The sequence below is a fragment of the Bufo gargarizans genome, chromosome 4, assembly GCF_014858855.1.
Source record: "Bufo gargarizans isolate SCDJY-AF-19 chromosome 4, ASM1485885v1, whole genome shotgun sequence".
Taxonomy (NCBI): Eukaryota; Metazoa; Chordata; class Amphibia; order Anura; family Bufonidae; genus Bufo; species Bufo gargarizans.
In genome coordinates this window covers 181058887-181130975 of record NC_058083.1, presented here as the reverse complement: position 1 = coordinate 181130975, position 72089 = coordinate 181058887, and the positions used below count along the sequence as shown (strand labels likewise).

The 72089-nt window shown below is 44.3% G+C and overlaps 1 protein-coding gene across 3 annotated transcripts; it reads left to right on the top strand.

The window, feature by feature from the left end:
* Positions 1–32079: 32079 nt before the first annotated feature.
* Positions 32080–70335, top strand: SKIL (SKI like proto-oncogene). 3 transcript variants are annotated; one of them, XM_044289858.1, is made up of 7 exons: positions 32080–32231; positions 33896–35449; positions 51495–51589; positions 57460–57704; positions 60716–60876; positions 61719–61943; positions 65985–70335. In XM_044289858.1, the coding sequence occupies exons 2-7, from the start codon at positions 34400–34402 to the stop codon at positions 66144–66146; spliced, it is 1938 nt and encodes a 645-aa protein (XP_044145793.1). In that variant the 5' UTR covers positions 32080–32231; positions 33896–34399; the 3' UTR covers positions 66147–70335. The 3 variants fall into 3 exon arrangements, with proteins under 3 accessions (XP_044145793.1, XP_044145794.1, XP_044145796.1); XM_044289859.1 differs by lacking the exon at positions 32080–32231 and adding an exon at positions 32245–32353; XM_044289861.1 differs by lacking the exon at positions 32080–32231 and adding an exon at positions 32354–32477.
* Positions 70336–72089: the final 1754 nt, after the last annotated feature.

Here is a 72089-nt window from a genome sequence, read left to right as displayed (position 1 = left end):
GGACGGCTTCAGTACACGGAGTCTGGGATGCCATGAAAGCGTTCTTGAGGGGAGTCTTGATAAAGGAAATTAGTAAGCATAAATCTAAGTCCAGAGAGGCTGATGTTAAAGCACATGTCCTAGTGGCCGAGGCTGAGAGGGAGTTTGGTCGATCCCCTACTCTGAATAATAGCGAGGCTCTGGCGGTAGCTCAGGAACAGTCGAGGTGCCATTTAGTGCAGGCCGCATAGAGGAAACGTAGTTTTTATCGCCAAAGAGCTTTTGAGGAGGGTGAGAAGGTAGGTCATCTGCTGTTGGTTGTTTCCCAGGCCCAGAGAGGTTCCTCTTGCATTCAGGAACTGAGAGATGGAAATGGGAATACTAGTCAGGACACAAAAGGAATATTGGATATTCTAAAAAGTTTTTATGTGTCTCTATATGCTTCCACCGTCTCTAGCTTGGAGGAGGCTTTGACCGCCTTCTTCACAGAGGCACAGTTATCAGTGCTGTCGGACGTGGATAGAGAAAGGTTAGAGAAGCCGATCTCACTTGAAGGACTGGAGGCCGCACTTGGGGATATGGCGAATGGTAAGGCTCCGGGGGCAGATGGCCTACCTGTGGAGGTATATAAGAAGTTGCAGGGGGTACTCCTCCCCGAGTTGCTCAAGGTACTTGAACATTCGCTGGAGGCGGGTTCGCTACCACATTCTATGCAGGAGCTATCATTGTAGTTATTCCTAAGCCTGGGAAAGATCCCAAACTACCAGATTCTTATAGACCGATTTCGCTTTTAACAGCGGATGTAAAGCTCCTAGCAAAGGTGTTGGCGAACAGGTTGTCTAGAGTGATTTTGACCATTGTGCATCTGGATCAGATGGGCTTTATGCCTGGGAAATCGACTGCTATAACTTTTCGCAGATTATATGCTAGCCTGAACATTCCGGCAGATAATTGTGGAGACAGGGCCTTGCTTGCTCTTGACGCCACCAAGGCGTTTGATAGTGTGGAGTGGAACTACCCGGGGGAGGGGGGTCTTGAGAGTCATGGGTTTCGGTGTGCGGTTCATTCAGTGGGTAAGGGTGCTGTACTCGAGTCCCAGGGCGAGAATTAGAGCTAATGGGGGGTTGTCAGATAGCTTTGCCTTGGCCAGAGGCACCAGACAGGGGTGCCCACTGTCACCCTTGTTGTTTGCTCTAGCAATAGAGCCGCTTGCGGCCTTTATTCGCCTGTCATCGAATATTGTTGGGTTTCGGTATGGTGTGGTGCATAATAAAGTGGCTATGTACGCCGATGACACTCTGCTATTCTTGGGCGATACTGGGACATCCCTGGATGCGGCCATGGCGCTAATAGACAGATTTGGGTGCTTCTCTGGGCTTCAGATAAATTGGCAGAAGTCCGCTTTGATGCCGGTTGATGGGCAGGCCCTGTCAGGTGGGCGTGTCAATAGTTTGGTTCCCTGGGTAGATAAATTCTAATATTTAGGGTTGTATATAACACCTAGACTGTCGGATTTTGAAGATCTTAATTTGACTCGGCTGCTAGCCACTTTTAGACTAAAGGTGAGGACATGGTGTAGGCTCTTCTTATCGGTAGTGGGTAGAGTAAACCTTTTAAAGATGGTAATGATGCCCCAGCTGCTTTATGTATTGAACAATGCTCCGGTGTGGATTCCTCTGGATAGATTTAGGAGAATACACTCTATGTTTAGAGATCTTATTTGGAAGTACGGTCAGGCTAGGATTAGGCTGGAGACGTTGCAATACCCTAAGTCTAAAGGAGGTTTGGCTGTTCCTAATGCATGGATCTATTTCTTAGCTTCCCAATGTCAGCACTTTAAGGGATGGATTGACTTCCAGTTGCCGGATGTGACGGGACAGATACTGCAACACTGGTTGGGCAGTCGGGACCTTATGTGTATTCTGGAGGGGTCGGGAATGCATGTCGGGAGAGGGAAGGTCTTGCTTATTGACCTTATGAAGAAAGTCTGGGCGAAGGTGAAGCAGCTTCAAGGTGTGGGTGGCGTCTTTCCCCATTTAGGAATAATAACTTGTTGCCATAATTCTTATTTTTGTCAGGGCTTCGGAGTTGGGAATCTCGTGGGGTGATGAGGATAGGTCAACTGACTGAGGGCAATGTATTCAAATCATTTCAGAGTTTGCAGCAGGAATTTGACATTCCCAGGGTCTTGTTTTATAAGTATCTTCAATTGAGGCATGCCTTTGAGGTCACGATGAGGAAAGGTTGTATTATAGCCCAAATGGAGGTGGTTCATAAACTTGTCCTTCCAACAGGGGGGAAAAGAGGATTGATATCGCAGGTATATACTCTTTTACTGGACACATTTTTAGGAGGGTTCCCGCTTACAAGGATGAAGAAATGGGAGGATGATCTGGGGGTCATTTCTAATGATCAGTGGATAGATATACTGGAGGTAGTTCCCAGAGTGTCCCTAAGTGAACAGGGCAAGTTGTCACAATTATTCATCATCCACAGAGTGTATAAAACTCTGGTGTTTTTAAAGAAAGTGGGGGTTAGAATGGATGACAAATGTCCAAAGTGTATGGAGGACGGTGCGGACCTGTTACATATGCTTTGGTCTTGTCCGGTGATAGGTAACTTCTGGGATGGAGTGCTGAATTTGATTAATCGTAACCTGATGCTGAGGCTTCAAAAGGACCCTAAGGTATGTGTGTTGGGGTATGTGTCAGATATTGGAGGGAGTGAGCCGGTAAAGGTGGCGGTGGGGAGGCTGCTGTATGTGGCCAGGAAGTTGGTGGCGCAGCGGTGGATCCAGGGGAGTCCGCCCACATTGGATGAGTTTGTGCGGAAGGTGCATGACATGTTGACAATGGAAAGAGATGTGTTTACGAGGAGAGGCTGTCCTCAGAAGTTTGAGAAATTATGGAGTGAGTGGTTGTCTCATGCTCATGTTGTTATCTAGGATATCTTGGAGTTATCGCTTAGTTATTTGGGGGGAAGGGGGGAGGGGGACATGGGAAGGGGGGAGAGGGGGGGTTGGGCGTATGCTAGGTTATGGGCTTCTACTGTCTAATTTTTGTCCTATGTTTCTGTACATTGTATACCGTTGTATGGTGATTCTTTTATGATGATATCATATGATACTGCTGTATATTGACTTTGCATTTGTGAATGAAAAAAAGAGACATTGTACTGTCATAAAATAAGCTGACTTTATTTGATCAATAAAAATTATTTGATAAAAAAATAAAAATAAATCATTGGTTGTTGGAAGCACGTTGTCCAGTGTAAACAGTTGTTGCTGGCAATTAATCTGTATGGGGAACAATGAACATAGCAATTTTTTGTCCCCATATAGATGTAAATGCAGTTATCAGGAGCAAACCTTACTTCCAGATTCCTCCATAGATTAGAGCTGGCCCCTGAGGTCCCAAGTGGGGGAATCGTTGTCGTCAGCTTATTATCAAGAGACCCTTCTAAAGGTCCCTTTACACAGGTCACTGATCGGGGCAACTATTGGGAAGGAACGCTCATTCCTGATAAGTGCTCTGTGGAAATGTGGCGCTGATCACCAGATGAACAAGTAAATGCTCGTTCATCAGGTAATATTAGCTCTAACGCAGTAACCTAAGTAATTGTTTCTGGGCAGCAAATCTTGATGTGCAAATAGGTGTCTGATGCCCAGAAACAATGACTCTCTATGGGAAGAGCAATCACAGCAGCAATACCTAGTCCACATACAGCAGAGGTGATTGCTTGCTGCATTTTTATGCAGCTTTCACCTCCTCTGCTGATCAGGCAATTATCAGGAATAAACAGATTGTTCCCAATAATTGCCTGCTGTGTTGACCTGTGTAAACAGCCTTTTACTGTCCAAAGCAAATAATCTCTAAGCCTAAATGGGCCATGACAATGTAGTAGTACTGTCCTTAGATACTTTGAATGTACTAGAACTGCTGTATAGTGGTTGTCCTCCCTATTACAGCATATAAACTTCAGATGGGCTTCCTCCCTCAGGATAACTCCCCGATGACCAGAGCAGATAGCCACTGTTTATCTCCCACTGTTGTAGACTTGATCTCTTATGTATTTCATTGTTTCCAGTTCACCTAAATGGAGGGCAAATAAATGCCCACTCAAAGCTTTGCTGATAACAGTTGGTTGTGGTTAAAAAAAGTATCCTTGGCGATCAAAACCGCAAGGGTGCACAATCTTTTCTGGTCTTAGTGTCATATTGTCACGCTGACGCAATCCCAAGGGCCATAATAAATCTAAAAGGGGTATGACTTTTTATTGGGAGAATGGGGGTCACCTTCTTCCACAATCAGCACTCTAGAGAGGAGGAGACAATGTATGCATGTGTCTCTCTATACTGAAGATAATCGATATTCAGGTAACAACCTAACATTTCACAACTCCCATAACCTACAACAGAGAGAATCATATTCATAGACTGCCAATTATGACTCAAATACTCAAGGATGTCCTTTCTCCTGATAAATGGGGGAATCATAGATGGTTACATGTTGCACTAGTGCTTGCCGGCCCTGCTCCTGAACTGTGTGCCACCTTTTTACATGTTTTCACGGCGGACAAGCACTCAGACACACAGAAAAACCAACAACCAGGCTCTGAGCGAGAAGCAGGGGAAGGGTCACCTCCTAGATAATCCCTGACCTCTCTCCCTGCACTGCTCAGCCCACAGGCAGACCTTGGTGGTAGGAATGCTGTGTCCTCGTGCCTGGGCTAATACACCCTAAATTCCCTGAGATGGTGAAAAGGGGAAATAGGAGCAGCCTGCTCGCACAGAACCTGGATGGGAGAGAAGATACCAACACAACCAAAACAGCAAACAACAAGAACAGAAACCACACTTATCTTATTAGAGCTGGGACAGAAAACCTTCCTTCCTTGCTTGCTTGCTTCCTAGGCCAGACTGATTTCTATAACCCGCTTAGAGCACTGGAATTGAGAGCCATTTAAACTAATGACCCCACCCAGTGCACCTGAGGGAGGTGGATCCAGCACGACTCCAAAACAAACACTAAACATGTGCTGCTATTCTGGCCGACCTCCACACATAGTCAGAGCCGGGCATGACAGTACCCCCCCTTCTACGGGTGACCACCGGACACCCCGGACCAACCTTATCCGGATGGGATCTATGAAAAGCCCTCACCAGTCGGCTGGCACTGACATCCCGTGCAGGAACCCACATCCTCTCCTCAGGGCCATATCCCCTCAAGTGTACCAGATACTGAAGGGAATCCCAAAGAACTCTAGAGTCGAGAACCCTGGAGATCTCAAACTCCAAATTTCCATCAACCAGAACAGGAGGAGGAGGCAATGGCGATGGTTCCACCGGTTTCACATATTTTTTCAGTAAAAACCTGTGGAACACGTCATGAATCCTCCAAGTTTGCGGAAGATCCAGCCGAAACGCTACTGGGTTGATCACTGCAGATATTTTGTACGGACCGATAAATCTTGGACCCAGTTTCCAAGATGGCACTCTCAACTTAATATTTTTAGTGGACAACCATACCAGATCACCCACACACAGGTCCGGACCAGACACACGTCTCTTGTCAGCCATTCCCTTATACCTCTCACCCATCTTCTCCAAATTCCCTTGGATCTTCCGCCAGATGGAAGACAAGGCAGAAGAAAATCTCTCCTCCTCTGGCATCCGAGAGGAACCAGTCCCAGAAAAGGTACCAAACTGAGGATGAAAGCCGTATGCACCGAAAAACGGCGACTTAACCGTGAACTCCTGCCTACGGTTATTCAAAGCAAATTCTGCTAGAGACAAGAATGAGGACCAGTTCTCCTGATTCTCAGCCACAAAGCACCTCAAGTAGGTCTCCAGGTTTATGATTAGTACGCTCTGTCTGTCCATTCGACTGCGGATGAAAAGCCTAAGAGAATGAAAGTTGAATGCCAAGCCAAGAGCAAAACGCCCTCCAAAACCTGAAGACAAATGGCGTGCCCCTATCGGAGACTACATCCGAAGGAATACCATGCAATTTCACAATATTATCCACAAAAATCTGCGCAAGGGTCTTGGCATTAGGCAGACTAGATAAAGATATAAAGTGAGCCATTTTACTGAAACGGTCAACTACCACCAAAATTACTGTTCTCCCGGAGAAACTCGGTAGATCCGTAATAAAGTCCATAGACAAGTGCGTCCAGGGACGAGACGGAATAGACAATGGCAGAAGTGAACCAGCCGGTCGAGTATGAGCAACCTTTGACCGAGCACAGGTTTCACAAGCTGCCACGTAAACCTCAATGCTCTTACGTAACCCGGGCCACCAGAACCTCCGGGACACAAGATCAGAGGTCAACTTACAACCAGGAAGCCCAGCCAGGACAGTATTGTGATGTTCCTTAAATACCTTGTATCGCAGGCCCTCAGGAACAAACAACCTCCCTGGGGGACAAGATCCAGGAGCCCCCTCCTGGGCTCCCAACACCTCCATCTCCAATTCGGGGTACAGAGCGGAGACCACCACCCCATCCGCCAAAATCGGAGCAGGATCCTCTGAATCACCTCCCCCAGGAAAGCTGCGAGAGAAGGAATCTGCCTTGACGTTCTTAACCCCTGGGCGAAAGGTAACCACAAAATTGAACCTGGTAAAAAACAGTGACCATCTGGCCTGTCTAGGGTTCAGACGCTTGGCAGACTGCAAGTAAGCCAAATTCTTATGGTCTGTATATACCGTAACGGGGTGAGACGCCCCCTCCAACCAGTGACGCCATTCCTCAAAGGCCAACTTGATAGCCAGCAACTCTCTATCTCCAACATCATAATTCCTCTCGGCGACTGAGAGCTTCTTGGAGAAAAAAGCACACAGGATCCATTTGCCAGGAGATGAACCCTGCGACAGTACTGCTCCAACCCCCACTTCAGATGCATTAACCTTCACGATGAATGGCTGAGACACATCGGGCTGCACCAGAATGGGAGCAGACGCAAAACGCTTCTTAATAGCCGAAAAGGCCTGCAATGCCTCATCCAACCAGACAGAGACGTCAGCGCCCTTCTTAGTCATATCCGTGAGAGGTCTTACAATGGTGGAATAGTTTGAAATAAATTTCCTATAATAATTAGTAAACCCCAAGAACCGCATCAAAGCTTTCTGATTCTCTGGTCGGTCCCATTCCAGAACTGCCCGGACCTTTTCGGGATCCATACGAAAACCAGAGTCAGAAAGCAGATATCCCAAGAACGGAAGCTCCTGCACCGAAAATAAACATTTCTCCAATTTAGCATATCATTTATTCTCCCGAAGGATCGTCAAAACCTGTCTCACATGATCCTGATGGGTCTTCAGATCAGGAGAATAAATTTAAATGTCATCCAAATAAACCACCACGAACCTCCCCACCAGGTGATGAAAAATGTCGCTGAAATACTGCTGGCGCATTCGTCAACCCAAAAGGCATAACCAGATTCTCAAAATGACCCTCGTGCGTATTGAAGGCCGTTTTCCACTCATCCCCCTCCTTGATCCTGATCAGGTTGTAGGCCCCCCTCAAATCCAACATGGAGAACACCTTGGCTCCCACAATCTGATCAAAAAGGTCAGAAATCAAAGGCAGGGGATATGGATCCCGGACCGTAATACGGTTCAATTCCCGGAAATCCAAACACGGTCTCAGCGATCCATCCTTTTTCTTTACAAAGAACAAGCCTACTGCTACCGGAGACTTAGATGGCCTAATATGACCTTTTGCCAAACTCTCGGCGATATACTTTCGCATGACCTCTCTTTCCACAATAGTAACACAGTTTGTGCAATTTTCTAAAGTCTCTACTATTAAAATGGCAAGAAACCTGACCCAGCTGCATGGGTTCCTCCGCTATCCCAGAGTTACCTGTAACATCACCCGGGGAGGGAGTTGAGACGAAACCACTCGCAGAAGGGATCCCTTGCGCGGAGGGAGCCCTACACCTTTCTCTGATACGTCTATCTAACCGTACTGCTAAAGACATGGCATTCTCCAAAGAGTCTGGGTATTCATGAAAAGCAAGAGCATCCTTCAATCTCTCAGATAACCCTTGACAAAACTGACTACGTAACGCAGGATCATTCCACTCTGATTCCGTAGCCCATCTCCTAAACTCAACACAGTAAGCCTCTGCAGTATGTTCACCCTGAAATAAATTACGTAACCTCGACTCTGCCATCGAGACCCAATCTGGGTCATCGTAGATTAATCCCAGAGCCTTAAAAAATTCCTCCACCGACCGGAGGGCCCGAGAACCGGGTGGCAGAGAAAAGGCCCAGGATTGCGCCTCCCCTTTAAGCAGAGAAATGATTATTCCTATCCTCTGACTCTCATCACCTGACGACGATGGACGCAGCTGAAAATACAATTTTCAGGATTCTCTAAAACTGATAAAGTCATCCGTACCCCCTGAAAATCGATCAGGAAGAGCCACTTTAGGCTCCACACAAATTTGACCTGCACCTGATGCCAGAGCATTCTGACACTGTGTGACCGAACCACGTAGCTCCACAACCTCTAGGGATAGCCCCTGCATGCGGTCAACTAACGCTTCAATTGACGCCATCACAAAACCGCTGAGCAAAGACAGTCAAAGTTTGGCGGGTTATAATGTCACGGCGGACAAGCACTCAGACACACAGAAAAACCAACAACCAGGCTCTGAGCGAGAAGCAAGGGAATGGTCACCTCCTAGCTAAACCCCCACCTCTCTCCCTGCACTTCTCAGCCCACAGGCAGACCTTGGTGGTAGGAATGCTGTGTCCTCGTGCCTGGGCTAATACACCCTAAATTCCCATAGATGGTGAAAAGGGGAAATAGGAGCAGCCTGCTCGCACAGAACCTGGATGGGAGAGAAGATACCAACACAACCAAAACAGCAAACAACAAGAACAGAAACCACACTTATCTTATTAGAGCTGGGACAGAAAACCTTCCTTCCTTGCTTGCTTGCTTCCTAGACCAGACTGATTTCTATAACCCACTCAGAGCACTGGAATTGAGAGCCATTTAAACTAATGACCCCACCCAGTGCACCTGAGGGAGGCGGATCCAGCACGACTCCAAAACAAACACTAAACACGTGCTGCTATTCTGGCCGACCTCCGCACATAGTCAGAGCCAGGCATGACACATGTAGCCACACACAGGCATTTCTGTATCCAGATGGGTGGTGGGCGGGAGCCATATAAAATGCATGTAGGCCCGAGCTGCTGTTTGTGTCACCTTCCTTTAAGGCATAGAATAAGATAGGTCACAAGGAATTAACAATATATACAGTTTAATATCTTGCTGTACAATATTTTATTAGATATTTTTTTTTGCAACTATATTTACGATGTAATTAGAAGGAAAATTGCAACATGACCTAGATACCTGGAGCAATTACATATGCATCAAATACATAATTTAATGACTTAAGAACATAGGGGGAGGGGCCAAGCATTCACATAAATATAATTTTGCTTGTAACTTACATCTTGTCTTGTGTACCGGAAAACAGTGTAGGAAGTCGAATTGCTATTGTAAATAGAATGCCTTGTCTGACAACTTGATTTTGGAAAATCCTTCATAAATTTTGCCACAGATTGAAGTCCACATGGAACCCAAACAGATTTTTATCTGCTGCCACTGGCCCATGGAGGGGGAGAAATGTGCCATGGGGGGCTGGGGGGGGGGGGGAAAGGAGAGATGTGCTGCTGCCACTGGCCCATGGAGAGGGAGAAATGTGCCATGAAGGGCTGGGGGGGAAGGAGAGATGTGCTGCTGCCACTGGCCCTTGGAGGGGGAGAAATGTGCCATGGGGGGGAGGGGGGATGGAGGGTGGGAAGTGTGCTGCCATGATGGAGGGGGGGGAGAAATAATGTGACGCAAAGGGGGTGATGTAAAAAGGAGGGGGTAAAAAGGAGGGGGTGATGACATGACATGGAGGGGGAGAAATGTGAAATTGAAGCCATGGGTCATCATTGGGGGGAACTTTTTACTGGCACATTATTAGGTTGCACTATGGGGGCACTTCTTACTGGCACATTATTGGGGGGCATCTATGGGGGCACTTACTACTGGCACATTATTGGGGGCACGTACTACTGGCGCATTATTAGATGGCACAGGGGCGGACACAGACAGCAGAGGACCCCTGTGCAAAGGACCCCCCCCCCCAAAAAAAACAAAACACCCACACAGATATAAATATATACGTGCAAAATAAAAAATACATCTTGATAATATGGGTCAATGTGTTTATATATTTTTTTCATACTAGGTCTCCCAAGGCCAGCACATAGTAGTAACGCCCACACTATGCCCCCTTCACAGCAATTATGCCCAGATATGTGCCCCCTTTCACAGTAGCTATGCCCAGATATGTGCCCCTCACAGTAGCTATGCCCAGATATGTGCCCCTCACAGTAGCTATGCCCAGATATGTGCCCCTCACAGTAGCTATGCCCAGATATGTGCCCCTCACAGTAGTTATACCAGATATGTGCCCCTCACAGTAGTTATACCAGATATGTGCCCCTTCACAGTAGCTATGCCAGATATGTGCCCCTCACAGTAGTTATGACAAGATATGTGCCCCTTCACAGTAGCTATGCCCAGATATGTGCCCCTCACAGTAGTTATACCAGATATGTGCCCCTCACAGTAGTTATGACAAGATATGTGCCCCTTCACAGTAGCTATGCCCAGATATGTGCCCCTCACAGTAGTTATACCAGATATGTGCCGCTCACAGTAGTTATGACAAGATATGTGCCCCCTCACAGTAGCTATGCCAGATATGTGCCCCTTCACAGTAGCTATGACTAGATATGTGCCCCTTCACAGTAGCTATGACCAGATATGTGCCCCTTCACAGTACTGATATCTAGATATGTGCCCCTTCACAGTACTGATATCTAGATATGTGCCCCCTAGGGGTGGAAACAGAAAGCAGAGGGTCTGCCCCCCCTTCCCCTAGTCCCCCCGCAACCACACATACAGAAATAAACATAGGCCATAGGCAAAGATTAATACATAGTGATGTGTGACAGCAGAAGGCACACCAGATTGTCAGCTCCTCCCGATCCTTCAGGGGGAGGAAGGGGTGATCAAGGGCATCAAAGATGGTGGAGACCGTTCAGATCCTGTGGTCCATATTAATGCCCCCTTAGTGCCCTCACACAGTAATTATTGCCCATTTGTGCCAGCACACAGTAGTAATATCCACATTGTGCCCTGTCACAGTAGTTATGCCAGATATGTTCCCCTCACAGTACTATGCCCTGATATGTGCACCCTCACACAGACCCATTGAAATGAATGGGTTTGGATTCAGTCTGGATGATAAGCATTTGCTGCACACATCGCATCCAGTAGGAAAATCCGCTATTGAAAGAGGATTTAATCTGACATCACAAGTGGAGAGACACCGCTGCATGCCATTTGTCGACACCAGACAAAGCAACCATGCGACGCTCAGCAAGTATCGTACATGGACCCTTCTAATTTGATAATTGTTGGGTCTCAGAAATGTTTTTGCTCTTTCTCCGTGTCTGATCAGAAGAACCTGAGGGGGTCATTTATTATCCCAAAATACGCCTATATTTCAGATGCAGTCGCCGCAATCTGCGACTTTGCCCCGCTCACTCCATGTCTAAATGAGTAGACATGGAAGGGGAGGGGCCGACAGGCCTGTATCATTCACCATTTTCTACGCCTGGTTTAGGGGTAGAAAATGATCTACATCTAGAACTGGAACATGTAGAACTGGCAGAGGATCCACCAAGGGTTATGTAGAGGCTGGCGCCTCTCCATAACTTCAGCAGAAGCACCGCCAGATATAAGGGTTATTAAAGGGGTTGTCCGGGTTCAGAGCTGAACCCGGACATACCCTTATTTTCACCCCGGCAGCCCCCCTGAGCCTAGCATCGGAGCATCTCATGCTCCGATGCGCTCCAGTGCCCTGCGCTAGATCGCGCAGGGCACAGGCTCTTTTGTTTTTAATAACACACTGCCGGGCGGTAACTTCCGCCCGGCAGTGTGTTCGGTGACGTCACCGGCTCTGAGGGGCGGGCTTTAGCTCTGCCCTAGCCGTTTTACTGGCTAGGGCAGAGCCAAATCCCGCCCATCAGTGCCGGTGACGTCACCGGGGTTCCTGTCAGCCCCATGGAGAGCCCCGGTACGTCACCGGAACTCTGAAAAATGCCTTTGCCCTGTGCGATTTAGCACAGGGCAAAGGAGAGCATCGGAGCATGAACTGCTCCGATGCTCATGTCAGGGGGGCTGCCTGGGTGAAAATGGAGGGCTGTCCAGGTTCAGCTCTGAACCTGGACAACCCCTTTAAGATCAGGGCCTAAAACACTGGTCTTAATAAATGACCCCTTGAGCAACACTTTTAACCAATTTACACAACACAAACCATATGCATTTTGTGATCTGCAAATTACGGATGACGTCCATGTGCCATCTACCTTTTTTTTGCAGACCCATTAACTAGCCTGCATGTTGGGGACCAGTATAGGACATGTCACATTTTCTATCCTTTGGGGAACAGACATACGGATGCAGAAAGCAAATTACTTCTATATGCTTTCCATATCCGTATGTCCGTTCTGCACAAAACAGAAAATGTGACACGTCCTATAATTCTCTACAAAATGCGGACTGCAGAGCCATTTAAGTCAATGGGTCTGCAAAAATATGCGGATCGCACATGGACCACATCCATATCTTGCCGATCCACGGACCGCAAAATACATGAGTGTGGGCCAGGGCCAGTCACAGGAGGGCCAGAGGGGGACAGGGGTGATGGGTGGGGTAAAACAAATAACATACCAAGTGTCAAGTTCAGTGTCTGGCAGGGACAGTGGGCACAGGGGCCACCTCCAGTCCTCACTTACTTTCTCCTGAGTTGCTGGTTTGCTGCAGGGCCTCACATTAAGCACCAACTCTGAGGTGCTGAACAGCTAGGAGAGGTCCAGATGTGGGCGAAGCGACCGATGGGTGCGACCACCATCAGTAGACGGGGGCGGAGCTACCGCCATCACTAGACGGGGGCGGAGCTACCGTCATCAGTAGACGGGGCGGAGCTACCGTCATCACTAGATGGGGGCGGAGCTACATACACCGTGAAGTGGCTCAGCACAGGCCTGCCACAGGAGGCAGGGCGGTCACAGATACAGCTCATGATGTCATACGCTCCAATTCACAAAATAGAATAAATCACTCAAAATAGAATTTAAGCAAATATCTTTATTTATTTAGTTGGGTAATTAAAGGCCGCAATGCTTATTACTTAACCAATTAATTATAATCTGGTTAATCCAATTTATTCTCAAATATAAATAAGTAAATATTTAAACCAATAAACCATATAACACTCAGTCCACTCAGAGAGTGACTTAACCCCCGTCAATAAGCAAAGCGACAAAATAAATAGGGAAGGGAGGGAGGGAACTTGAAAAATACTTACGTGAATGAGCCAAAATCGTTATTTTCTGTTCTTTTATAGGTTCTCAAACTGGCAGTTAAAGTGATCTCCAATCAAATTTGAAGATATCAGCGCAAGCACCCACAGCATCTGGGTTAACCCATTCTTCACATAGGTAAGTAAATAATATAATCAACATATTAACTGTAATGTTAGGTGCCATGTCATCATGGCTCACCACACTGAATTTATCAGTATGGTTCGCTCCAGGACGGGCTGCCCAGGCCCTGCTGCTCAGAGCTGTGGACGGCACAGCGCGTCCTCACACTCAAGACAGTGAGCGGCAGATTGCCAGGGGGGGGCCCTTCTACATGCTGGATGGAGTTATGAATGGTGGAGCTGGGAGCGGGCGGCTCTCTGCTTCACCATTAGAATAATCACCTGTCTGTGCGTCCTGTGGAGGGCCCCCTCTGACGCTGGGCCCCTGTGCAGCTGAACCGGCTGCACAGGCGGTATGTCCGCCCCTGAGATGGCACTATTATATAAGAAATTTTTACTTGTACATGTTGCTTTGCCACTTGCATTTGTTTACAATACAGGACGTTAAAGTCAGCAAGTGTCATGGGGGGGAAGGGGGGGCACCTTATTGTTTTTCGACCCAGGGCCCTATTTCACCTAGAACCGGCCCTGACTGGCTCGAATGTGATATTTATGCCAGAAAAAAAAGTCGGTGAGGATTATTTATGACATGCAGGAAAATAAAACTACCAAAATACATATTGGAATAAATGAGTTTAATAAGGTGTGGCTGTCAGCATTTTCTTCACCGGGTTACGGCTATGTCTAGACTTCATGCAAAACCAGTTTGCTGCATATTTGGCTGAGCTACGCCATGGCCTTTGTTTCTGTTTCACCTCTGGCCGCTTGTTTGTCTTTGTGTCTGTGTTTGCCTACCAGCTTGTCATTCTTTATTTGTCCTGTCAACTAAGACCTTTTTTTTTTTTTTTTTTTTGCTATTCCAGAATGTCGGTCATTGTGTACAGAGCCTGCACCCATCTGTTTAGGAATAATCCCCACAGGCAGGTCCGTCTTTAATATTGATTGGACCCTGGACAAGAATTTACTTGGGTCCCCTGGATCCCGCCTTCCCACACCCTAGCATGCAATCACCCCCTCCACCACAACACACAAACAAAAAAATAATAATCCACACACCTCGTAGAGAGGTGTTCCTTGGCAGTAATGTAAATACTGCCTTTTTTTCTGAAAATACAGCGTTTACATTAAATAACTTGCAGAGACGTGCTATAGACACCAGAACTACTACGTTTAGTTGTTGTGGTTCTGGTGACTATAGTGTCCCTTAATATAGAGAAGAAAAAAAGAATCAGTAAATAAAATGGCTGTATTATTATTCAAAAAATTAAAAAAGCACAATTTCTGACACAAATATATAGTATTTTGCAGATTACTTTTTATTTTTACAATGTGCAGATAGTACTGTACTACTAACCCCTCCATCCACCCCTACATACGGGGTAATACATCGCCACATACCTCTTACATCCAGTGACGTCTCTTTGATGTAGATGTTCTCTTTCCTCATCTTCTCCTTTCAGACCTTCAGACCAGACCATCATTTTTCGGCCATTTCTCGTCTCTGCAGTTTGACAAACAAAATCTTAGTTTACTACTTTTCCATCATCCTCCCATCTTATGGACAAATCATCCTACTATCCCCAATACTGTTCTGCTGTGCTCCCCAATACTATACTGCAGAAACAGATAACCCCCCTGATAATAGTAGTACCATGCAGATAATGCCCTTCAATAATTATGGCACACATTGCCCTAAAATAACTGCGCCCAGCAAATAGTGCCCCTGACACTAATAGTGTAAACATAATGTCCCCCAAAAATAATTGTGGTAAGCTGATACTGTGCCAAGGTGCCCCCACAGTAATAGTGCTCCCAAAAGTCCCACTAATAGGAATAATTCTCTGCTAGAGCACACATGGTAGTAATAGTGCTCCTACAGTGCCCCCAACATGTCCCCACTGTGCCCCAGAAGTAATAATGCTCCCATAGTGCTCATACTAGTTATCATGTTCCCCATAGACCCCCAGTAGTAATAAAGCCCATCATAATGCCCTCCAGTAGTAATTCTCCTTATAATGTGCCAGTGCGATCTCCCTTTGACGATTGATATTGTTACTATTGTTTTATTTTCCCTTTTTTCTTTTTTTCCTGTGTTTTATGTATGACTAAAATGCATACCCTATCACTATGTCAAGATGCTTTTACGTGATGGAATTTCACTTATCAATAAAGCATTTGAAACATAATGTGCCAGGGCAAAAAAATACCCCCTTTTAATGCCCACCGTTGAGCTAATGTCCCCATAGTGCCCCCATAATGTGCCAGTATAAAATACCCCTATATAGTGCCCCTAGTAAATGCCCCATAGTGTTCCTCTCCCCCTTTTTCCTTGGTCCTTCTAGCGCCCCCTGGAATTTTTCGCCTGGGGCAACGCCCACCCCCACACTACGCCACTAGCCAGCGGGGCTCAAGAGGCAGCTGCCTTGGCCCCCCCAGGAGCAACTAGGCCCAGGGAAGCTGCCCCTTTTGCCCCGCGTTAAAGACGGCCCTTCCCACAGGGCTGGATGAACTGCATGTGCTAGCGTTTTCCTGTTACATCTGCAACTCTGTATTTATCAGGCTATGCCATAGCTGGTGTCTTGTTCTTATGTCTTCTCTATCTGTCTATCTGCCTATGTTCTTGTTATCTCTTGTCTTCTGCTTGTATCTCTATTGCTCATCAGCTTGGTCAGAGCATCTGCCTGTATGTCATCCTGAGATAGGAAAGGGCAGACAAAGACGCACGAACAGGACAAAGAGAGCCACTGACACATTCAGGGAGACAACGTAAATTGGGGAAGAGACAGGCACAAATGGCAAACAGAGCAACAAAAAAAGTAAGGCCCTGTATAAGGACACATTATGAATTGAGACAGACATAAGCCGAGGATTAGACAGGCTTCTAGACAATGATTCAGCGCTCATATATAAATAGACTGGCTAGTCTGACACTGAGCAGACGGTTTTCTCATGTGACCTCCACAGGCCTGTCTGGTTTTTTACTGTGGGGGTTAGACTTTTCAGATAAATGTTAGTCAGATGTTGATAGAAAATAAAAGCACATGCAGGACATTTATTTCCATCATACCGCCGGGACAGAGATCATTATCAAGTTGCTTCCAAATCCCCCTTGCTTAGTTTATAAGAAATTCTCAAGTTAAAGGGGTCGTCCGGGCTCAGAGCCCACAATTTCACCCAGGCAGCCCCCTGTTAGGAGCATCGGGGCATTTCCTTCTCTGATGATCTCCTTTGCCCTGCACTGAATCGTGCAGGGCAAAGGCATTTTCAGGAGATCCGGTGACGTACCGGGCTCTCCATAGCGACTGGTAGGCAAAGGTTTATGCCCAGCAGTGAGCCTGGTGACGTCACCAGCTCTGATGGGTAGGCTTTAGCACTGACCTAGCCTGTAAAACGGCTAGGACAGCGCTAAAGCCCGCCCATCAGAGCCAGTGACGTCACCAAGAACACTGCTGGGCAGAAGCCTCCGCCTAGCTTTTTGTTGTTATAAACATAAAAAGCCCATGCCCTGCGCAATCTAGCGCAGAGCAAAGGAGAGCATCGGAGCATCCTGCTCATATCACAGGGCCTGTCTGGGTGGCACCTAGGCTAGTGCGTTTTTCTATAGTGTGCAAGCACGGCCACTGCTGACGGATTGCAGGGTGGTCATAACCATGGAAACAAGCAGTGTATAATGTGATGGAAGACAGATATTTGTCTTTGATAGGTGTCTGACGCTGTCTTTTGTGTAGAAGGTCGATCAGTGAAAAAAAAGTCAAAATGTATAATTTTGGAAGGCAAACCGAACCCAAGTTCCGGAAATGGTATTTTACAGTACAAATTAGGCTACTTTCACACTCACGTTTTGTGCGGGTCATGGACAGATCCGTTCAGATAATACAACCGTCTGCATCCGTTCAGAACGGATCCATTTGTATTATCTTTAACATAACCAAGACGGATCCGTCTTCAACACCATTGAAAGTTACAGGAGGATGGATCAGTTTTCTATTGTGCCAGATTGTGTCAGTGAAAACAGATCCGTCCTCATTGACTTACATTGTGTGTCCGGACGTATCCGTTTGGCTCAGTTTCATCAGACGGACACCAAAACGCTGCAAGCAGCATTTTGATGTCCGTCTCCGAAGCGGAATGGAGACAAAGCGGAGGCAAACTGATGGATTCTGAGTGGATCCTTTACCATTCAGAATGCATTAGAATGCAAACTGATCCGTTTTGGACCGCTTGTGAGAGCCCTGAATGGCTCTCACAAACGGAAGGCAAAAACGCAAGTGTGAAAGTAGACTTAATTTATGAAGTTATTGCGTAAAGTCTCATTTCCGTTTCTGTTCCATTTTTCCATATGGCATATACAGTATACAGTAATTACATAGAAAAAATAGGTCTGGGCATAACATTTTTAATAGATGGTTCCGCAAAAACGGAACGGATACAGAAGACATACGGATGCATTTCTGCATGTGTTAAATTTTTTTTGCTGACCCATTGACCTAAATGGAGCCACAGAACGTGATTTGTGGGCAATAATAGGACATGTTCTATCTTTCAACGGAACGGAAAAACGGAAATACGGAAACTGAATGCATATGGAATACATTCTGTTTTATTCTGCGGAACCATTGAAATGAATGGTTCCATATACGGAATGCAAAAAATGGCCCATTAGGGTCCATTCACACGTCCGTGGTGTATTGTGGATCCGCACAATGCGGATCCGCAATACACCCGGGCGGCACCCCCCCATAGAACTCCCTATTCTTGCGGACAAAAATAGGACATGTTCTATTTTTTTGCGGAGACGCGTCCCAGAAGTTCGGGACTGCATCCCGTTCTGCCCCATTGAGAATGAATGGGTCAGCACCCGTTCCCCATATTGCGGAACAGATGTGGACCCATTTGCGGACATCTGAATGGACCCTAAACGGAAAAAAATAACGGTCGTGTGAAAAAGGCCTAATTAGCCTGAGTTTATTTTAGAAGCTCTGCTACAAGTTTCCATTGCAGATTCAGTCACATTTGACAGATAAAATAAAACATCATGCAGCGCCATTTTTTCCAGTAAAATGATGGACACCGTGATGGAACCTGACAGATGCAGTTATCGATCAGTGAGGTCTGGCACCATCACCAATAGATCTCTCACAGCATTCTTAGTTCTATTTATAACGCAGCCTAAAATACTCTATTAAAGGGGTTGTCTGAGACCTGAAAAAATTCAGGATGGCCAGACGTGGCATGAACATAACATGAAAATACAAAAAAAAATCCACTCACCTGGTTGAGTCATCCCAGTGCCTGCAGGGGCGGATTGGCAACTTAAAGTGGCCGCGGTAAAAAATCTAAAAGTCGCCCCATGTTGTAGGTGTGTCTAAATTGATAGAATACAGGGTAAAGTAAGTAGGCAGGGCCAACAGAACTAGAGAGGGCCTGCAATACCATAGAGCAGCACAAAATACCACCCCAGCAGAATTAAATAGCACAGTGCACCACAAAATACTGCCACCCTCTCCACAGTATTCAACCGTATCATTGTCCTGGTGACAGCAATACAATTGAGTTCAGGAGGGCAACTGTGTCCATTGAGCATCAGATCATTATGTACCTGGCCTGCGGCCATCAGGAGACCATAGGCATCGACCCACCCAGAAATTTCCCGGTTGGGTCTACAGCCAATCCGCCTACATGCACAGTTCCTGTGGCCATTTCCGTCTACATGCACATCACTGCTGATGGCCAATCAATGGCCTCGGCACTGACATGTGCAAACTCAAAGGTCGGGCCTGCACACATCGCCATAGAGGCTACTAATTGGCTGTCAGTGGTGATATGAATGTAGACGGAACATCACAGTACTACCCGCCAAGGTGTGTTTTTATTTGCTTACCATGCACAGCCATCGCCTGTTTTTTTCAGGTGTAAGACAACCTCTTAATAAGCACAATGGGCAAGAATTCTGGAGTCAAATTCTCTTGCAAGGTGTTAGAGTAGTTTCCCCTAAATCTGTAGATAAATACTACAGTCCTTATGTCGTCTGGTGTTCTGAATTCACAGAGATATCCAGTGATCACCGTCTTTCAGAAAGAAGCCAAACACAATGCAGATATGATTGGATCCGAGCTCAATAAGCATCTCTGCCTAACTAGCTTGCAACCCGTTTATTAAAAAAAAACATTATATAAAAGTAGCCAATCATCATCATGTGGCAAAACATTGCCAGTCACAATTAAATGGTTAATTCAGAATACAGACTTTTAGCCAGATATGAATATTTTAGTTACATATGAATACATTAAAGGATAACTGTCATGTTTTCATAGCTTTCATGATTTTAGCATATATTACTGCTGCAGCAGCATTATGCATAAAGCAATCTTTAGTTTCTTCACATACCACCGTTTTCCCCTTAGTTACGGCTGTCTTATCCTACAATATGAGGATCTGCTCAAGATGGCTCCTCTGCCAGTTCTCTGAGGCCAAAACTGCTTTCCCTCACTTCACGTACACACTTGCTGTAGCCAGCAGCTTCCTGCCAGCCCAGCAGCTTCCTGCCAGCCAATCAGATTGGATTACTGAAAGACACGCCTCCTCACTCTGAAGCCTAATGCAGGCATGCAGTGTGAAGGACTGCCCCTCTGTCTTCTGTTTACATTAAGTTGGGAGACAGATGAGCCCTAGCAACGGTCTTTTAAGAGAGCAGTGGAAAGGGACTGAGGACACTAATGAAAGCTGTTATTATAAGGTAATTACAGATCTTTCAGTAATCATTGACAGACTAACTCAGGTATACATGGACTACATAATATGTAAATTATCCCCTGCGGTGAACGCCGTAACAAATAAAATAAAAAAGACTGAATTGCTAATTTGCGAATTGCTAATTTATTCCCACTGAAAAAAATTTATAACAAGCGATCAAAAAGCGCCATTTACTCCAAAATGATACCAATGAAAAATACAAGTCATCCTGCAAAAATCAAGCCGTCACACAACTCCACAGAAAGAAAAATAAAAAAGATATGGGTCTTGGGAAGCGGCAATGCAAAAACAATTTTTTCTTTAATAAAAAAAAGGGTTTTATTGCAAAAAAGTTGTGAAACGGAAAAAACCTATATGTATTTGGTATCACTGTAAGGCCTCATGCACACGACCGTTGTGTGCATCCGTGTCCGTTGTTCCGTTTTCCGTGATTTTCTGCGGACCCATTGACTTTCACCGTTTGTCATCCGCGTCCGTGATCCGTGTTTCCTGTCCGTCAAAAAAATATGACCTGTCCTATTTTTTTGACGGACAACGGTTTGCGGACCCATTCAAGTCAATGGGTCCGTGAAAAAACACGGAGACACACAAGATTTTCATCCGCGTCCGTGATCCGTGTCCGTTTTTTCCCTATCATTTTCAAGGCAAACTTGACTTAGATTTTTTTTTCACTTTTCTGGTCTGGTGATCCTCCAAAAATCAAGGAAGAAACACGGAAGAAAAAACAGACACGGATCACGGAACAACAGAACCCCGTTTTGCGGACCGTGAATAAATACTGTCGTGTGCATGAGGCCTAATCGTAGTGATCCAGAGAATAAAGATATTGTGTTATTTATACCGAAAAATGAACGCCATAATATTTATAACGTAAAAACGCTGTGGCAGTATTCCTATTTTTCCCATCTCCCTCCCAGAAAGAGTTAATAAAAGTTAATCAGAAAGTTATGTGTACCCCAACATGGTGCCATTAAAAACTACAACTTGTCTCGCAAAAAACAAGCCCTCATAAAGCTATATAGAGGGAAAAATAACAAATGTATAGCTCTTGGAACGCGACGATGAAAATAGGAAGAAAAACGCTTGGTCAGTAAGGCCCAAAACAGGCTGGTCACTAAGGGGGTTAATGTCCATCATTTGTTGGAGCAAAATTCATCCTTATGTTTGTCTGTCCGTCCATAACTGACACGGCACATAGAGGAGTGGTTATTGAAAAGAAGGAAAAAAAAAGCCAGTGAGCATGTGCATCCTGTATTATAAGGCTCCACTACAGGACGTAGCTAACCAACAACTGAAATTGAAACCACACAGGGGTAGGCTAATAACTTTTGAATAAGGCAGTGTTGAAAAATTTTAGTATTTGAGGAAAGTGATATACAGGCCGGATTCCCACCTAGTCCCATTACAGTCAATGGGGCCTGGTGGTATTCCCACCCTTTCCAGGTATGCTGGATGTTATCATTTTAGTGCTAGTGTGAAACTAGCCTTAGATGCACAACCCCTTTAATGATGTCAATATACTGGAAGTCAGACCCTTATATGCTTACAGTATCTGCTACCCATTAGCCCCACTACTAGAAACTGGTACAGACTGACATATTCTGGCCTAATCTAGTGCAGGAGAATGCAAGTGCCCCCTCTGTTACCGATACAATGAACTTGAATAGCCTTTTCTTTGATACATCAGGAATACTTTAGTTCCTGAATTGCTACCACAAGAGTAAACCAACCAATAGCTGGTATAAAGCTACTAAAAAAGTGTCTGTCCTTGTTCCATATTTATCACCCAGCCTGAGCCCCTGTGATACATGTGGTGTAGGAGTAGACAGCCTGTCTGAGCTTACACTGTCTATAGCAGGGATCTGCAACCTTTGGCACCCCAGCTGTATGACAGGAGGATGTAGGGATGGGAGGTCCACCCCATTGTATACATGACAAAGTGATGGGTCCTCTTGTTAAAAAACACATATATGATACCCTTGGAGATATCATAATCCTTCTTGTAGAGAGTTTAGGTTTCTTTCCCCTGCTCATAAATCCTGGTCTCGGATATACTTTTTGTTAGTCAGCAAATCCCTATTGCCAAGAGTGTTGTCTACAACAAAAGAATCCATGGTAATCTGCCATGGTCCATCCCATGACAGAGGTGAGAAGATCGGAGAGACTGGCGGCACGTGAGGGTATCTAACAGTCTCTGTTTTCTCCTTGCAGTGTTGTTGTTTGGTAATGACCACACCTCTTGGCAGGTGCAGCTTGTAGTGATTACTGAGGCTCTATTTTGTCCTGAATCACATTGCTTACCATGCGGTTGATATTTCCTGCTGGAGTTGGTTGAGCTGGTGTGTTGTTCCTTTGGATCTCCTGCTGCATGTTGTTGTTTGCTTTGTGTGTTGTTGTCTAGGCCTCAGGGAGACGCTGGTTGCTTCATCTGGGGAGGAACCAGTAGTCTTATTTCCTGCCACCACTCCTAGGGCCTTCCAGTGTCTTTAGGGCTAGGTTCCGGTGTATAAGTATTTCCACCTTCAGGGTCTACTCATATTGGCAGAAGTCAGGGAGAGGTCTAGGGATTCCTAAGAGGTCACCATCCCTCTCCCTTAGTTTTGAGGCCTAGACTCCGGTCTATTCCTTCTGTTTGTTATTTGGTATTATCCCCTCCCCATTACCCGTGACATTATCAACCGCCCAAAAATACTGTCATTTTGTTTGTGTCTGTGCAGCGATGGATACTGTATCTGCACTGGTCGATCGTATGCAGGGTCTTTCTTTGGAGGTGGCTGACCTCCGCACGGCCGTCTCACAGTTTCAGAGAGCACAGGCGGCGGCTTCCAGCAGCAGGAACCAGGCCTACCCGGAACCTAAGGTCGCTCTCCCGGATAGGTTTTCCGGGAGAAGTGAGAACTTTGTTCGGTTCAGGGAGTTGTGAAAACTATATTTTAGACTACGTCCTAACTCTTCTGGGGACGATAGTGGGGATTGTTATTTAGTTACTGAAAGGTGATGATTAGTCTTGGGCTTTTTCTTTGCCGACCGCATCACAATCCCTCCGGTCAGTAGATGAATGTTTCATAGCCCTGGGACTTATCTACGATGACCCAGATCGGGTCTCCCTGGCTGAGACTAAGTTGCGTGGCTTACGGCAGGGAGAGCGTTTTGCTGAGTCTTATTGTTCTGAATTTAGGAGATGGGCAACTGAAACTGAGTAGAATGACCCAGCCCTCCATAGTTAATTCTGTCAAGGGTTATCCGAGAACCTGAAGGACGCATTGGCATTTCACGAATATCCAGAGTCATTGGAGGCAGGCATGTCTCTGGCTGTATGTATTGATAGACGCCTGAGGGAGAGGTCTAAGATTCCTCTCGCTCGGGACACACTATCATGTGGGGAGACGGCCTCTTCCTACATTTTGGCTAGGGAGGCACTTGAGCCCATGTCTAATGAAGAGCCAATGCAGTTGGAGGAAGTCACTCCTGGACCTGGTAATAAAAACGTTAGGGTTCAGAAAAGACTCAGCTTTTTCTGTGGTAAAGGGGGACATTTTGTTAACGTATGTCCTTATGTTAAACGTCAAGGCCGAAAAAGGAAAAAAAAAACTAATGTGTTTAGTCCTCTTCTCACGCTTGGTGGTGTGTTACCGGCAGTACCCGATTTCTCCTGCCTGCAAAGGTGGCGCTAGACTCCAAAACTGTGGGAATTTAAGTATTTATTGACAGTGGGGCAGGGGTTAACCTAGTGGATGGTCAATTCGTCCATATGCATGGTTTGACAACAAGCACATTAGACAGAAATACTTTGGTGTTTGCGATTGATTCCGCTCCACTCTCACAAAATTTTTTGTTTTTGTCACAAATGGTGCAGGACATTCGCTTAAAGGTGGGAGATTCTCATCAAGAATCCATTTCATGTTTTGTGCTGGAGGGTCTGCCTGCTCCTCTGATGCTAGGTTTACCGTGGTTATCCAAACATAACCCTACCATCGATTGGCAAGCGAGACAGATTCTTGATTGGAGTGATTTTTGCATACAACTGTCTTAGCACGTAGCTTTCTGTTGTAACCACTAAATTTGTACCTTCGTTTATTTCAAATTTTTCTGATGTATTATCTAAAAGTGGAGACCAGGAGTTCCCTCCACATTGGGAATATGATTGCTCTGTCAACCTTGTTCCCGGAGCTAAGTTGCCCAAGTCTCGGTTGTATAATCTTTCCGAAATCGAAAAAGCCGCCATGCGAGAATATATCACAGAGAATTTGGCCAATGGTCATATTAGACCATCCAAATCCCCAGTGGCTGCAGAATTCTTCTTTGTTAAGAAAAAGGACGGAACTCTTAGGCCATGTTTAGACTTCCGTGAGCTTAATCGCATTACTGTCCGTGATCCTTATCCCCTTCCTTTGGTCCCGGATTTGTTCAATCAGATTGTCAGCGCTAAGGTGTTCTCGAAGTTGGATTTGAGGGGGGCATATAATTTGATAAGGATCAAGGAGGGGGACAAATGGAAGACGGCCTTTAATACCCCTGAGGGTCATTTTGAAAATATGGTTATGCCTTCTGGGTTAACCAATGCTCCTGTGGTTTTTCAACATTTCATCAACGACATCTTTCATCATCTGGTAGGCATCTGGTGTATCTGGATGATATTTTAATTTATTCCTCCGACATGGAGAAGCATCAGGATCAAGTGAGACAGGTCTTACAGATCCTAAGAGAGAATAAATTGTATGCTAAGATGGAGAAGTGTGTATTTGCGGTTCCAGAAGTGCAATTCCTGGGTTACCTACTCTCATCCTAAGGTTTTCGTATGGATCCGGAAAAAGTCTGTGCTGTGTTGGTGCAACAATGGCAGTTGGCAGCCGCCAGCATGCAGCGCATCCTGCTATGTACCTCTGTTGAACTGCACACAAGGCTCCTCCTCTCCGCTGCAGGCTCCGGATCTGCTTTCCTGCACTGTCACAGGCGGCGACAGCTTCAGTTGCACCTTGTAGGAGCTGCACGCGTCCTGTTTCTTTAAGGGTTCGTGCACGCCCCTGATTCTGCCTTCTCTCCAATCCCGGCCAGGCACCACCTTTATAAAGGGTGCTTCCCCCTTCCTGTGATGCCTGAGCAATATTGTAGTTTTCTAGAGCGAAGGTTCCAGCTCGTTGTTCCTGTGTTGTTATCCTGCTTCCGACCTTAGCCTGTATCCTGACCTTGTCTCTGCCTGATCCTCCTGTACCTCGCTGCTCTAAAGTGTATGATTCGGATTGTCAACCATGCCTCTCTCTGCTGTTCAGCTTGTTACACCTGCTGCACCTGAGCTATTCAGCTCTGCTGTTCTAACAGGCTCCAGCTCTGCTTAATCACCAACTCAGCTCTGCTTCATCTGACTCTGCTGCTGCGCTTCTTCCATCCAGCGACAGCTTGCTCCACCTGCCTATATCCCCAGTGCTTGCACCCGGGCGTTCTGCTCGGCCAGCTGCCACTTAGCCGGGACCATTCTTGCGGTAGCAACCTGGTGTCTCCCCTGCCACTAAGACCAGCTTCCGCATCCTGGAGCGGGATAAAGGCTGAAGACCAGGGGAACACTTAGATTCCGCTCCCAAGTTTGGTCCAAAGCCAAACCGGTAAGTGGCACAGCGGGTCCACCCCCCGTTGGAGCGTTACAGTTGGACTGAGATCAATACGAAAATTTGAAAGCACTCATGCGATTTTTTGGGGTTCACCAATTACTACTGTAAATTTATCTTGAATTACTCAACTGTTGTTAAACCATTAAGAAAGGCCTCATGCACACGACCGTTGTGTTTTGAGGTCCACAAATCACGGATCCGCAAAACACGGACAGCCTTTAATATAACTGCCTGTTCTTGTCCCTTGTCCGCAAAGCACGGACAAGAATAGGACAGGTTATATTTTTTTTGCGGACCACGGAACGGAGCAACGGATGTGGACAGCACACGGAGTGTTGTCTGCATCTTTTGCGGCCCCATTGAAGTGAATGGGTCTGCATCCGAGCCGCCAAAACTGCAGCTCGGATGCAGACCAAAACAACAGCCGTGTGCATGAGGCAAAAGTGCGGATTTCTCAGTCTGGTCTGATGAGGGATTACATGCCCTTTCAGCGGTGAAGGAGTGTTTTGCTTCTGCTCCTATACTGGTGCAACCTGATGTGACACAGCCATTCATTGTGGAAGTTGATGCATCTGAGGTAGGGGTTGGAGCAGTCTCGTTGCAGGGTCCTTCTCCTAGCAAATGGCGCCATGTGCTTTTTTCTCTAAAAAACTCTCTACTGTTGAGAGAAATTATGATGTAGGTAATAGAGAGTGGCTGGCCATTAAGTTGGCTTTTGAGGAATGGCGTCATTGGTTGGAAGGAGCGATTCATCCCATTTTGGTAATTACTAATCACAAAAATCTGGCTTACCTGGTGTCGGCTAAACGTCTAAACCCAAGGCAGGTCAGATGGTTGTTGTTTTTTACCTGATTTAATTTAGTTGTCACCTATCACCCTGGGGTTAAGAACGTCAAAGCGTATGCTTTGTTGCGTAGCTTTCCCGGGAGGGTGATTCTGAGAATCCTGGCCCCGATAATAGCTGATGGGGTGGTTGTATCCACCCTTTATCATGAACTTGAGGCAGAGGTGTTGGAGGCCCAGGGAGATGCAGCTGATTCTTGTCCTCCAGGGAAGTTGTTTGTTCCTTCGGAACTATGGCACAAGGTGTTCCAGGAACATCAAAGTACTGTTCTTACGAGACACCCTGGGAGCAGATCCACGGTTGATCTAATTTCCCAGAGATTCTAGTGGCCAGGATTGCGTAAATGTATTGAGGGCTATGTGTCAGCTTGTGAGACTTGTGCACGTGCTAAGGTGACACATACTCAGCCTTCAGGATCTCTACTTCCCTTGTCTATCCCCTCCCGACCGTAGACTCATTTGTCCATGGACTTTTTCACAGATTTGCCTAATTCCTCAGGGAAAACTGTGATTCTGGTAGTTAATCGCTTCAGCAAGATGTTGCACTTTATAGAATTATCAGGTCTTCCTAATGCTAAAACTCTCGCACATGTGTTTGTCGATAACATTGTGAAACTACACAGTATTCCTTCTGATGTGGTATCTGATAGGGGGGCTCAGTATGTTTCCAGATTCTGAAAGGCGTTCTGTACTCGCCTGCGGGTCCAATGGTCCTCTTCGGCTTTTCATCCTCAGTCGAACGGACAGACGGAGCACACTAACCAGAATCACGAGACTTATTTGAGATATTTTGTCTCGGAGAATCAGTGGTCTTCATTTTTGTCGTTGGCTGAGTTTGCCATAAATAACCGTAGACATGAGTCCACTGATAAGTCGTCTTTTTTCAGAGCATATGGGTTCCATTCGCAGTTTAGCACATTTTCTGGTACTGAGACTTCTGGTATACCGGAAGAGGAAAGATTTTCCTCTTCGTTGTCATCTATTTGGCGGAAAATTCAAAACAATAAAAAAAAAAATGGGCAAAAAGTATAAAGCTATGGCTGACAAGAGACGTATGAGTGGTCTGGACCCGAGAGTGGTTGATTCTGTGTGGCTGTCATGTGGATATTTGATTATAATCTAACTAATTATATACAATCATTAACTACTAAAAAGTGCCTTAGATGTATTCACTTACTGGTGTGACAGATGGTTACCTCATAATATACACACAAAGATGCCACATGCTAAGGAGCTGATTTGAGTCCAGCGTGATGTAATTGAGTCCAGCGTTTATTTAATTAACAGCTATAGCCACTCCCCTGCCCACCTGCTGCTGATTCATATGGAAAATACCTGTCGATCAGCAGCAGGTAGGCGGGGAGAGTCAGGAGCTCATGAATATTCAGGACTCATCATTATGAGCTGGAGCTTTTCAATACAAGATGTTGGCAGATTGACTGGGTCAATTAAAGAAAGTGACCCAGCATTTTGCTAAGAGAATCAGTCACTTATTTATGTTGCCCTTAGTTAGGACACCATAAAACTGGTGACAGGTTCCCTTTAAGTTAAAGGTATCTTCGTGGAAATTGGGGCCAAGGTTTATTGGGCCATATAAGATCTCTGCCATTATTAATCCGGTTGCTTTTCGTCTTGAACTTCAGCAGGCTTTAAAAATTAATAATGTTTTTCACAAATCATTACTGAAAAGATATGTAGAACCTGCTGAACCGTCCTCCTTACCTACCGCTCCTGTCTTGGTGGATGGTAATCTTGAATTTCACATTGCCAGGATAGTGAACTCACAAATTCTCAGTCGATCTCTCCAGTATCTTGTGCACTGGAAAGGTTACGGTCCAGAGGAAAGAATGTGGGTTTCTACGACCGATGTTAATGCCAGTCGCCTTGTGAAGGCCTTTCACAGGGCACATCCTGATAAAGTCAACTGTGGGGGGGGGGGGGGCGCGGTACTATCGCCCTCCCGTGACAGAGGTGAGAAGATCGGAGAGACTGGCAGCACGTGAGAGTATCTGACAGTCTCTGTTTTCTCCTTGCAGTGATGTTGTTCAGCAAAGACCACACCTCTTGACAGGTACAGCTTGTAGTCATTATTAAGACTCTATTTAGTCCTGAATCACACTGCTTACCATGCGGTTGATATTTTCTGCTGGAGTTGGTTGAGCTGGTGTGTTGTTCCTTTTGATCTCCTGCTACTCCATTCTTCTTGTATTTAAGTGCATTTTGTTTTGCATTTTGTTGTTCGCTTGTGTGTGTTGTTGTCTATGCCTCAGAGAGACGCGGGTCCTTCATCTGGGGAGGAACCAGTAGTCTCATTCCCTGCCACCACTTCTAGGGCCTTCCAGGGTCTTCAGGGCTAGGTTCCGGTGGGATGAATATGCCTCCACTAATGAGAAACATCAGTGTCAGTCCTCTTGTATTGGGATGCCGACAAGGCAGTTATACGGGGCCGTATTATTGTATATGTCTCAGGTAGACGGAGAGTGTTGCTATAGGGTAATACATCTGCCAGCCTGTTAGTTAGATTGACATATTTAGCATATAGAGATGCCCCTACCCTAGTGAAGATGTTTATGTGGCGTCAAGCACAGCAAGCTTTTAATGACTGGTCACTGCAGTGTCAACAGCACTATCGTTTGGATCAAGAGGCTACTCTTTTCACATATGGAAATAAATCGGGGATAGTCCTGGCGACTCTAGCTCAAGGCAGATTTTAAGCTACATATATCACTAGGCTTCAGGATGGGAAAGAGAAAATGGAAGATAATCCAAAATCTATTAAAAGGTTCTAGAGGAATTTTACGAGCGCCTATATACGAAACTCAGAACTTTGTTGGATATAGTGCAACTTCCTTACATATCGCAAAATTAATTAGATAGGCTGAATACCCCCGTGATGCTGGAGGTAGTAAAAACTATTCGCAGCTTAAAGACATCTAAGTCCCTAGGCCCATCGGGTTCACAGGTGGATAAGATAGGAGAGACTCTTGTTTACTTGTATAATAGGGCTTTAAAAAGGGGTGGTCTGCCTCAATCAGCTTCTGTGGCATATATTAAGCTTATTTTGAAGCAGGGGAAGGACTTGACAATCCCAGGATCTTATACGTCAATTTCCTTAATTAATGTAGATGCAAAAATCCTTTCGAAGATTGTAGCAGACAGACTGTCTGACGTTATGTCTACCCTACTTGGCACGGAACAAGTAGGATTCACATAGGGGAAGTCGGCTGTCATGAATATCAGGACCCTACTGTCTGTCTTGGATTGCCCCTGTCACCAGTCCCAGTAGGACACCTATCTGGCCTTGTTCACCATCGATGCCAAAAAGCCTTTTGATAATGTTTGGTGGGCCTGGCTGGGACAGGTACTAGACAAAATGGGGTTCAGGGGCTCTTTCATTACAATACTTACTCGTATATATGATCGCTCACAAGTCTGTGTGTTTACTTTGGGCTTCTTATCTGCCCCGTTTACATTGCAGAAGGGAACTAGACAGGGATGTCCATTGTCACCCCTACTCTTCAATACAGCATTAGAGCCCTTAGCTATATTTTTGTCATCGTCTGATCTGTTCTTAGGCCTTTTCGCCAATTATATAATTGTATTTCTATCGGATGCGGAGAAAGTAGTTATGGCGATATTAGAGGCACTTAGAGCCTTTGGGAAGTACTCTGGATATCGCGTCATTACCTCTAAATGTGAATTGTTGAACAGGCCAAGAATTGACCTCTGCTATTAAAGTATCTGTTCACGTTCTGTTGTGGTCTCAGAGGGTGATGTACTTTCCGGGGGCTTTGCTGTAGGCTCTTTGATGTTATTGTATCTTCATTACTTGCACTTTGTAATTGTTATTCTATTTAGTTTGAATGAGGGTGATGCCCTCAACGTTTGTCATTTTCATTGCAAAATCCAATAAAACAGTTTTAAAAAATAAAATAAACATAAAAACAACAGCTGGAGTGTCGGGGGTTGCTGAACCCTGGTCTATAGATATAGTAAATCTGCCCAAAGGTTTTAAAACACACAAAAAACGAGTGCAAACGGCCCCTTTACACAGGTCAATAACCGTTTAAAATATAGCGAAACTGAGTGAAAGTGGTCGAGTGACAAGCGATAACCGTCTAGTCTGATATAGACACCTAAATCATCGCTCTTCGGCCAGAATTCAGCAAGTGTGAACAGGTCTTACTTCCCGCACAGTGGGTGTGGGATGCAGCTGTTTGCCTGACCAACCATCTATTACACAATCGTATATATCCAAATTTTTACACCATAAGGGCTCGTTCACACAAATGTTTTTTTGCGTTCCGTATACAAAACCATTTATTTCAATGGTTCCGCCCAAAAAAAAACGCAATGTACTCCGTATGCATTCCATTTCCGTACTGTTTAAAGATAAAACATGTCCTATTATTGCCCGCAAATCACGTTCTGAGGCTCCATCCAAGTCAATGAGTCCACACAAAAAACAGAACACATATGGAATGTACTCTATATGTCTTCCGTATCCTTTCCGTTTTTGCGGAACCATCTATTGAAAATGTTATGCCCAGCCCAATTTTTTCTATATAATTACTGTATATGGCATATGGAAAAATGGAATGGAACCACTACTGAAAAAAAAACGGAAGAACGGCCCGCAAAACACTGAAAAAGACATGCGGTTGTGTGAACGAGCCTTTATCTGCACATCTAAAGCAGGGTTGCCAGCCGTCTAGACATTTCTGGACTGTCTGTAAAAACAGGTGACTTTTTTTTCTGTCTGTGTAAAAACTTGACATGCTCAGGATGGCTGGCGGTACCCGACTAGACTATTTTTGTGGTAACTCTCATCATTTTACAGCTCCCAGTATTTTCTAGTAATGAGATCTTATCAGTATATTGAGCTATAGACATGTATCTTTATCATTCATTATGGTTTTCTAATTCGTACGTAAAAATGTTGGCTGTCCAGAAAAAAAGAGAAATTCTGGGTAACAACCGTGATGTAAAGGAAACATGAACACTGGAATAAGGACTCCTCCAGCATTTACTGGTGTAGAGGCCTGAACCTCTGTGCACACTGACAAACACCACACCCGGACAGGCAGACATTCTGCACACTGTATGAGTCAAGGTTCCAGGCGCCACCGCGGGTTTACGGAGAGGACAAGCCGCCCCTCATCACAGTCTGTTTCCCAGCAGCCCTCAGCGCCTCCACACATTCACCAGCAGAAAGCCGTACACACACCACGTGACCCGCGCGTCTGCCCTCTCCTCACCCCCCCCTCTCCTCCCCCTCCCAGTGACGTCACCGTTTCCTGCGCCCCACAGCCCCGCAGACTGAGCCGACAGACGGCAAGAGGGAGGCAGCTTGTGTGCAGCAGTGACGTCACGCCCCGTAGCCCAGGGAGGGAGAGGGGGAGGGTGGCTGGCTGCCTGACACCGAGTCGCAATAGCAATGGCACCGGAGCAAGAACTGGACTGCCGGAGCTGCCAAGGTAACGACCTGGAATTTGGGCTGGGTGCTGCGCTCTGCTCAGGTGGCGGGAGGTCAGTGGCCACTGCTGGTGGCAGGCAGGCTGCCCTGTCAGTCCTTGGGACACCTGTCCAGCGGTCGCAGGTGAGGAGCCTGAGCGTGTGGCCCCAGATGTGAAAGGGACCTGGGGGCCCATGGAGGACGGAACCACCGCGCTTGTGCTGGGACATTGGTTCAGATACAGGCAGCCAGTGCTCCATCTGTGCAGGTAGAACTGGACCTAGCAGGACACCTGTGCCAGCTAGCCCAGGGTGTGCACAGGGATGCCCAGCTGGCTGCATGCTGGGGGCACATAGTCCAGCCAGCAGCAGGCATTTGCTCCGATAATATTATTTGTGTCGTATTTAGATATTTTATTGGTATTGTCACTAAGAATGTGGTCGGGTGTAATAATTCAGGGGGGGGGGGGGGGGTGGCAATGGTCGGATCATCTAGTATGGGAAGGTTTAGTTGGTATAATATATATATTTGAATGTTTTTCCCTTCTCTGTAGAGCACATAGGTTAGCTACTGAGGTTGCATCTTAAAGGGACAGCGGCGTCCTCCATGTGGCTAGCGGCGCTGGTGCCTGTGGCCAGTGATTGGGATGTTCATTGTGACACGGCTCCAATTAGAGTTTCCGTCATTGATTCGTCTGCTTGTGCCTCCTTGGTATGGGGATTCCCTAGCCTATTGTTTTCTCCCTGCTTTATTAAGGACAGATGCACGGGCTGCCTGGCTGGATGTTCGGATTGTACATTTATACATAAATTTTGTGCCTGTTGTTGTTTGGCCCCCACATTTGGGATGTCCGTATTGTCAAACCCCCTCATCTAGTGGGGCTGGACCCAAGCGTTGCTTTAGTTCTCCTGATTGTTAGCCTTTCCCCTGCAGATAGAACGAACACGTCGTCGGCGATTGTGTGTGATTTGATTTTACTTGAAAGCGCGTGCCTTTTCACCAGTGCTGCATTCGCTGGTAAACTTATCGTTGCATGAATTATCCTAGTTCCTTCCCTCTTGATTCCAAGGCAGAAGAAAGCAGCTTCTCTTTAAGCTGGAGGCTGTGAGGGGGTTAAACGCTTGGGGGTTTAGCACAGCGCTGGGCGATAGTTACAGTCGGGCAGGGATGGATGGGAGACGCTCATTTCTGGGGTCCTGCCATCAGCCTCTCGGGCTTAGTTACCAGCCTCCTGCTGGACTGCAGTGAACTGTAAGCTGACCACAGAAGGATTATCACGCGACGGTCTTCCCAGAGATTTCTCTTCCGTTTTTCCTTCCCACTTATTGGGTTTAACCAAGTAATTTCCATGTGTTTAAGCTGGCTGTCACGTTCCGCTGTTTGTCATTAAACGGGTCTTTATTGTATGTTTGAAATACAGCTTGCAGCACCTCCAGCAATCTGGAGCGCGCGGCGTGTAGATAAAGCGAGGCTTGGCACGCCGATTGATATGCCTGAGATAATTTCAGAAGCCAACACAAAGGATATAATTACGATGACCTTCTGTTACATGCCCACGTCGTAACTCCTCACCTACCACACAGATTATTAGGTCCGTAGGGGGACATTTTAATATGCTTGTACGTATTTTCTGCATTTGACCTTGACGTTGCTAAAGAACACACATTTTTTTTCTTCTTCTTCTAGATAAAACTGCAACATATTGAAAGAAACCACCGCCAGCAGAAGCAGACGACTCTTTGTTCTTGGATCTGTGTGCAGAAATAACTCATGTTAACTGGATCCTAGAAAGCCACCACACGGGAAGCTCTGTCGCCATTAGATCTTCATTTCGCTTCATTCTCCTCTCTCTAGGTCGTAACGTGGATGCAATTTTGAGACCTAAAACTGACCAAATAGAAGCAAATAAAGCCATTAAGTGCACACAGGCACTTTGTACATTTCTTGCACTTGTGGGTTGATGAAAGATTGAATTGGAAAGCTCAGATTCCTATTTTTTTTCCTTTTGCAGGCATGACATTCGTGCCATTTTTGAGACCCTGTTTCTAGACATATACATAAATAATGTAGCATAGATGTGCTATGGAAATAAGTAACTTGTATCTTGTCTTCAGATGCAATGTCGGTTTCTAGTGTATAAAGTCTTGTCGTCTTACCATTAGAGTTTTGGTATCTGAAGGAACTGCAACTATGGGGGAAGACGGAAGTCCCCCGTTAAAAAAACTGGCAAAGGAGAGTGACGTTATTGTAGATGTCCCAAATGTTGCAAATAAAGTGATGGCTATCAAGATGGAGATAGATGACTTTAAGGAACCAACTACAGAGGATAATAAAGACTGTGTAACCAACTCTACCAGTGTACCACTTGGTGGGTCATCTAAACTGAATCCTGGACTCAAACACACGCTGGCACAGTTTAATCTAAGTAGCCGAAGTTCTCTAGGTGGACCCGCTGCCTTCTCTGCTCGATTTTCCCAAGAAAACATGTCACCAACAGTGTTCTTGCCTCTTCCTTCCCCACAAATCCATCCCGGTCCACTCCTCATTCCATCAGACAGTTCCACAGAGCTCACCCAGACTGAACTAGAAGGAGAATCAATTTCTTGCTTTATGGTGGGTGGTGAGAAAAGACTCTGCCTGCCTCAAGTCTTAAACTCTGTTCTTCGAGACTTCTCACTCCAGCAAATTAATATTGTTTGTGACGAAATGTACATATACTGCTCACGTTGTACATCAGACCAGCTTCACATATTAAAAGTTTTGGGAATTCTTCCTTTCAATGCCCCTTCTTGTGGTCTGATCACTTTGACAGATGCTCAGAGACTATGCAATGCTCTCTTGCGGCCACATACCTACCCACAAAATGGCAGCTTGCTGCCTGCAAAAAACTCTTTGGCTCAGTTAAAGGAAACGGGTAGTGCCTTTGAAGTTGAACATGATTGTTTAGGAAAGTGCCAGGGTTTGTTTGCACCTCAACTTTATACTCAGCCTGATGCCCCCTGCATTCAGTGCTTGGAGTGCTATGGGATGTTCTCCACACAGACTTTTGTCATGCACTCTCACCGGTCGCCAGATAAACGGACCTGCCATTGGGGCTTTGATTCTTCCAAGTGGCATTGTTATCTTCACCTGAGCCCAAAGCTTCTGAGTACTCCAGAAGGCAAAAAGACAAAGGTTGTTTTAGAAGAGATGAAAGAAAAGTTCACCAAGAAGAACCAACCCAAGAGAATACAACCCAAGGTGAGTCAGGTTTTGCTTTATCTGTAAGATGTAGATGGCAGGTTTTGGACCATGTATTTGACAATTATTGCAAGCAATTTAAAGATATAATTTATAGGACTGTTGATTGAGTTCTCATGATTTCTTGGAATATCTTTTTCTATAGGTAAGTAATTAAAGGGGTTTTCCGGTAATAGTTTTTTTTTTAAGCAATTTCCCACAGCCAGTCCTCTTAAACATAAGATTTATACTTACCTGCTCCCATACTTTCCTGTATCCATCTTTTGGTCCCCGCAATATTTTCTTCTGGTGGAGCATGGGCATGGTTATGTGTGCACTGTTCCTGCCAGTAATGTGCTGCTTGTGGCCATGTCGCAGCGGAAGCCAGTCATTGGCTGCAGCTGTGCATGTGACCATGTACTGCCAGATGTAAACCGTACAGGGATCGGTAGATGGAGACAGCAGAGGCTGCTTATGACCAGAGTGGCGGGAGCAGTTAAAAGGGTTTTCTGAGACTTTTATACCCACTCCCGGGACCCCGACAATCAGCTGTTTGAGAATGCACCAGTGCTCCTGTGAGCTCTGCGGCAATCTCTGTGCTTACCAAGCATAGCGCCATATATTTGATAGTGGCTGTGCTTTGTATTGCAGCTCATCCCCATTCACTTCAATAGGCCTTGTGACCGATGAACGTGACTTCACTTGGCCTAGGAAATACCACGAGCTCCAGTGCCTTCTCAGACAGCTGATCAGCAGGAGTCCTGGGTGTCACACCCTCACCGATCAGATACTGATGACCTATCCAAGGGATAGGTCATTAGTATAGGTCTTGGAAAACCCCTTTAAAGGAAATATGTCATCAGAAAATGACGTATTGTTTAAATGACATTTTTATGTTAAACGTATTTTTAATTTTCCATGTCACTCTCTATATTTAAACAAAACCCATAAAATCCTGTAGTTTTCGCACTGGTCACTAAGCCTAATAATAGGCGCCACTTCTTGGTCTATACAGATCAGTTTACTGCAGTTACCTGCTTATCTATACACAGAGGTAATATCATTAGAGGCAGGATTAGAATGACAGATAAGACAGGATCCACCATTCACAATAGGAGACAGAAATAGATAAGCTCTGACATTCTTGTACAATCACCGCTGCACAGAGCATGCCTAGAAAACTCTCCGATAGAAGTCAATGAGGTCCCCTCCAGACCATTGTGTCTATAGACCATGTGACTGCCGTAAAGCAAAATTTTTTTATGCTTTTGTAAATGCTGTTAAGAACAGCTCAAGCAAGATGGCTGCCCCTATAATCATGTTCAGGAAATGGAAGAAATAAATCTGCAATCAGAAAATAAAAAGAGATTACAAAAAAGTAAATGTGGTACCACATTTCCTTTAAGTATGACTCTTCAGTTTCAGGGGACAGGCTGCGGGCACTTGCTAAAAAATTATGACCGGAAACCCTTTTAAGTTTTGTATAACATAAATGAAAGGATACTTTTCATGCCTAAGATTGTGCCCGCTGATCCATTGGGATCAATAGAATTACTTGAGCTGTCAAAAAACAGTAGATCTTCGAAAATGGGTGATAAAGAGTAGTGGGCAACCCATGGGTATTTTAAGGGTCAACAGTTTTTGCTGTCTTTTAGACATATGGATGATTCAATGCAAATGTGTTTCTCATGTGGGTTGGAAGTCTCACCATCGACGTTTAGAAAAAGCAGCGAAGCTTGAACTTGAAACCCATATTCTCATGGCTGCCTTTCGAATCCATCACTTATTGATTGTATTGTATTCTAAACCTCATTCTTACTAAAAAGACCAACATCAAAAATTGTGCCAAATTTGCACAGGCTCCTTAATAAATTTGGTGCATTTCCAGGCAGTCCTACTTGGGAAGCCAGAAGCTCATATGTACACCAGCTTTGATCTGAACTATAAATTATGGCAGTTTCTGTCAGGCTGGGGGGGGGGGGGGGGGGGGGCACTTTTTTCCCTGCTAAACTGCACCCACTTTTCTTACCACTTTTAAAAGGAAGTGAAAAGTTGCAATTATGGTGCAAATATGCCACGCACCATACTTTGGGTTAAACCACTTTTTGCACCACTTCTTGGCTTTACACCAATATTTTGCATCAAAGTGATGGCACACACTATTAATAAACTGAGTGCTTTTTAGAACTCTTCTTAGTCTTGCCCCCTTTTCTAGACACTTTTTAAAATGGTCTAGTGAGGCATAAAACATCATAATAAAATGTGGAACGCACACGGCTGGTGTCCATGTTTTGCGAATCTGCAGTTTGCGGACCACAAAAAACGTCTACGGCCTAAAGAACATAATAAATATTAGGCTTGGTAATCTAACCATCCCTTGAAATATCCATTGTATCAGTTGAAAACCACATGAGACGTGGAGTAGTGCAATGATGAAGCTTACCGGCTGCTCCGTTCCCAGATGCTGTTGCTCCAGGCTGTTCCTGTGAAAGCCTCAATGTCTGTCTCCTAGGAATGACTAGAGATCCTCACTTCCGGTCCCCACTAAAGGATCTGTGTGAATCGGCTATTCAGACAAAGAGTCATGTGGGACAACGGCGACCGGAAGCAAATTCTATAGAGTGGCCAGAAAACCAGGAGTGAATGAAAAAAATAAGTGTTATTAGTCCTGTACTAATTCTCTCCTTTTATGATCCACTCCTGATTTTGGCTTCCATAGCTGCATGCAGAAACCTGACCGTGTGGCTGGTCTCTACTGCTCTATTCACACAGGGGAATCCAACAGACCATTTTAGGATGCTTCATCAGGTGTAGTGACCCTGTGCCACAGTACAGTCTAGGGCAATGATGGCGAACCAGTGGCACTCAGAGCCCTCTCTTTGGGCAGCCATGCCCTGGAAAAAGTCTATGGTGTACCAATATGCCTTAGACTTTTCCTGCCATTCATCAGCGCAGGGCGCACTATGAACAGCACAGGCAGCGCACTGAATGTAGGCAGGTATTCTAGCTAAATGATAAAGTACATGGAAGGTTTATTATACTGGACTGTAGTATTCTGGTTAAATCGACACGTCGGCACTTTGCAATAAATATGAGTTTTGGGTTACAGTTTGGGCATTCGTTCTGTATAAAGTTCACCATCACTGGTCTAGGGGCTCCTGTACATGACCAGGTTCCATTATTTAATAATCTGCAGCATGCCCTGATTAGCTCACAGAAAATCTGCAGTTAGAGTGGGTTAACATCACGTTTTTCCAATCTGTTTAATGCTACAGTCACACGACAGTGGTGTTTTGCACAATTTCCCGGACCTCACATAGTCATAGAAAATGCCTATTCTATTCTTTTGCGGGGCAACAGAACCATGGATGCGGACAGCACGCTGTGTGCTGTCCGCATCTTTTGCGGCCCCATTGGAACGGATACGGACTCATTCATACAGGCGTGTGAATGAGCCCTAACGTTTACAAAAAACCTATACGTTAACGGATGCCTCAGGCAGACGCTTTACAGTGGCCTCTGTTCACCATAGAGTTCTATTGTAAAAAGCACATACGTTAACATATTTTTAATTTTTTTTTACCAGACTCTGCAGGATAGAAAAGCGTGGTGTGCTATGCTTTTGTATCCTCATTATATTATTATTATTATTATTATATATTTTTTTTTTTTTTTTTTACTAATGTATATGTTAAACGGATGGCAAAAACGTGATGAGAACCCATCCTAAATCCAGGTCAGAATGCAGCCCCAGAATCCATCAGCTAAGGACAATCTTTAATGAATATCGTTACATGTACGGGCTCCTTTATACCTGCAGCCTCAGGCCGTCATTTTTCTAGAGCAGTAATGATCCGGTTGGATTGACGGTCTGTTGCTATACTGATGCGTGTAACCAGAGACTAGATTACAATTATACACGCTGTATACTGACTCATGGGAAAACTTTCTTTTCTCTCTTTTTATTATATATATATATTTTTTTTTATATGCCTTATTTTATTTTATTTTTTTACTCTACACTCTCTGGCCTGCTCATTACATGGTCTAACTGGAGGCATCATGGGCCCGTACTGTTTGTCCTCTGGTGCTACATTATATTTTTGTCTACCTGTCATCTGGGCAGACCAGATCAATGGCCATGTTATGTTAGTTAACAGCCTCTTAAGGATTTCATTTGTGATTATGATGAATCTGTCTGTCGCAGGTGCTCCATTGTCAGCAATGTATTTGTGGAAGCCATTCACATTTAATTTATCAAAATTACTGTACTGATATTAAATATAGATGTGGCTGGTTCTGATTTATTATACATTTATATAGTATGCCGTATTCCAGATGAAGCATTTATCTACATGAATAATCTGACTGTACTCGTAAGTTCTGACGACTTCAATCACTACCCACTTATAATTAGGAATTGTCTTAATATCAGGTTATACATGGGTGCAATCTCATAATAGCTTGCAGGGAACATTCCTCACCGTCCTGCTGGAACTGTCAGTGGAATATATACAGAGGAAGATTTACTAATCCTGTCTGAAAATGTAGACAGTGGAAGTTCAGACAGTCTAAAAATGTGCCAAATATATCACAGGGGATCAGACTGGTTGGTAAATTTAGTGCATGGCTAGACAGCTGTCTTATGCTGTCTTTGGTCATCCTTTCTTTAAGAAAGCGCATGAGGCGGAAAAGAGCAGTTGTGAAAAATGTATTTTTCTCTAATAGGATATATTACAAAGTTTCTTGTATTTGCCTGAAATATTGATTTATGCAAAGTTTGTTGTAAAACACAGTGACCATTTAAACAAGATTTTTTATTTTTAATGAAACATTCCTTTTAAATGAAAATCATCCTGCAGGTTATTTTTGTCCTGTAAAATAACCTAATATAATAACCAGCCCAAATTATACTGTATGAATGTCATACCTGAAGTTCTGCCAGTTTCTGCCTTTGCACCTCTGGGGTAAGGACGGCCATATACATTCAACAGTTGTCTGTTTGGCTGACAGCTATCAATCTTGATACCCTTCCAGCCCCTCCATACACATCCACATTTGGTTCTGCCAAACATGTATGTGCATTCTAAGGGGAGAGCATACGAAGCTGCTGCCAAACACTTCAGGTGGCTACTTATCTCTTGGGAGCACAAAAGGAAAATATTCACTTCATACAATCCTTCTGTCCCCAACCTCCTCTGTCAAGGGAGAGTTGGGAGCTTCCCATACACATTAGACTGTCAGCATGCCGTTCTCTGCAGGTTTGTATGACAATACTGTAATGCATATGGGAGCCTTAAAGCCTACCTGAGTTTTCAAAAAAAGTTTACATTATGGCTGTGCTTCTTTGTACAATCATAACTGTTAAGGAACAGGTCTTTTGTGGGCTTCCCTAATTCAACCTAATTATTCCCCTCTTTAGCTGCATAGCTAGATGCATTTCTCTCAGAAGCAGGGGGCATCTCCCTTCTTTGGAATCTGTATACACTGTACTGCTGTGACGTCCTTTCCCGTCAATCTGTTTGTTTGCTGGAATATTTTTTTAAATTAAGTCATGTAGAAATGCGCTATTTACACCATTTTCTATTAAATAAAATAGTTTAACTCTAAGTATAGTGTTGCAGTTGATATTTATTTGCATGATGTGCTAACATGGATCAAGTCCTAACAATCTGCATCTGGGAGTACCTTTCAGCCACGTTCACATGACTGATTTTGCATGCAGATTTCGGCACATATTCTACTTTGTATGTGTCCCAAGTTCCATTAATCAGCAATGGGTGCCCGTGATGGCATTTATATGGCTTGGCGTTTTTCCACATGGATTTAAAAACCACAGAGGTGGATCAGCCTCAGATCTCTGCCTTACATTCAGCAGCAAATACACTTTACATTTTTCCTACATGTAATGTGTCTGTGTGAACATACTCTTAGGCCCCTTTCACACGGGTGAGATTTCCACGCGGGTGCAATGCGTGAGTTGAACGCATTGCACCCGCACTGAATCCGGACCCATTCATTTCTATGGGGCTGTGCACATGAGCGGTGATTTTCACGCATCACTTGTGCGTTTGGTGAAAATCGCAGCATGCTCCTCTTTGTGCGTTTTTCACGTAAGAAATGATTGGGGTTGCGTGAAAATCGCAAGCAAGTGCGGATGCGGTGCGATTTATTTATTTTATTTTTTTCATGCACGGTTGCTAGGTGACGATCTGGATGGGGATATTATTATTATTTTCCCTTATAACATGGGTATAAGGGGAAATAATAGCATTCTGAATACAGAATGCATAGTACAATAGGGCTGGAGGGGTTACATTTTTGATTTTATTTTTTACTCACTTTAATCCACTTGTTCGCGCAGCCGACATCTCTTCTGTCGTCTTTTGTGAGGAATAGGACCTTTGATGATGTCACTACGGTCATCACATGGTCCGTCACATGATCCATCACCATGGTAAAAGATCATGTGATGAGCGTAGTGACGTCATCAAAGGTCCTATTCCTCACAAACGAAGACAGAAGAGATGCCGGCTGCGCGAACAAGTGGATTAAGGTGATTTTTTTTTTTTTTTTAACCCCTCAAGCCATATTGTACTATGCATTCTGTATTCAGAATGCTATTATTTTCCCTTTATAACCATGTTATAAGGGGAAATAATACAATCTACACAAACTTGAAGCCAAACCTGAACTTCTGTGAAGAAGTTTGGGTCTGGGTACCACAGTCAGTTTTTTTTATCACGCGCGTGCAAAACGCATTGAATAAAAACTGAACAACGGAACGCAATCACAGTCAAAACTGACTGCAATTGCGTACCTACTCGCACGGGTTTGCCGCAATGCACCGGGACCTAATCCGGACACGCTTGTGTGAAAGAGTGTTTGAGTTATTTTAGGATCTCTAGATAATAAGACTTCATATGGGGGAGAGAGTGACCTCCAAACAATAGTAAGCCTGATTTGAACAGTCACACTGCTTATTCCTCAGTTTTCAGTAAGGCTACTTTCTCACTAGCGTTACTATTTTCCAGTATTGATATCTGTCATAGGGTCTCAATACCGGGAAAAAATAAACACTTCCGTTTTGTCCCCATTCATTGTCAATGGGGACAAAACGGAACTGAACAGAACGGAATGCTCCAAATTGCGTTCCGCTTGCTCTCGTTCCCATACCGCTGCGGTTTGCTTTCCGTCCTGGGATGCAGAGCAAGACTAATCCGTTGTAACCCACAATGCAAGTCAATCGGGACGGATCCGTTTAACGCTGGCACAATAGAAACAGATCCATCCCCCTTTGACTTTCAGTGGAGATCATGACGGATCCGTCTTGGCTATGTTACAGATAATACAACCAGATCCTTTCATAACGGATGCAGATGGTTGTATTATCAGTAATGGAAGCGTTTTTGCTGATCCCTGCCGGATCCAGTAAAAACGCTGGTGTGAAAGTAGCCTAAGAGACATTTTTTTTTTTTTTCTTTCTGCTGGAATTTGCCCTTGTGATAGAGGTTGTTCAGAATGAAGCTTTGTGAGCTAATGATGCTTTTCCTCTTTTCTATTTGTCTTTTCCTCTTAATTTTGTTTAAATAGTAGGCGCAAGCAGCAGTTCTGTTATAGGGTGCAGATTTATTTTTATTAATTTTTTATTTTTTTGCACCTTGGCAAAATGTTTAAGAAATCATTGTTTAAACACATTTTATGGAAAACACATTCATGATACTGTCTTTGATGTAGTTTTGCCCAATTGAAGTCAATGATGAGAACTACTACAAAACCGCCACCTATAGGTCATACTGTGGTAATACAGCACAATGCTCTGGGTGCCCCAAAGGCTGTTTATACTGCATTTGCTCCTGGCAGATACTCATACTTGGTGGACCTGATAGATAGCATAAGTATTGATATTTTTCCCCCTCCAGCTATATAGGAAAGTGCAGTCTTCTGTGCTTTCTTAGGATCTTTTATTGTTATGCTTGACCTGTGATCCACGTGCACCCATTGTGTGCCCGAACAGAGTATGTCTTTTGGCACATGCGTTTCTTTTTTGCATGGTCCACCTATGCATCTGTATGGTGTACAACTTTATACATACAACATTCTTAATTTGGCACATGAGTTGAGAGGTTTTCTAATGCACTGAATGTAAGCATTGATTGTGATGTGATCCGAGCCTAACACCTGCTCACTGCTGTATGTGCCAAAGGACGACCATAGTCACAAGGCGCGCAGTAATTGCATGGAATGACCGCCCTCCTCATTTAGCTTATGCTTGCAAATGCCAGGTAAAGAGAGGAAAAAATAGCTACACAGCAGTTTTCAGGTCCAGGTGGCTGTACGTGGTCATTATGTGTAATTCTTTATTAGTTTATTGGGTTGTTTTATGCAAAAACTAATGCTAGTCATTGGACAGTCAATAATGATCTTATCCCGCACTCGTTATATAAAAACTATGGGGTGCATTTAGTAAGTGACTTACACCACAATAGTGGCATATGAAACTAACAGATTTTGTCGCACGCCATTTTTGTGGCAAAATCTGCAATTTTTCCCTCTTCTCAAAACTTTTAAGAAGTGGGGAGAAAAGGGGGGCATGATGAGGCCATTGGCATGGGCGGTGCAGCAGGCCCAGCACAGTCAACTAAATTCATGCCACTTTTCTGGTGTAAATAGATAACTCTATGGCAGCTTGGAGACGTCAGACTGTCGCTCATCAGGAAGAAGGATGTGACAAATCTATGAGAGCCATGCACCTCTACATAACTTTACCGCATCCTACGGTGGAACAGGGAGACTCAAGACCAAGGGGGGAAAAAAGCACAAGCTCTGCTCATTTCTGTGACCTGTACCTCCTTTGCCTCTTTGATTGACGGGTCAAGGCATAGAAAGGAGTGGATAATGGTGACGTCCTCGTTGCACCAAAGGCCTAATTTGCAAATTAAGAAAAAGTATCATTACTCAGGAACGGAACCTCTGATTAACAAAAGAAAAACTGTTGTGTCTATGCAAACAGTTGGATAGGGAGGTCACTGGTGACAGGTTCTCTTTAATCATAGCAAATTCTGTTGCTCTGGTCTTCCCATTAAAAATATACACCATGTCCAATGGTCCAGTAGTTGATTTATATTTAAATATACTTTAAACTGTACTTTGTTTAAACTGATGGTCTATCCTCTGGATAGATCATCAGCGTTTGATCGGCGGGAGTATGACACCCGGTACCCCCGCCAATCAGCTGTTTGAGAAGGCAGCGGCGCTCCAGGAGCACCGCGGCCTTCTTACTGTTTACCGCAGGCCCAGTGACGTCACGACTAGTATCAACTGGCCTGGGCGCGGCTAAGCTCCATTCAAGTGAACAGAGCTTAGCCCCGCCCAGGCTAGTGATACTAGTCGTGACGTCACTGGGCCTGCGGTAAACAGTGAGAAGGCCGTGGCGCTCCTGGAGCGCCGCTGCCTTCTCAAACAGCTGATCGTGGGGGTCCCGTGTGTCGGACCCCCGCCGATAAGATGCTGATGATCTATTAGATCATCAGTTTAAACAAACTGCAGAACCCCTTTAAGTCAATGCGGTGGATCTTCAATATGTTTTGTTGTCCTGCTGCAGGCTGGGCAGAGAGAGGAGGCTGCTGCTTCAGCCAGTTGTTTACAGCCAGTCACAGGGTTGTGAGGAGAGGGGGGCATGGCTGATCTGCTGGGACACACAGATTTCTTTATACGTTTCTCAGTTTTAATTGGGATATTAAACAAAACAGGAGAAATGAGTGTGGTTAAGTGTTGTCCAGCTTTCTGGACATTTTTAACTATTTGGGCTCTCTGCACCAGCGTAAGGTCTGACCGCGGCTCTGAGGATTTTATCCCAATACCGAACAGTGGTCGGGATACCATTGACTATCAAGTGCAGGTTTGTGCGACCCACCAAGAATAAGCCTGCCCAGCCATCGCTGACTCGCGGCCAACTGCTGTCTTACACAGGTGTATATATTATACTGAAAAATGTAGATGTACACTGTAGATGCAACTCTCAATTAAACATGGAAACATTAATCCTGAAAAGGTTTTGCCTCATAGTATAGCAAATAAACAGCCATTTCCTATAGAAGCACAATTTAAGACTTAAAGGGGTTATCTGACACAAAAAAAATGCTCCCCCATATGCCAGGCCCCTCACACTGATTCTACTTACCTAGCTTCCCGCTCTCTGTGCCGCTTCTGGTCCCTGCACCGCTGCTACTGCTTCTCCCCGTGCGTTGGGAGGGTGTCAGCCAATGCCAGAAAGTGACGGGGACGAGCCTCCCTAGCGTCACCCGCGATGCCAGGAAGGCTCGTCCCCGTCGCTGCCTCCTGATATTGGCTGTCCCCCCCGACACCGAATGTTTTCATCCGCTCACGGGGAGGACCAGGAACGGCACGGGGAGCCAGGTAAGTAGAATCAGTGTGAGGGGCTCAGCATATAGGGGAGCATTTGTTAGTGTTGGATAACCCTTTTAACAAAACTGGATTAACCACCACCTCCATTAGTATTAATGGAAACATACTGCTGAATGTTTGATTTTATTCCATTCATTGCTACAGATATTTCATGTTGTAAACATATTTACTCTATAGGGTTTTATTATATATGCTTTCTGTAATTTTTTATTTTAATGCAGCGTTGTCGGGTCACAGGTGACACTGGCATGCCTCTTTGCCACCAGTGTTCCTTTAAATCTAATGTAACACCATAAATCCACGAGGACAGCTCTATCAGTAGATCTCTCTCATCAATCTGTGGTACCTGCCAGAGCTCACTGGCCAGGATCTTTGGCTCAAGGTTATACCATGCATGCTCTGATGTATGATGTGCCTTCCTGCACAATGTTTCTAGGTGAACGAATGACCACAGTGTGTGCTTCTCTCTCTCTCTATCTCTCCTCTCCCTCCGGGTTCTGTCAGGGCCAGGTGTGGGCATGTCTTCATTGCCTGGCAGAGCATGAAGGGGAGTGAACGGAGTACCTGGTATCTGTTCTACTCCTGGTTCTGACCTTTGTTTTAGTTTCTCACTACACTCTTGTCTCATCCTGACCCCTCTCCTGGTGCTGATGCTTGGCTCTGTTCCCTACCACGCTACTGCTTCATCAGCGCTGCTGTCTATTGCTCTGGAGGCTTGCTGCTTTTTTGATGGAATCCTTGATGGAGGCTCCTAAAGAAGTCTCTGACAAGGATGACAACTTAGCCTTACAAAGAGATCCAAACAATCAAGGCTTGTGACATTGCGCAATATGTAGAAAACTTGCACTGATAAAGAGAGTCTGCTGATGTTGCATCTTGACACAAGAAGACTTTATGAAGCGGCAGAAAATGTACAGATCATGTGATAATCTGCATCACATATGTTTTTAGCCGAGACTCTATGGTGCTGGTTTTGTGGTCATGTGCTTGTCATTATGCAGCCCTTTCTGCTGCCGTCCCCTCCTATAGGACAGTTCTGCGTGATCAGGTCGGTTAGATGTGCCTATGAAAAGTCACTGTCTTTCAGGTGAAATTAGTGTCGTACGGCATTATTTTAGAGTCGTCCCCCCCCTGTATATGATTACTTCTGTGAGAATTGTACTTCTTGGATAAACATGGACATACTTATAAATTGCAGTAATCGACTGTAGACTGTTGTGTACATGGGTGTTTTTTTTTTTTTTGTCACATATACATAGACTTAATTATGACTGTCTCTCTGTTTAGAGGTGAAGAAGAGTATTTGAGTGTAACAATCGATGTTGTACTAGTTGTACAGCTCTTTCCTTATACTTCATGGGTTCACATTATATTTCAGATATGCTTTTTTAGTGTGAAATTGATACACCTATTTGTATACCTTCCCATAACTGAACACCATCCTAAAATCCCTGATTAAGGCTATCTTCACATTAGGGATGGGCGATATAAACCATATATGATATCGTCATAAATTCGGGCAACGATAATGATTTTGGTTATATCGCGATAGATCACCATGGTTATATCGCTCACTGCTCCGAGGCCTTCCGACTCTGCATCGCGCTGCAGGGCCTTGCGTTCACACATTGTCAGCGCGCTGGCTGACGCTGTGTGTGACGTCAGGTCCCTCTCAGTGCATACAGGGAAGAAGACGCAGTCCGTCTCCTGTGGACTCCATCAGCCAGATGTGCACCCTGCAGGAAAGGGAACTATATTAGCAGGGTCCCGAATCTACCGGGGGTGGATGGCTGGCTATGGCATGGGGCTGATGGTGCTGGCTGGGGGACATGATGATGGTGGCAATGGCATGAGGTTGATGGCACTGGCTGGGGGACATGATGGTGGCAATGGCATGGGGTTGATGGCGCTGGCTGGGGGACATGATGGCCATGTAATTTGTATACATACAGAAGAAAATAATATATTGCGATATATCATTATATTGCAATATAGATTTTAGGCCATATCACCCAGCCCTACTTCACATCACACAAATTCCGCCATGTTTGACAGGAAAAATAGCACCACATAAGTCAACTGTGTTTAGACTTTCATTGCGGTTTCGGTTTGTAATGAATAACCTGTTGCAGAAGTGCCTTTAAAGGTCAGTCCTAATGTTGACTTGTATGCTATGTCAATTAGGCCTCATGCACATGGCCGTTGGGTGGCCGTGGCCCGCAAACGGCGTGTGCACCACGCATCATGGATGTGGGCCCATTTACTTGAATTGGTCCGCAATTGCGGAACAGAGTCACGTAACGAACACCGGAAGCACTGCAGAGTGCTTCCGTGGTGTTTCTTTCCGTTGTTCCGCACCGCAAATAAATATGACATCTTATATTTTTTTTGCATTGTGGACAGACAACGGACCCATTCAAGTTGAATGGGTTCCGCCCGCTGCACGGATGTTTCCCGTGCATTGGGGACCGCAATTGCGGTCCCCAATTCACGGAACGGCCGCACAACGGCTGTGTGCATGCGGCTTTAGACACTTCATACGTTCGTTCAGTTGAGGTTCAGTAACTGGTAGGTTGGCCACAGGTGCGCCAACTTAATGCATTGATTTAGCGATTGGCGTGGCAGAATTCATCATGCTAAAGTAACATCATTTTTCATTCTGAGAATAAAGGGTTTTTTCGATATTATGATTCTGATGACCTGTCCCCAGGATAGATGATCAGTTTCTGATTGGTGGGGGTCCAATACCTGGGACTCCCGCCAATCGGCTGTTTGTGAGCACCGCGACCTTCTCTCTGATGTTCCTAGGCCGAGTGACACGTTCACCTGTCACATGACCTAGGAGCAGCTCAGCCCCATTCACTTTTGTATGGCGTTGTGCTTGGTAAGCACAGGGAAGGCTGCCACACCCACAGGAGCACCAGTGCCTTCTCAAAACTGGGCATAGGTAATCAGTATAAAAATCTCGGAAAACCCTTTTAATTGCTGTATGTCCCAAAATGTTGCCTTTGTTTATATCTGCTTTGGGCATCACTCTTCTGTTTCATCATAAGAACAGAATCCTTGAATGTATGCCTTAAAGGCAATGTGACATCAGAAAATGACTTAGTGTTTAAATCACTATATTAAAAAAATAAAATTATATATATATATATATATATATATATATATATATATATATATATATATATATTTTATTTTTTTTAAATCCTATAGTTTAAAAACTGACCATCAAGCCTAAGATATCCTGTTCTTTAACTGTAGCTACATGGGCCATTGATACAATGGACAGGAGGGAGTAGATAAGCTGTAATATAACCTATTGTGAATGGCGGATCCTGTCTTATGTATACACAAGGGTGATATCTGTCATTGTAATCCTGCTTGTGATACGATGGCTTCTGAAAAGTTACCTGTACAGAACTGGAAGTCGACATGCCAGTGCAGACGAGACTAAGTTCTGACCACCAGGTGGCCAGCACCCAAAAAAGTTGTATTAACGGGCTCTAAGGGTGCTGCCACACATCAGGGCTGTGCAGTGTTTTTGGTGCGGCACTATCTGTGTTTATGATGCGTTTTCGACCAGCAAAGGGAATACGCACAGCAAAACTGAATTATATTAATTACAAAATTGAGTTACATTAAGATTATTTCGCGCCATAATGTCGTTGCAAAAACTGCATGTAGTTGTGACGGTCACGTACACTACACACAGGGGGGAGGATAGTGACCACTGCGCTCCACCCTCACCCCTAGCCCTGCCTACTTGCCTTGCAAGTCCTAATAACAGGGGACAACTAGACGGCAGTCCCTAACTTAGGATACTTGCTGGGAAGACAGACCAGACAATTAACGGAATGTGAACGGACCGGGTCAGAACCAAGAAGACTACACAGTACAAAGGGTTAAGCAAAGAATGGTCAGGAGAAGCCAGGGTCAAATACCAGGAGAGTAGAGAAGTACCAGAGGAGTCCGCAGAGTAGTCAGGTGGGAGCCGAGGTCACAATACCAGGAGGGATGCGCAGTACAGGAGGAGCAGGCAAAGGATCGTCAGGGAACAGGATCAGGTGAGTAATCATTAGTCCAACAAATAGCCAGAAACCTAGAATTAACAGGCAACCTGTGGCCAGCAGGCTGCCTGTATTTATAGTGGGGTCTGGGGGTCATGTGACGTGGCCAGCGTCACATGACCGACAGACAGACAGACCAGTCGAGCACCGAGTGATCAGCTCGGCGCTCAAGGCAGACCTAGGAGCAGGGAGCCTCCCAGCTAGAAAAGCCGCCTTGGGAACGAGGCCAAACACAGATCCTCGCTCTCGAAGCTAAGCAGCAGGTCTGCGGCTGATGGGAGACCGAGTGCGCCTTTGGTGCCCCGTGACAGTAGTAGTAGCACCTATACACAGGCCAATTATTGGGAATGAGCATTCGCACAAACGTTTGTTCCCAATAATCATCCTGTGTAAAGGGACCTTTTAAAGGGGTTGTCTCACTTCAGCAAATGGCATTTATCATGTAGATAAAGTTACAACTGCTACAAGAGGACATCGTTTTAAATTAGAGGGGCAAAGGTTTAAAAGTAATATCGGGAAGTATTACCTTACTGAGAGAGTAGTGGATGCATGGAATAGCCTTCCTGCAGAAGTGGTAGCTGCAAATACAGTGGAGGAGTTTAAGCATGCATGGGGATAGGCATAAGGCCATCCTTTATATAAGATAGGGCCAGGGACTATTCATAGTATTTAGTATATTGGGCAGACTAGATGGGCCAAATGGTTCTTATCTGCCGACAAATTCTATGTTTAATACCAGGCACTTACTAATGTATTGTGATTCTCCATATTGCCTCCTTTGCTGGATTCATTTTTCCATTGCTTTTATACACTGCTCGTGTTCAGGGGATATCCGTGCTTGCACACCATAGGAAAAAGTACCGGATTCACTGGTGGCCAGGACCATGGTAGCACGCATGCGCAGCAGCTCCCCCCCATGGACACCTCATATTTGTGCTGCAGTGGTTGCCGTAAACCCTTCAATACGAACAGTGTATAATGCAATGGAAAATGAATCAAGCCATCAAAGGAGGCAATATAGACATATTAAGAGTAATCTGTTACATGACGTACCTCAAGAGTGCCCGATGGACACCATGACGGAAATCCGATTAACCCTTTTATAGTTAGTGGGTTGGTTACTTTATTGGCCAAAAAGGTACAGTGTGCTGCTCTATTTTGTTAACTTTTTTTTTGACCTAATGGAGTTTCAAACGCTGATGTTATAAAAGGCTTAGTTTTTTTAGGGGACCATCACTACTCCAGCTGTATCTGTATGTACTTGTATGTCGCATGGAGCAATGGTTCTTTGCATTGTCCCATCCTCTTACAGTATTTCTCCAGCAAATGTGTAAATAATCTGTTAGTGACAGTGTATATGGACACTCCTCATGGACAGCAATGGTAAAACGCTGTTGTATGTTTTCTTACCTCTATTATCCTAAATGGATATATACACTAAATAATTGTTTAAAAAATAGTTTTTTTTGTTTATGGGAAGAAAGTCTTTGCATTCATGTCAAGAGCTGAATTTTTCATTAGCATTTACTCCTGGAAGTAGACCAATGCTTTCCCGTTTCTTTTCTTAGACTGAACATATACAGACATTGGAGCTGCCTTCTTGGTACCCAGTTATCAAGCAGGAAGATGATGGCACCAACCGACCACATTTGCTGCATCCGAGGTAAGTAAAAGCTGCATAAAGAAGAAATTTCATATGAAGTAAAGTGAAAGAAAAAGAAGTCCTAGCTGGTAAAAGGCCTTTATATTAAAGTGTTAGGCTACTTTCACACCAGCGTTTTTACTGGATCCGGCAGGGTTCAGCAAAAACACTTCCGTTACTGATAATACAACCATCTGCATCCGTTATGAACGGATCCGGTTGTATTATCTTTAACATACCCAAGACGGATCCGTCATGAACTCCATTGAAAGTCAATGGGGGACAGATCAGTTTTCTATTGTGTCAGAGAAAACGGATCTGTCCCCATTGACTTGCATTGTGGGTTATGACGTTTCCGTCTTACTCTGCATCCCAGGACGGAAAGCAAATCGCAGCATGCTGTGGCTAGCTCTTCAGTTAGAGAAAGGAATGCATTTTGGAGCATTCTGTTCTGTTCAGTTACGTTTTGTTCCTATTGACCATGAATGGGGACAAAACGGAAGCGTTTTTTTTTCTTTTCCAATATTGAGACCCTATGACTGATCTCAATACCGGAAAATATTAACGCTAGTGTGACAGTAGCCTGTTTTATTTTTTGCCTTGACCGTATGATCCAGTTGAGGTTATTTCAGCTCTCCTCATTACCTTTTACCCTGCAGCTACAGATGGCAGGCAGCAGCATATTGGCTGGCCTGCCCATGCTGATATCACTAGGGATAGCAGTCCTTCCTAAGCCTACGGTCTCCAGAGATTCTGCTCTTCTCTTTTTAATGTTCCTTCTCGGATTCAAATCACTTTCGCTAGTCTTGTAAGACCTGATTGTCTGCTTATAAGTCTCACAAAGTGATGGATCATACTAGCTGTCGTGTAGACCTGTGTGTATATATAGCTGTGTGTGTGTGTGTGTGTGTGTGTGTGTATGTGTATATATATATATATATATATATATATATATATAGCTTGCTGTGTGTGTGTGTGTGTGTAATATATATATATATATATATATATATATATATATATATATATATATATATATATATATGTGTGTGTATATATATATATATATATATATATATATGTGTGTGTGTGTATATATATATATAGCTGTGTGTGTGTATATATAGCTGTGTGTGTGTGTATATATAGCTGTGTGTGTGTGTATATATAGCTGTGTGTGTGTGTGTATATATAGCTCTGTGTGTGTGTGTGTGTGTGTGTATATAGCTCTGTGTGTGTGTGTGTGTGTGTGTGTGTATATAGCTCTGTGTGTGTGTGTGTGTGTATATAGCTCTGTGTGTGTGTGTGTGTGTATATAGCTCTGTGTGTGTGTGTGTGTGTATATAGCTCTGTGTGTGTACAGAGGCATATCTATCGCGAGGCAAACAAGGCATTTGCCTGGGGCGGCACTTGCCAATGGGGCGGCAAAATGCCTTGTTTGCCTAGTTAGTTAACGTACACATCGATCCGATCCTTCACTATGCTGCTGCGAGCGGCAGCATCGCCGGCGCCGCATAGTGAAGGAGTGACTTACTTCCTCCCTCCTCCTCCCGCCTCCTCCCGACTCCAGGTGTTTCCTGAATTTTTACCTACCCGGCCTTGCTACCCACATACCTTCCAGTAGTGACGTGGGAGGTGCGTCTGCCCCCTCCGCTTCTGACTGGCTCTGCTGGGGGTTTGTCGGCGCAGGCGTGGAGGATTCCCCTGTAGCAGAATATTCCGGCCCACTGCGCATGCGCCGAGTCGTCTTTTTTGCGCCTGCGCAGTGGGTCAGAATATTCACAACACAAGCGGCAGCCACAGCCAGCCGGGAAAAGTCTGTCCAGACCGGCTCCCTCCTCACACACCGTCCGTCAGACTCATAGAACAGAGTTGGCCACTTTGCCTGACTCCCGGCCTACCCTGCGAGGAATGTCCAGACAGAGGAACAAACAGGAGTGAGTGAGTTAAAAAGCAAATCGTGCACAGTGAGAGTGAGACCTAAATAAAGGTGGTATGATGTCAGACTGACTATGGTGGCCCTGGCCTCTCCTTGAGGCTGCCCCATACAGACTGGGGCAGCCTCAAGGAGAGGCCAGGGCCACCATAGTCAGTCTGACATACATACCACCTTTATTTATGGGGGCAGCCACAAGGAGACACTAAACTGTATGGGGGCTGCCACAAGCAAATAGTGCACTCTGCACTGTGTCATAAATAAAGGTGGTATGTCAGACTGTCTATGGTGGCACTGGCCTCTCCTTGAGGCTGCCCCATGGGGCAGCCTCAAGGAGAGGCCAGTGCCACCATAGACAGTCTGACATACCACCTTTATTTATGACACAGTGCAGAGTGCACTATTTGCTTGTGGCAGCCCCCATACAGTTTAGGGTCTCCTTGTGGCTGCCCTGGCCCCGCCCCCATAAAGTATAACGTCTCCTTATGTCTGCCCCCCATACAGTATGTATAATGTCTCCTTGTGGCTGCCCCCGCCCCCCATACAGTATATCATGTCCTTGAGGCTGCCCCCATACAGTATAACGTCTCGTTGAGGCTGCCCCAATACAGTATAACACCTCCTTGAGGCTGCCCCCATACAGTATAACGTCTCGTTGAGGCTGCCCCCATACAGTATAACGTCCCCTTGTGGTTTTTTCTTTTAAACAGGTATTTATTGTGATATATATATATATCGTTATCGCGATAAATTTTTGAATATTATTATGCAAAACAGGAAAGGGTGGGGCCTAAAGAGGAAGGGGTGGGGTTTACAGAGGAAGGGGTTTGGCAGTGACAGGAAGGGGTGGATCAAATTTATATTAGGGGGTGCCCGAGTTTAGTCTCGCCTAGGGCAGCACAAAACCAAGATACGCCACTGTGTGTGTGTGTGTATATAGCTCTGTGTGTGTGTGTGTATAATGTATGCATATTGCGTCTGAGCCATTTTTAGTTTTTGCCAAGTTTATAATTTGAATTGTTAAATGGTGTCTAAATTTGTAATGTTTTCTAAAGTGGTGAAGATGTGACACAGTGCGTCATGAAAATCCCTATTTGTGACACAATGCACCGTAGGCCTTTTATACTGTTAGAACATTGCACCGGTTTGAAACCCCTGGAGCTGGATTAGTTTTTGTCTAAAATGTCTGCCAAAACCTGTCTGAGACTGTTAGAAAACAAGGCGCAAGGTAGGCACAGACAAAGCTCTGGAACAAAAGTACCCTAAAAACAGCCCTGGTGTCTAGCATGTCGTAAATGAGAAGAAAATTGTGGAGCGTACACTTCATAAATTTAGTGCTGCAAGCAATCTCTGGAAATTCTGACATTTTTCTTGGAACCTCGCTGGTATCTTACTTTGTAAAAAAAATAAAAATAAACTGGAGGGTTAAACAAGGTTAATTTAAAATAGTATGGGATGTGGCAAATGTCTGTGCTTCATTAGCTTGACATAACACCTTTCATTGTGTAACTGCTGTGCTTGCTCTGTTACTCTGTAACATTGAAGTGCTAGTGAAATAGGCCAAACCCTGTCCTAGCTGATTGAGAACTTGCTAGTCCGTCACTGTCTCAAACACCAACTCAGGCATCACATATTCTATTAAAGGGCTTGTCCGGCCTTTTTTTTTATTTTTTTATTGATGACCTACCCTCAGGATATATATACTTAGTGGGAAGATCATGTGGGTTTTTTTTTTTTTTTTTTTTTTTTTTTTTAAAGCTTTCCCTTTCTTTTGTGTGGGAAGGCAGCCATCGTTGCGAATTGTCACTTTGCTCCTTGCAGTGCCTAAGGAAGTGAAGAAGGGAAAAGGAGCAGAACGTAATGTGAATATTGGGCAATGGTAACACCACGTTTGGTGTCTGGCCTATATACATTTCTATTCAAATGTGGTGTAAAGCGGAAAATCGCTATTTTGTTACAGTTTGAGATGGCTCACTTTTATAATCGTGGCTACAAGAAGGAAGAAAATATGGCAACTAAATGAAGTCATTTTGTTCAGTTACAGGCGATTTATGTCTTCATGCTGCTAAAAATCTGCCTGGTTGCTGGGGCCTGTATCCCTCCCACTCAGGCCATGCTAGCTAATTTTCCACGCTGACTACCTGCAGCGAAACAGATGCCTTCTATAAATATTAATGGATTATATGAAGTCTGAATTACATTAGGCGTTGAATGTCAGTGAATGCTGATGATTGAACAGATATCGCTTATCTGGAAGTTATACAGATGTTACATATGTCCTTGGGCAAACATGGAAAACGGGCATGTGTATTGGGAGCAAAGTTTCCCTTTAAAGGGGTTGCTAGGTGTTAGGAGAAATATAGTTTACTCATTGCATACCACTAACATCTCTGCTTGCTGAAAGTGAGCGGAAATATGTGGTTACATTCTAGCCCTCCTAACACAGCTGAGGGATGTCTAGGTAGTGATCCCGTATTGCGCGGAGTCGGTCCTATGTACAGTATATGGTAAGAGGCCCCTAGGCTTCACTAGATCTGGTATACTTTGTGGTTGTATATTCTCCAGATTCTCCTTTGTGATCCAGTTGGCATATGCCTATCGGATGCCAACACTGTTGGTGGTACAACTGGGCTTCTTTTTGAACTGTTCATATAGACATGCACAGTCTCATAGAAATTCTTGAAGGTCTCCACTCACCCCAAGGAGCCTACAGACATGCATGTCTCCACTGTGTTAATAATTTTTGGAATGGCAAAATAGGAATTGCGGAATAGGTTTTTAACAGTAGAAATTAATTTTTTAAGTTACTACCGGAAGTCTCGTAAGACTTCACGAAGTAATAACTTCGTCTCACCTGAGCCAATACATTCTAATACAGTACAGGGGGCGCTCGCTCCGTACAGTATTCAAATTAAGTTTTATGCATCCGAAGTCAATTTGCTCATCCCTAGTGATAAGTTAGTCAGTGTTTCATCAGTGATTTTCATCAGTGATTAGGCTCATGCACACGACCGTATGCCCTCCGAGACATACGGTCCGTGAGCGGGCCATATGTCCCAGAGCGGTATACATTGTGCGCATGGGAGCGCCCGTGGGATTATTGTCCCGCACTCCTATGATATTATGATGCTGTGTGCTCGCGTGCGCACAATGTATGCCCGCTCACGGGCCGTATGTCTCGGAGGCCATACGGTCGTGTGCACGAGCCCTTTGTCAATAGAAACCATGGGTGAAGCCTACACAGAGATGAGGTATTTTAAGAAAGATTTGCCACCTGTGATTTTGACCCACACTTTGTTTTGGCTCGCAATCTCTGATGTGTGGATAAAGCCTTGAGCTGCCCATACACCTATCTCTCCCCTGACTCCCTCCCGGTTTTCCCGTACAAGTTCAGCTTGGCCGAATGTGTGTGTATTCTAGGGGCAGAGGGGAGAAAGCCGTTGCCAGACACTTTTGGTGATGGCTTATCTCCCGAGAGAGCAAAATTATCAGGTGAATATATATTTTTTTCCTCCCCATCCGTGTCTCCCAGACGTCATCTGTTGGGGAGAGTCGCGAGTTCCCACCAAGTGTGTATGGCCAGCTTTAGACTTTACGTTTTTCTCCTCTTTATTTCATAACTGTGTTTGCAGATGTGTGTATATCTATATTTGTAACTAAATACTTATTAGTGTGCACATTAAAACCTAAAACTTTATTTGTTGGCCTTGTTGCCCTAACGAACCAAGCATTCTTTATAGCATATACATAACTGCGGCCGGTGATTCTGTGTGCCTGATTTATCGTCAATGACTAGGTTGAATTTACTAAGGTGGTGTTTTTTTTTTTGTTTTTTTCTACCCATTGACCCTTTCATTCACCTGTTTTGGGTGGACGATGCAGAACGCAGTGATTTTAATATCACTTGAAAAATTTTGTTCTTTGTTTTAATGTTTAAGATTTGTTGTTTCTTTTTCAGTTACTATCTCTACATGTATGACAAAGTGGTGGCACCGAATGTGTCCCTTTCTGCTGGTGTATCTCAATGTAAGGACTCCAAACCCCTAAGAAGAGACACAGAGACAAATAAGCAGTCAGTAGCGGAGTCTGAAAACCAGGCCCGGAGCACAAAACATAAATCTGCTACCTCATACCCTGACCTCTCCATGGAGGAGCAGGAGAGCGTAGATCTGAAAACCGATACACAGTCCAGTAATAGACAACGTAAGTAAAGCATGTGGAAGCCAGAACCTGTACTCCAAGGAATACTGCAAGATGCCCTGATTAACAGCTTAGTTTTCTGTTGATACGTGGAATTATCTCCCTGATTGTTTTGCCGTCCCTGAGGATGTGACATAATGTGATAAGACATAGAAACCGCCATTCAGCTGTACTGGAGAGGCGGCAGATGAATGATGTTGTCATCATCAATCAGTACAAAATATGCTGAAAATGATATGAAACTACATTAGGCTGTATTGCACCGTGGAGCACATAAAGAGTAGTGGTCGGAACTCCATTTTCTGATACGAGCTCCAAATCCACTGCATGAATGGACACTTGTGGCATATCTTCAGCTCTCTCCATTCACTTCTATTGAGTTACAAAGACGAGCAGCTCCATTGATTCTCTGTCTGGGTTTGGTGGTCAGTGGCCACTTCCCTAGGAGAGCATATTTGCAGGACCCCTGCACTCCACATAGATGCAGAGGTTCCAGGCACCCACGTACATCAATCTTTTATGGCATATCCTGTGGATTTGTGACAATACCTCTTTACTAAATACTGTATTATTATGTATTCAATGACCCACATTTATTAATGTCAGTGCACCTAGAAAAGGCCTGTAAATTGTGGCCAAAATTTGACCCATCTGGGTTTAAAGAAATGATCTGTCCCTGTCTTGACAAGGGGGCATGGCTTCACAGAAAAGAGGTGTGACCTAATGTGACAATTGGCTTCAAAATTGTGCCTCAATTCTGGCATAAAATTCTGTCTGAAACTAAGCCAACCAATAAAAGTATACAGCTGTACACCAAATATATTAGCAACGGGTGATACATTTGGTGCATGTCTAGACAGTTTATGCTATCTACAGGATTAGTAAATCAGTACCAATGTATAAACTATGCAGTGAGCTCCCCCTAGTGGTGGCCGTGGTGAGACTTTATTACATAACTCCTATGCAGGGGAATTTGGAGCTTTTCATCAGGCTCTTTTGGCATGTTGGACCATAAAAGTCTATGTGGATATTACAGTATGCGATAGGTTAATCTCCTAGGTATAATCCGCAAATGTCAAACGCAGCGACAGCATTGATGCATGGCCCTTAAGGCAGATTAAGGCTAGGCTCAGATCTGCGTCAGAGGCTATATTGCAGATTTCAAAAGCAGCATTCTACGCTATTTTGTCCGATAAGATGCCGGCCTCTCTAACAGAAACACAACAGACCCCATTCGAGCACTGTTCATTTCTGTAATGTAACGCATCCTGTGCTGCCCTTTCCATAATGGAACATAAAAATGGGGCAGCCTAAACGGGTCAAGCTTCCGTATTTTTTTTTTTTTTTTGCATTTTGACTTCCCAAGAGTCCATTCACACGCCCGTATTTGTTTTGCGGATCCGCAAGACACGGACATCGGCAATGTGCATTCCGCAATTTGCGGAGCACACATCGCCGGCACTATAAAAGAAATTGCCTATTCTTGTCCGTAATTGCGGTCAAGAATAGGACATGTTCTAGCGGAAACGGAAGCACGGATGCGGAAGTGCGGATCCGCGGATGCGGACAGCACATTCCGGTCCCATTGAAAATGAATGGGTCTGCACCCGTTCCGCAAAATTGCATAACGGATGCGAATCCATTTTGCGGACGTGTGAATAGACCCTAAGCAGTAAGTAGTGGGATAATCCTGTGGTTGGTGAGGTGTGGTTGTTTGTGTTGTCGCTCTGAAGCTTGGAGGTTGGTTACTAATATGACGTCACACGTGGAATCTATTTGATATAAGGGGAAGAAATAATGGATGACGAACACAATTGTTCTCGCACATGAACCCTGTTTGCCTGCGTTGTGTGCAGGGATTATTGGAGATGGCTGCATTGAGGAGCTCTATTTATAGGCTCGCCTTGTGACTCTCATGACACCACTCGCATTATTTCTGCCCTGCTGTATACTCGTCTACATTAAAAGATAAACCACACGAATCGTACAGTTTGCTGCTTTACGGTTCACTTTATGAACAGAGGCATGCAGCTGAAAAAGATTTATTAAACAATCACAGGCTATAAAAGATGCAGAGAATCTAATGCTCCCAATGTTCTCCCTTTACTGCCTTGCCAATATCCCTGTGCCTGGCAGGACCACCATTTAATCTTCCTTCATAAATGCTGCAAAATCAATAGACTGTTTGAAACGAGAACAGATCCTGATGCATTATTATTCAGCATGCTTTTTCCAACTCCAAGGAATGTTTTTGTGGAAGGCCTTCAAAGGCAATTGCAATAAACCACCCCACAAAAAATAAATGCTACCTTCCCAGCACATTTGAACGATATAGTTAAAGGGATTGTAGACAGTAATGATATGCCCACACGGCGCGGTTATGCTGCTGTTAGGGAACGCGTGCGGCTGACTGCATGTATAATCATGCCTTTCGAGTGCGTTTAGTTTATCGAATGTTTGGTGTTCTTTAGCATTCTGATGAAAGGGGTTGTGCAGGCAGTATATAGTGATGACCTGTCCTTAGGATCGATCATCATTATCTGATTAGTGGGAGTCCGACACCCCAGTTGATCCACTGTTTGAAGAGGAGGCAGCGCTGCCTGTCGTCTCAGAATTCTCGGCGGCACAGTGTAATTACAAATACTTGCTCCATTCACTTATAATAACACTATCCTGCCGCTACAGGGGAGACGACGCGCAGTGTAATGAAGAGGAAGCAGCGCTTGCACAGAGAGCCACCTGCTCCTCAAGCAGCTGATCAGCAGGGGTCATGTGTGTCGGACCCCCACAGATCAGATATTGATGACCTATCTTGAGGGTAGGTTATCACTATATACTGCCTGCACAACCCCACTAACTTCATATAGTGATACACGTGGTAAAATATGGTAAACATATACCCCAAGCAGCTGATCAAATGTATATGAGCCGGTTGTCGAGATCTTTTCCATTGCAGCCCCTTCCTCTTCCTATATCATAATATCTAGTCATCATCCAAGCTCTCTCTGTTGTAGAAACCAGCTCCAATGATGGGGAGAAAGACAATCCAGTCTGTAAAAAGGAGGATGTATGCGAGGATGACAAGGGCCACATTATGGAAGAAGTTGTCAAGACGTTCCTAAAACAACAAGAAAAGTTAAATTACATTTTACAGAAGAAGCACCAAATCCAGATGGTAAGCATGGCCCTTTTTATGATCTATGTGGATGTTTTAGCTCTTTGTGTCTAATACCAGTTATTAATGCACTCGATTCCAGCATACCGTCCTAAAATGAAATGACCTCAGTGTGTGAATCGTAAAAATGCTTCTACCAGATAAAGATTGTTAGATAATATGTCAAAAGGAACTGCAAAAAATACCATTATTATAGGATTTTCATGATTGGAGCAAGATTCAGTAAGGCCATTAACTAGTCTGGGCATCTCCGTCTACCCAGCAATCCTCATATTGGAAAAAACTTTGTGATCTGGGAAATGTCTTCCCAGCCCTGTAGAATAGCTTTGCTTGTGAGTCTGATGGCTTACCGCTTTTACTTACATGTGTATATGTGGCCGTCCAGTCGTGTTCCTGTTTTCCAGTCTATGTATAATGTTTACATTTTCAAATTGATTGCATTTACTTGTACTGAGTTACAGCTAGTATTATTGGCTAGTTACGCTCACAGTCCTACAGACTTGAGTTCAGAAATCATCCAGCATTTCATGTTTCATTCACAGGGTCTTCTAGGGTCTTGCCATGCTGATTTAAATTTTTAGAACTGTAGTCTTTACACCAAGCACGGTTTAGTAAGGTGATTAAGAATTGTCCCCTGCATTATAAGCTTGTTGACTTTCACAGCTATAGGATATAATACAGTTTGTAACTCAGGGCCAGGGCGGAATAAATAATACAATATTTTTAAAAATGTACTCCATAAAATAATGATATAGGTTATTTAGGTAGATAATACCCTTAACAGGAGAGGTTAGAGGTTTGCTTTTTCTTCTCTGTTTTACTTGAAGATTTCTTTCTGATAGGAGGTTGAAATGCTGAGCAGCTCGAAAGCTGTGAAAGAACTGACAATGGAGCAGCAGAATTTGCAGAAAGAGTTTGAATGTTTGCAGACAGAGCACCTGCAGAAGATGGAAGAGTTGTACGATGAGCAGAGAGACCTGGAGGAGAAGCTCAAACAGGTTAAGAAGCAGAAATGTTCCTGTGATTCTAATGCAGAGCGGGATAAGGAAGCACAGTATGCAAACCAGGTGAGCCAGCATTGCATATACTTATAGATTTTTATTTTCATATACTCTTAGAGTAGATTTCCTATTTGGTGGCTTTGTAGTTGTTAGCTGAAGATAATTCTAATAACTACACTTAACGCCTTAAGGAAACTGCCTAATTTGGTAGTTAAAGGGGTTTTTCTGGGGATAAATAACTTTTCACAGGTGCCCTCAGCCTGCCTCCGCTATGGAACAATTCAAAAACTGGCTTTAGCATTGATATGTCCATAATAGACACATCACCAGCTGTGGTTCAGAAGATGGACTCATGGGAGCCAGCATGCAGGACTGGAGCAGCAGGCAACAGGCAAGTATAAATCTTTCAATAGCTGAGGCAGGCTACAGGCATCAGTTAAATGTTGGGTATTCCCGGTCATCCCCTAGAAGACTTTTTTTTTTTTTTTTTTTCCGATCTCCACATTGCAAAATCCATAACGTTTTTATTTTTCAGTTTTTTGAAGGGCAAATTGTATTTTATTTATTTTTTTAAATTTATGACACCGTTTTGGGGTTAATTGTCTAACTTTTAAAACATTTTTGGGCAAGTCAGTACAATTATGGAGATACCAAGTTTTATATGGTTTATGTGGAGAGGACCCTGCCAATCCTGAGAAGTTTTCCCATAGCTGTCCCTGTTCATTTGAAGTGGGTAGCCACGAAAAAAAGAAACATGGAAGGGGACAGAGCACTACAGAAGCTCTGTGTCCTCTTATTTCTCAAGATCAGATGAAGGCCCCCGGCGGCTGTTCTTGGAACTGCCTGCTCCCGGTGACCGCATTTGTTTCAGACCGGCTCGTGGCGCAGGCACAGGTAAGGGCTTACCTGTGCATCCCCGGACTTGTGAGTTAAGATGGCAGCCCGCATGTGTTCGTTGGCGAACACTGCGAACTAGCCATCACTGGTCCCAGAGGTCAGACCCTCACCGATCATAGCCACGTATTGTATGGTTTATTGATGCAATCTAGACATTAGAACTAGTAAATGTATTGTGGGTCAAGACTGCAAGCACAAATAAAAGCCACCACATCCTTCCTCTGCTGATCACATATCTTAGAATCCTGGTAAACCTGGCATCTACACTTTCCAAACAACTGACAGTGTGTGAAATGTTATTTATGGAGTGCTATTAATGGAACGGCTAGATGAGTCTACTTTGTAATAAAATGTCTGTTATTCTCATGAAAATACTTATTTGTAATTACATTGTCTATAAAACAGACCAACAAAATATTTTCCTGCTTCTGGACTTTGGCAGATGTTTCTGAATGCTGTCATTGTATAGAGACCATGTTATCAGTGATAGAACCGAAATGTTTTTGCAGGATTGTTAGTAAATGTTGTGATGCTGCTGTCAGCAGTTCATGACAGTCTCTGTCAGCAGCCTACTGATAGATCATCTGAAGTGCCAACTGCAGGGTGTTAGGTCCCATTTACTATGCATACTCTAGTTATTAGAAGATTGTTCCAGCATGTAAAGGGGTAATTCCAATTATATTATTTTAAACCCTGCTCATCTCTGCTATGAGCGGGTATCCTTCAGGAACCATTTTACAGTACTACATAAAACACTAAGGGGCACATTTATTAAAGAGGACCTTTCATGGATCCAAACATTAGAAACGAAGTATCAGGATATGTAGGGCATAGTGCAGGCATCTAACTGCACTTACTATTTTTTCTGGGTGCTGCCCCGTTCGCCCGTTGTGAACCCTCATTGTATTCTCCCAACTGATATGCTAATTTAGTGTGAGCTGTGAGCTCTCTGCTGCGATTGGACAGCTCTACAGCCAAGGAGAAGGAGACGCCCATTGAGAAACAGGGCAGTTTCCTCCTCCCTGTACCGATGCTAAAATTAGCATACCAGGCGGGAGAATACAACGGGGGCCACAATGGGCGAACGGAGCAGCGCCCAGAAAAAATAGTAAGTGCAGTTAGATCCCTGCACTATGCCCTATCCTGATACTTAGTTTATCATGTTTGGACCCATGAAAGGTCCTCTTTATAAAGACCAGCGTCTAAAACGCCGGTCTTAAAGGCCCATAGCTGGCGGTGTTTCTGCTGAAGTTATGAGAGGTACAGGCCTCTCCATAACTTCAGCGCATCCAGGGCCAGTTCTAAATGTAAGACAGCTTCCGCCTAAACCAGGCGTAGAAAATGACAAATTATTTCCCCACCCACTCCACGCCCAAAATTTTAGACCTGGTGTGAGCAGGGTGAAGTCGCAGATAGCGGCACAACTAACTGCTGCGCCACCACCTGTGCCTGAAATATGCCTAAGGCTATTTTCACACTAGAGTTTTCAATTCCGCTAGTGCAATCTGTCATAGGATCTCAATAGCGGAAGAAAATGCTTCAGTTTTGTCCCCATTCATTGTCAAAGGGGACAAAACTGAACGAAACGGAATGCACCAAAATGCATTCCGTTCCGTTTGGTTGCGTCCCCACTGCATTCTTCTGGCCGCGATGTGGTGCGGAGCAATGTAAGTCAATGGGGACGGATCAGTTTTCTCTGACGATAGAAAGCGGATCCGTCCCCCATTGACTTTCAGTAGAGTTCATGACTGATCCGTCTTGGCTATATAAGACATAATACAACCAGATCCGTTCATGACGGATGCAGATTGCATTATTGTAACGAAAGCGTTTTTGCAGATCCATGACACATCTGATGCAAAAACCGCTAGTGTGAAAGTACCCTTAGGCGCATTTCAGAATAGTAAATGCGCCCCTAATTGCTGTATTAGACCTGGAGATGGTCGTCCAGATCATCGCTAAAAAGTGTTCGTAGGAACACTCGTTAACGATGATCTGCCTTTCTAAATGTGCCGCTGATTACATGATGAATGAGCAAACGCCAATCTTAAAGCAGGCTAAAAAATAAATTATGGTTTGCTGGGGGCAGATTGTGCTGTTTAATTACACTCTGCTGCTGGCAAATAATGATTCTGTATGGGGACAAGCAATGGCATTAGCGATTGCTCCTCCCCATACTGTGGAGGACATCGCTGCATGTAAATGAAGAGCAGGCGATTGTCGGGAAGGAACTCTTCCTTCCTGACCGTCTTCAGCCTCATCTGCTGGTCTAATATAGGCCTAAATTTGCAAATACATTGGTACTTATGTTATTTTGAATTTTTAGTCACAGCCTGTGTTGTAGTTAGGAGCTGCATTTGTAACTCAGCAGATCAGAAATATCCAAGCATTCCTTGAAGACTGCACTGTGATGATGATTTGACTTCTGAGAATTGAAAAAGAAAATTATGGCTCTGCACCGTTCACTTTATTAGTGAAGCCAGCTTTCTGTCCCATTTAGAATGCAGATGGATCCAACACGTTATCCGGCCTGTGCCATTGAAACACTGTGCACCTGCCTTGTGCTCCTACTCAGGTCTTGGACATTGGCAATCTAGTGTATTTTATTTAAAAGACTTGTTTGACCAAATGCCGCTCCATGCTGAAGGGACAAAATACCAGCAGAACCAGCACGTAATCAAAGAACAGTGCAGAACTTCAATAAGGCCATATTAATAAGTTGAGATTAGCTATACAGTGGCTAACCCCTTAAAATTATCCAATTTCTCAAAACCCCCCACATGTGTCGGGCCCTTCACCGGTAATATACTTACACCGCTCCCAGCTCCGATCCTGGTCCCCGCACCGCCGCTGCTGCTTCTCCCTGCGCACGGATGAAAACATCTGGAGGGGGGAGGGGGGAAGGAGCAGCCAATGGCAGACGGGGATGAGCCTCCCTAATGTCACCCACGATGCTAGAAGGGAGGCTCGTCCCCTCCTGCTATTGGCTGCTCCCCCCGACACTGATCTGTGTGCATGGAGAAGCAGCAGCGGCGGTGTGGGGAGTGGGGTATGTATATTACCGGTGAGGGGCCTGGCACATGTGGGGTTTTTTGAGAAATTCGATAACCCCTTTAATAATCTGTGTGAATGCCAGAATTGCTACCATGTAATCTAACAGAAATATTGTGCAATGAACTAACGTTGAGATGTGATTGTGTTTTCCTGCAGTTGACAGAACTGCGGCAGAGGCTGGATCAGGCAGAAGCTGACCGGAGAGAACTGCAAGATGAGCTGAGGAGAGAGCGGGAGGCCAGGGAAAAGCTGGAGTTGTTGATAAAGGAGCTGAAGCTTCAGATACTGAAGTCAGCTAAGAATGGTAACGGGGACTAGAAGTTGAAGGTCCCTGACAAGTCATTATACTCAAAACAGGGTTTACATGGTGGCTTGGACTGAATTGTGAGTGGACTAATGTGCTGCATATATGGGGAGGGACTGGTTCTGCTTAGAAGTTTGAAGAGCTGCACTGAGCATGCCTGACATGGAATGACTTCACTTAACTAGTACTTTTCAGCTCGCCCAGCTAACTAAGGAAGTTTTCCTACTGGTTTTGAGCTCTGTAATATGCAGTAAAGTTAACATCAAGCTGTGTCCTAGAAGGCCCTTCCTTGTTGGCATTGCTAATTGGCTTATCAGACTCTAAAGATCCCGTATGTTGCCACGACTCATTTTTGTGGAGATTTATGATCTCCATAGACTCCAGCATTACATCATAACTGCACTTGGTCTCCATATGTGTGGCAGCAACTGGACATCGATCTACTGTCTGCTAGGTTCACCATACAAAATGCTGCTACTTGTTTTATCTTGGACTGTGTTACTGGGTGTCATCAATGTTCTCCATTGAGTCTTGTCATAACCTTCTAGCCCTATGGCAGTACATTAATAGTAACCTAAGAAGTCAGTGCATTTCACCAAATTCTTCTATGCATTCGTCGATCATCTTCCAGCATTCATACTGTTAAACGTCTTGAGTCTTTGATAAGCTACACCTTTTACCACCAGTAGACAGCACCATATTATGACAAAGGCTGCACCCAGGCAATAGACTAGAATTTCGTATTTAAACTTTTTCAACAGAATTTTATTTTTTCTGTGAAGAATATAATTTCTACTTGGCAAGAATTTCTCTCTTTCAGTTTCAGGATTAGTAGAGTGTCTGTAGCCTACTAGCTGCTCTCAATGCTTTTTTTGTTTTTACACCCAAGAAGTGTATAAGAAATGTACCCGTAGTATTTGCTGATTTATTAATGCTCCTCTGGAATAAGCAATATTATTTATAACCCTTCTGTGTCACTTCCCTAGTGTCTGCTTTGTGCATTTCAAAGAGTGCTCCACATAATAAGGTGGACGATAAAATCTATTTAGGTGCATAGCTCTATACTGACCATAGTTGGCCTTATATATCTATACCCGGTCAGAGAAATCCAAGCCTGACAACATGGCATCCATTCCGAGTCCATGATACCAGTGCAGTTGTATCAAAACTAAACTGGGATTGGATGCTAGGGGCAACAATACCATTTTGTCCTAGACCAGTTTGATATATAAGGCCTAGTTCCTGTCCATTTTATGTAGAAAATGTTATAAAAAGATGATTTTATAGTTCATGTCTGCTATTGTGATAAAATGGCAGGAAGAGCAAGTCTGGATTTCTTTGTGTATTCCATTTTTCTAGATGCCCTTTTCCAGGTTGATCAGTTGGAGATAACTCTCTTCATAAATGGCTTTTAATTCTGACCACTATGTGCTGTGGGTGTCTCAAACATTTATATTGGTGCTTAATCAAAGTGCCTGAAACTTTCTAAGTTGGCCATTTACAACTCTAGTTGAAGGGGTTCTCCAAGGTTTTGTAAATTTGACAGGGGGCAGTGCCACTGCTCTGGTCCCCACCTCTCCAACAACTAGTGGGCCTGCAGCTGTCACTTGCTGTTCACTGTCCCCATGACCCATGCAGGCAGTGACTAGCCTCAACCATCATGTGTCATTTACGCACTGAGGCCAGTGATTGGCTGAAGCAGTTATGGAAATGATAAACATGATGTCATCCTAGTGGTGAATACTAGCAGGACATTTTAAAGGAAAGTTTTTTTGTTTGTTTTTTCATTTTAATTTTACACTACCCGTTGCTCCCTTACAGAATCTTTGGGAACCCCTTAGTTAGCCAAGAAAGATTTTTTGGCTGAAAGCCTAGGACAGATTTATCAATGCTAAAGACACAAATTTATTTGAGCCCTGTGATTTATTTATTTTTTATAAAGGTTGCTGCGTTCACCACTGTATACGTATGACTTTTCTAAAACTGGCAGGCTATCTCTATCCAGCTCGCACCGGTGCTACATTTGCTCGGCACCAGACAAGTTTGGAAACATTCCAGGGCCCGCTGCTGCTACTGGTTGTGATTTTTCATAGTGTGTGGATTCTCACACATAAGGTGAGGGGCCATTGTACCTCCACTTTTGTAAGACAGTTGGCAGTAAATATGCTGCACAGCTGACACTAACCAGCCATATCCATGCCATTGTAATACCCTGTATGAAAGACAAGATTGTGTCCCAAGATACCAGATAACTCCTCCTCACTGTCCTATGTCAGGCTAGGAGACAAGTGGTTGGAGCGGGAGCCTCCCTGCTGTGCACAGTCGGCATTAATCTCCACCCTTTTGGCTAAGCTCTGCTTCCTAGCCAGCCACCGGCCAAAGACAGAATAGATCACCAGGGGATTAACCCCTGTGTTCTCTGCAGGCTTTCTGCAAGAAAATGTATATCTTGTTTACTTTTAGTATTAATTCCTAGGTTTAGTGTTCCTTTTAACAGCACTTTTTTCACATTCAAAGCATTGCTAAATCTGCCCTTGTGTTTCTGAGAATGTAGCTGGCCAATTCACTCTTCGCTGCTGCAAATCCTCATGAATGTGACATCACATTACTAGTAAAACGATAGGCTTTATTTTATGGGTGTAGAACCCAAAAACAAAATAGCTGCTGTTACCGGCTGGCGGCGGGATTCTCTTGAATGATTCAAAATATCAGCAGAATCATGGAATCCTTAAAATGTAAGATTACTTCAGTATATATTTTACTGACTAGAAATCTTTGTGTGGACCTACCTACCTACTTGTCTTTGTCATGACAAAGCCTGACTCTGTAGAATGACAGAAGAGTCTATTACATTCTCTCGAAACTTCTTTTTAATACTGTTGACACCTAGGAACGTTACATACTGCTGAAGCCCATAGCCAAAGTATTGTGTTATCCCACTTGCAAACATGGCTGCGTTGCCTTCACTACAGGCAGTTCCACAACCATGGCATCATCTCAGATATAGTAGTGTGAAACACCAGACTACCCTAGAAGTAGTGTGGATATCTGGACTTGCTCTTTAATACTTAAATCTGATTATTGGTGCAGTCTAAGGAGCCAAGGATTGTGAAAAATCTTTGGAAATCTACTTTTGTACAAACACTCTTTATGGCACTTTTACATGAGCATTTGCTCGTTTGTTGGTCATTGCATCATTCATACAACACCAAAAATCGACAGCATGTGCCACTGACAATATGTGTTTCTGGAAGTATGGAAAGTGAATGGGGGAAGAATGAACATCTCTAAGATCGTTCTTTCCCCTTTCACTTTGCATCGGTACATGTGTGCAATTTGTGTATCATCGATCAGCATTCTTTGTTGGCCCGCTAATGGGCCATTGTAATAGGACTCTAAGATGGGGAATTGCGTAGTGTGGCTGCTGCTGCTACGGTGCTTTTCCTCTTCTCTGCTTTCTGCATATTGGCAATCTGCTTTATGCAGAATAGCAAAGTCGTGTGAGACAGAATGGTTGGGAAGGATACACAGCATAGGCGCTTGTGCACATGGCCATATAGTGGCTCTGTATTGTTCAGAGCCGTAACAATGCTGCCTTCGTATTGAATAATAAGGTGAAAAAAATGAAACCTAGCAATGAAATCCTACTTATTTGAGTTCTAAAGACTTTAAAGGGTCACTGAGTTTTAGTAAAACTTCTGATATGTCATAGAGACATAGAAAAAGTTTTGCTGAGACCCCACCGATCCCTAGAATGAGACGAGAGAAGCGCTTGCATAGGAAAGGAAGAGAGACAAACTGAATAGAAAGTCTATAAGCTCGTCTCCACTCCTTCTCCTCCTCCTTCTAGAGATCGTGGGGGTCTCGGCACTCATACTCTCACTGACCAAAATTTTTGATATGTCTGTATAGCAAAAGTTCTATAATAACTCACTGACCCTTTAAATACCAATAGTTGTGCACCCTTCATCTTTTCTTTTATGTCTCCCCTCATTATATTTATTGCTATGCTGTAATAATACTCTGTTATGTTTTTTCAATTACAAATTTGTGTTTTTCTATTTATTACTATTATGGCTGTTGTGTAAATACACAGTTATTTAAATTAGAATATTTTTGGCATATGAAATGATTATATAAATTCATTATGTTATTTTCTACAGCTTAACATCCTGAATGATAAAGGTGTTTTATTTGTGTTGATTGAGTTTGTTTTCCTTTTTAACTGTATATATTGTAAACTTTTTGCCAAATCGATATCACCTTGCTGTGAAAGCTTCACAAAAACATACATTGATTGCTTATGTATGTAGCCACATGTAAAGACGATATATTCTGTATTGTCACGTGGTGTATTTGATACAGCATGCTTTTTTTTTGTATATTTGTGTAAAGTGTTTAGCTTTTGACACTGATGCACAATTCTTAGTACATTGACTTTTCTTTTAAAAAGACAGAATAATTTATATAAATCTTTGATTTGCCATCATTTTTTAACTTTTATTTTTAAGTGGGTGTCGAGGCCAGAAAACGATACATCATATACGTTTTGATACTGGTAATTCCTAGAAGAATCATATTAGTTGTAAAATGCACTATACACTGCAATCAAGCCAGTTTTTTTTTAGTTTTTTGAATAATTGGGATTTTGTGTAAAAATAGATGGCAGTTTTCATTGACACATTGATTTAGGTTTTTGGGGTCCAGATCTCCATGTTTATGGCATATTTTAGTCTTTAGAGACATCTCGGCAATAGAAAGATGCATATTTGCAACATCGGCATGAATAATCCTTTTACCCATGTCCCTACTAGAGAAGAATTAAAAATAATGTGTCCGAAAGCTGTCACCTATATATATTTATGCTTTGCCATTAAAGTAGTTGTACGGGATTGTGATGTTGATGGCCTATTCTCAGGATCAGTGGAGATCCGACCCCAACCACACCCCACCAATCAGCTGTTTGAAGAGGCTGTGATGCTCTAGTGTGCACTGGGGCCTATTCCATTAGTCACATTGCCTAGGAGCAGCTCAGTACCATTCAGGTGAATGGGCCAGAGCTGCAATACCAAGCACAGCCGCTATACAGTGCCGCCACCTCTTCAATCAGCTGATCGGCGGGGTTGATGGGAGTTAGATCCTGAGGACAGGTCATCAATATATCCTGGGCAACCCTGTAAGGCATCCAGAATATTTAATATATCTTTGTTAGTGGTCAGGGCAATAAGACTCTGTATTGAGTACAGTCAAAGGCTGTGCAGTATATGAAGACTGACTTATTACTCAGGGAAGCAGTAGCTAAATATTTTAGGGCATCCCACTATCTACTTAAGGCCCTCATTGCTTGAAATATTATACACAGTGAGCCATTTTTGGTCCCCAAGACGTTTTAATATTCAAGTAAAATGGTTCACATATATTGTAGCCATATTAGTCTTACTAGTGAAAAAAACTAAAAAAAAATTATTAAAACCTGTTAATAGGGTTATATATGAAACTTGGAAACTACCGGTGAAAACCAAACCTTGAGTATGCAATCCTGAAATGTTAGGGAGGTGTGAGAGTGGCTATCCTACAGCAGGGCATTCCCTATAGCTGTGATGGCTAACCCCCGCGCTCCAGCTGTGGTAAAACTACAACTCCCAAAATGCACACTTTCTTGGCTGTTCTCAGAACTCCATAGAAATGAATAGAACATTCTGGGAGTTGTAGTTTTAGCACAGCTGGAGTGCCAGAGGTTAGCCATCACTGCCTATAGCTTCCCATAAAATGACTACAGACTGTTCTCAGTCTATACCCAGCGTCCCTTACATGTCTAAGGGCAAGCTTGGGGAATGTGCATTTTCTGTGGCTGTCCTCTGTTTGGATTCGTAGAAGGTTTACATAATAAAATTAGAGCGGTACACATGAGGACATGTGCCAGCTTTAATTTTCTTCTTGACCATGCACGACGTAGT

What these genes read in the sequence shown, in the direction of transcription:
- SKIL (XM_044289858.1), top strand. Translation starts at nt 34,400, where the DNA reads ATGGGGGAAGACGGAAGTCCCCCGTTAAAAAAACTGGCAAAGGAGAGT. An exon ending in CCACATTTGCTGCATCCGAG is followed by an intron (nt 51,590 to 57,459) that starts GTAAGTAAAAGC and finishes TTTCTTTTTCAG; the next exon opens with TTACTATCTCTACATGTATG. An exon ending in AGAAGCACCAAATCCAGATG is followed by an intron (nt 60,877 to 61,718) that starts GTAAGCATGGCC and finishes TCTTTCTGATAG; the next exon opens with GAGGTTGAAATGCTGAGCAG.